The sequence below is a fragment of the Nelumbo lutea genome, chromosome 1, assembly GCF_056320005.1.
Source record: "Nelumbo lutea isolate HS-2025 chromosome 1, American lotus-T2T, whole genome shotgun sequence".
Taxonomy (NCBI): Eukaryota; Viridiplantae; Streptophyta; class Magnoliopsida; order Proteales; family Nelumbonaceae; genus Nelumbo; species Nelumbo lutea.
In genome coordinates this window covers 95,864,169-95,936,257 of record NC_142684.1, presented here as the reverse complement: position 1 = coordinate 95,936,257, position 72,089 = coordinate 95,864,169, and the positions used below count along the sequence as shown (strand labels likewise).

The following is a 72,089-nucleotide window of genomic DNA, read 5'->3' as shown; positions in this document are numbered from 1 at the left end:
TCATAAATGATTCCCTCTTTTTGAGTGTACCCCCTTCGCTACAAGTCGAGCTTTATAGGTCTCAACCTTCCCATCAAGGCCCTTCTTCCTCTTGTAGATCCATTTGCAACCAATTGCTTTCACCCCAGGGTGTGGGTCTACGAGAGTCCAGACCTTGTTGGTTTCCATTGAGTCCATATTGGCTCTCATGGCATCTACCCACTTCAAATTCTCTATTTCCAATATTGCTTCTGTATAAGTCATGAGATCTTCCTCACTGATCATGGCTTCCATCAAGTAACTTTCTTGATCATTGCCATAACAAAATGGAGGCCTAAAAACCCAAGTAGATCTTTTCAGTTGGGTGTTATCTGGAGCGTATGGGACATCTCCCACTACTTCTAGGCTCTCTTCATCAAGAATAATTTCCTGACGATGATTGTTCATAATGTAATATTCTTCCAAGAAGTAGGCATTTCGACTATAAAACACTTTTTGCTCTCTTGGGTCATAGAATAGGTATCCTACAGAGCTTTTGGGGTAGCCTACAAATAGGCAAAGACTGGTCTTAGATTCCAATTTGTCAGCACTTGGTCTTTTAACATGTGTTGGATAACACCAAACCTTGCAGTATCTTACACTTGGTTTCTTATCGGTCTAGAGCTCATAGGGAGTCTTAGGAATAGATTTGTTGGAACCTGGTTTAGCACGTATATCGCAGTCTTCAATGTGTATCCCTAAAAGGATGTAGATAGTTCTGAGTGGATGAGAAGTGATCGGACCATATCTAATAGAGTTTGGTTCCCCCTTTCTGATACATCGTTTAATTGTGGTGTAGCAAGAGGAGACAACTGTGATACATTCCCATTGTCCTTTAAGTAGTCCATGAATTTGTCGGAGAGATATTTGCCTCCTTGATCAGATTGAAAGGCCTTGATTTGTCTCCCCAACTGTTTCTCGACCTCTTGTCTAAACTCCTTGAACTTTTCAAAGGATTCAGACTTATGTCTCATTAGGTACACGTAACCATGCTGAGAGTAATCACCGGTGAAAGTTATAAAACAAACGTGTTGGTTACATGTCCTAACATTCATGGGACCACATACATCAATATGTATCAGGTCAAGTGTGCCTGTAGATCTTTCGGGCTTTCTCGTAATTGGTTGTTTCGTCATCTTACCCTAAAGGCAAGGTTCACAAGCTGTAAGATCTTCTACAGTTAAAAAATCCAAACGACCATCATTTACCAACCTTGTTATACGATCTCTATTGATGTGGCCAAGTCGGTAATGCCACAAGCACGTGGGATTTACCATATCACGTGATCTTTTCTTAAGGATAATTTTCGACGTAGTTTTGGTTATGTTAGTTCCTAGAGAATGATTGAGGATAAAGAGACCATTCTCAAGTTCTCCATAAGTGAGGAATTTGTTATTTATTTTAATAGTAATCGTATTACTAAACAAAATAGAATAACCATCCTTGAACAATTTTGTAATAGAAATCAAATTTCTTCTCAAAGTAGGTACATAAAGACAATCTTTAAGCCTAACAATTCCATCTCTGAAAATTAAATCTATAGTTCCTATAGCTGTAGCTGCAATTGTTGCAGAAGTCCCCAAGTAAAGCACTATTTCATCCTCACTCAGCCTTCTGCTTTGAACCCCTACAATGTGTTACATACATGAGTAGAAGCCACAAAGTCAATACACCAGGATGTAGAAGTGACCAACATATTAGTCTCTATAACAAGAGATTCGGAATTACCTTCTTTTGAGGTTTTTTCTTAGCCTTCCTCTTTCTCTTGCCTGACTTGCCACCTTCAACAAGCATGGCTATCTGGTTATCCTTCTTTATATGTTCTTTGGACCTCTACAACATATTGCTGAGTTTCTGAAGGCTAACTTTTAGCTTGTTCATTTGTAATTCATGACAAACTGATTGAAAGAGGGAGGCAGAGAGTTTAAGATAGCATCAGTTTTAATGTCCTCATCGAGCTAAGAACCATGACCCTCCTATTCATTGATATAACTCATCATTTTTAAACAATAGTCATGGACCTATTAGCTCTCGGTCATCTGGGTGGTCATCAACAGTTTGAGGACCTTCTAATAGGTAGACTGATTTTGCTCCTCATACATTGTCTTTAGACCATCCATGATATCCTTAGACACTTCGATCTTATCGAATTGTCTCTGTATCTGATTGTCTAAAGATTCTATGACGTAACACCAGGCAAGAGAGTTCTTCTCTTTCCATTCCTGATACTCTTTCTTACAGGCCTCGGAAGCCATATCACCCAAACGTTCTAGTGCAGGATTTTTGGCAACATTGTCCAATTTCTCGGACGTCAGAACCAACATAAAGTTACGAATCCAATCAGCATAGTTGGGCCCTTTTAGTTTGTTATCATCCAACAACTTGACAGATTGTCCGTTTGCCATTTCTGATAAAAGGTAACACAAATTAGTTCACGACCTAAAAATTGATTCATGTTAATTACATAGAAAGGTCTTTTATCTATTTTCCATTTTCATTTATTCATTTATGAGATTTCCCTCCTATCTCACTGACGAAAATGTGATTATGTCTTTGGAAATGTGAGAAATCACATAGGTGAATGGAGCCAATTGTTTCAGCTGCAAAACCCCACCACTTTCTGTGAAGGATCTTATCCACTCATCTAATGAGCTTTTCATTTGGCCTCTTTTAAATAAGGTTCATTATCATTTTAGGTTAAACATTTCTATTCAGTAAGTGATGACCCATCATATCATGGACCCCAAGGTATTGTGAGAGAGTCTTCCATTTTAGGATAAGCCCCTCTCACATTGGTTTATGACGCCCCTATCATCTTATGAAGCAATCCAATAGACTAGACCCACAAATGGATAACCCAATTTTATGATGCATCTCCTCATTGCCAATTCAGCCCATTTTCATACTAATGATGGAGGGCCTTTAGAGAATTCATCATATGAAATTCCTTATCACTTGCTTTCATAAAGTAGCTCCCACTGACTTTCATAAAGTCAGATTCAAATGGGCCCAAAACGAGCCAGGGTTCCGCACGGTTCCTCTTGGGGAGGAAGCTAATCTAGGGCCCATTGAGAAGGAATATTATCCAATGATCTTTAGGGCACCATGGAAATGATGCGCATTTAGCCATGGTGTTCGCAGAAAGCCACTAACGATTAAACATGGCCAAGTACTTATGGCCCATGTGCGAATCACATTCAGCACATCACAAACAATCACATTCACAAATTGATCCAATCAATTGATTACTTGTAAAAGCCTTAATTATTTTAAGTTAATACAAAATCAGCCCATTAAGGCCCATATGTTATCCAATAATACTATTTGGTTATATGAGCTAAACTCCAAAAGGCAGTTCGGCCCATACAACAGTTGGGTTGTTCTGGATTTAACTTAACATAAATTAGGTTTTACAAGGGAGGGCAGAACTGTATCATGTGATGGACCACCAAACCCCTAGCCCATAACCAAATTTGAGTCACTTAAAATGTGACCCATGGGGCTGAAAACAGACCCCATCGAACCATGGGTTTGGCCCAACCAGTTTGGACCAACTTGGGTTAGTTTGGCCTAGGGTTTGGTGTCCAAAACATGTTACAGTTTTCAAGATTTTGATCTGAATTAATTATCAGCTGAAATTGAGATTCAATCGCAGCAAGAAAACACATCACATAGGGCTACAAGTGTGATGGTCCGAATCTAATATGGACGAATTGCAAACCTGTAAGAATAGGGTTAATCGCAGATTGCAGATTTCATTTCTACAAAAACTTCTTCTTCTCCTCCGCACTCTCCAGCAAGTCTTCCAATGTAAAAAAAAGTAGAAAAAAACTAATTTTCTATTAATCACATCAGATTGAATCCTATACATTATGTCTAAAAAAAATTATTTACATACCAAAATTTAATAGAATGAAATTGCAGGGTGCGCAAATTTTGGCGCCAATAAAGAATTCAATCTCCATCACACCAATATCCCAAAATTCAAGAAATAATCATAGAACCATTCTAAAATTATTGTAGAATAATAAAGAATTAATTTCAAATCAAAACGCCCAAAACTGAGAACCGATTTCTCAAAAAAACTGCTAAGTGCGTAAATCGGGTAGAATAGTTCTACCGATTTGGATCTACTTCAGATATGATCTAATTCGGTTCAAGATTGAACCTGGCTCTGATACCACTAAAGGGAGGGAAGATCCATTATATGGATGGCCGAACCATGCAGGGTGGTTGGGTGAAATTTCAAAAAAAAATTTCTCCCTTCCAAGAATCGTATTCCCAGTTTTAGAAAGACTGCATTTTTTAATGATCATTTTTTATCCAAACCGGACTAGATTTGAAACCAAAAGAAAGTGAGAGCAATACCTTATATGGAATCCACAGCTTGGATTGAGCATGGGAGGTGAGTAGGGGTGGCAACGAACCAAGCTTTTCATGAGCTGCTCGAGCTCGGCTCGTGAAAAGCTCGACTTGGCTCAGTTTCAGCCGAGCTCAAGCCCAATTTAGTGGCTCAAATATTAGACAAACTGAGCTCGAGCCTATATATATATAATAAAAATATTATAATTCTTAATTTTTTAAATATAAAATAAAAAAATTATATATAATTTTTATTTTTATAAAATATTTTCATAAAATATAAAACAAGTCAAGTCGAGCCGAGCCGAGCTTGAGCTTATGAACTCTTGACTCGAGCCTAGCTCGAGCTCAAGGTTCTGGCTCAAGCTCGAGCTCAAGCCTTATAGAATAGTCTTGAGCCCGGTACTATTCGGCTCAGCTCGGCTCGAATCCACCCCTAGAGGTGAGCATGAAATCAGATATGATTTTTCTTGCAAAAATCAAAATCAAAACTGATTTCTATTAGTTAAAAAATGGAGATCGAATTAGGGTTAGGGCAGCAAGAGTAGAAGGAGAGATGGAGAACTAAGAGCAGCATGTAAACTTTGAGAAGTTCACCCTCCTCTATTTATATAGCTTAAAGAGCTTATCCCATAATCTAATTAAGAGTTTCCTAATCCAAATCTTTATTTGGATCTGAACTCTTTAAGTGGATAAGACTTATCCTCTTATCCTTAGCTTCTGATCCAAACCCATATCCATTCCCAAATTTGCCCATGATGATAATCCAATTAATCTTGGGCCCTAGGCCCATTAAGTAAATGGCTCACATCCCTAATAAGTTGTTGGCTAACTTGGATTTCTTTGTATGGCGTGGGACCCTAATATTGATCTTCACAAAAGCCATATGGGTTCAACCTAACTTCTATGACAAAGCCTGGCAGTGTATCAGTATGGGCTCTTAATGGGCCCAAAATTTATACTAAATGGTCATTGAGTCCAGCCATCTTGTGAAGGCCCAAGGACTATGGTCTTAAGTGAGATTATCCCATCATGTATAAAAGCCCTAAATGGTCTTACACTTAACCTCTCAGCCCTTAATGATCAAACATTGACCAACAAGATAGGACCTCTCCCTCGACTGCAAGGTACAATGTTGCTTTCTCTGCTCGGATGGATCCCGAGAATTAAAACCTTTTGCATACCTTTTTCATAAAACATAATGTATATACATACATACATACATATTCATATAAATATATTTTGCAAAACAAATCTCAAACATGGTTGAAATAGATTGCCAGCAATTTTGGTTTCCATCAGAGAGAGTGCTGTCCCTGATCATTCACTTTGTCCAACAAAGGGGCTGATCCTATCACTATGATCATCCACTCGAGTGAATTCTCAAACAGCCCCAACATACCTAGGTTTTGACCCCCAAAGGATCTCACTGATTGGCATATCAAAGATAGCCTAATCGACACCTAGTGCAGTACCATAATTAAGTCTAGGGGTTAGGTGTAACTTTTCAGTTTTGCCCACTAGTCTCCAAGGTCCAAGGCATAATTGGAAAATGGTGCGGGTTCAGTGTTTCAACCAAACACACACTACATGTGCTTCGTTTCTAACTTTGGCAGCCGAGACAAGCTACCCCAACGATTTGGCAGCACATTAGTGTCAGCCTTGGCAAGATTAACCTCCCCAAGTCTATCCAACAGCTATGAACATTCTAAACTAACACCAGTCTCATAAGTGCCCAGTTTAAGGGTAATTACATAGAAATACACCAAGTATAACATGAATCAATTATGTACTTTTATTCATTTACAATAAATGTCTAATGTACATCAATTTGATTGGAGCTAAAGGCATACATTGTTTAACAATATATTAATATATTATATCTTAAATTTATATTTTTTAATATGAAATAGCGAGAAAATTTTCATATTTCCTAATTTTTATTTTTTAAATTTTATTTTTTAATGATACCATTAAAATTTTTAAATTTAAATTTAATTTTTTAAACTGACCAACCAAACCAAAAACTGACCCAAACTGATACAACCTAAGCTGGTCGGTTTTCATCATTGATCAGTTGGTTTCAGGTGACTAACTTTCCAACCCAACCAAATAGCCAGGAACCGAACCACACCAACCCGTGAACACCCTTACATGCATTATAACAAGAAACTTTGTTTTTGCATAATACGTTGATAAGTCATGAATTGGGTCATTCTATAATTTTCTTTTTACCTTTTGTCTCATGTATTAGTGGTTTGTCTCTAGGACTTGAATAGTGAATGTTTTAGACTTGTAAAAAGCAAGTCCACTACTTTAAGCTACGTTTGGTTTGAACGAAAAGGTAGGGAAAGGAATGTTTTAGACAAGGTTTGTATAGGTCCCCTATGTTTCATTTCCTTTCCCTACCTTTTCCTTCAAACCAAACATAGCCTTAATTAAGCTTCAAATTTTCATTACGTATTAGCCTATGTCGGCCGATACCTGTCGTATAGGTGGGTCACCGATATGCAAAATATAAGGAGTTTCGGGGTAAGACTTGTTTCAAGGGTAATTAACCAGGCATTTAACTGATCCCCTGGACATATTTTGAAAAAAAAAACTAAAATAATATAAAAGAGTGTTGATACAAAGTCCTATACACCCAATTTGACGTATCGGACTATACGAAACTTTGAACCTTGCTTTTTATCTTGTAAATTCAAATGTTAAATAAGTAGAATATGAGGAGAAAAACAAAGGTTGTGTTTGGAAACGATGCAAATAGGTATGGATGTAAATATGTAGAGTGTAAAATGGTCCATATAAATTGCAAAGTTGGGTTAGTTTTGCATTGACAAATTTACCTTCTTACCAAATGGACTTTTAGCTATAATGGATGCAAACACAAATTCCAATAAAGTATATGCCTTTTTATCAAAAGTGCACTTGAATGTAAATTTACTTCTTTTTCATTGATTTACTTTTACATCTCATTATCAATGTAAATATGCATTAGAAAACATGTTTTCTATCATCATTTATCAATGCATAAATGCATTGTTACCAAACATAGTCAAAACTGAACTAGAGTACAAATTTACCCTGAACCGGGATTTACACTCCATTTTCTTTGACTACTTTTAGATTTTTTTTTTCGAAACTAGTTTAGCTTTAGGGGTTGGTATAAGGTCTGTTTACCCTCTGAAATAGGTCAAACCCAAAAATGGTTGTTGTAGGGGCATATAGAGGGAATTCAGCTTCGGTCAGGGCAAAGTCTGTTCAAGCAGCCTTTACAGCCTTGCATTGAGAATATCTCTCTGCTTATTTGCTTTATTTCATCGGGATATATTCTCAATGCAAGGTTGCAAAAGGCAGTTGGAATGGTATAGGCATGGGTTTGCCCTGACGGAAGCTGATCTCGTATAAAAGGGTGGCCAATATATGGTATGTATTGGCTAATACACTCTAATACATTGCAAAATTTTAATCCTTGACTACCAGTTGAGAGTTGCTAAAGGCTTCTATTCTCCAAGCTCCCAGGTCTAGGGCGAGGCCTAGCCCAACAATCAAAGCCTCATATTTAGCCTCGTTGTTAAACGCTTTAAACTCAAACTTGAGGGTATGCTCTAACACCATGTTTCCGTGCTGATGAGAATAAGACCAGCTCCGTTGCCTTGCTGATTAGATGAGCCGTTCACGTGTAGGGTACATATTTTCAGTGGCTGTTGTACATCTTTGTGGGTTTAGGGGGATTGCATGTAGAGGATGGCCAATATTTTCTCTGGGTTTGCCTCAATCCCCCTTTGCGTCACCATGAACCCCAGGAATTTGCCCGAGACAACCCCGAAAGCACATTTGGTTGGGTTCAGCTTCATCTTATACTTCCTGAGGGTATTGAAGACTTCCTTTAGGTCGACAAGGTGTTGCTCGACATTCTTGCTCTTCACTAACATGTCGTCAACGTATGCCTCTACATTTCGGCTGTGCTTATCTTTGAACACCTGATTCACCAGTCGTTGGTAAGTGGTGTCGGCGTTCTTGAGGCCAAAGGGCATGACCTTGTAAAAATACAAGTCATGGTCGGTGATAAAGGTTGTTTTCTCCTGGTCATCAGGATGCATTCGGATCTAATTATACCCTGAGAAGGCATCCATAAAGCTCAAGAGTTCATGGCCCGCCGTTGCATCGACAAGTTGTTCGATCCTTGGTAGAGGAAAGATGTCTTTGGGGTAGGCCTTGTTTAGGTCGATGAAGTCCATTCATATTCTCCACTTCTCGTTGGCTTTTTTCACCATTACTACATTGGCCAGCCAATCGGGATACTTAACCTTCCGAATGAAGCCAGCATCGAGTAGCTTTTGTACTTCGTCTGCAATCACCTACCACCGTTCTGTTGTGAAACTCCTTTTTCTCTACTTGACAGGTCGGTAGCAGGGATCAGCGTTCAATCGGTGTGTGATGACTTCAGGGTCAATCCCCAGCATATCTGTCACCGACCAAAAAAATACATCGGCATGGTCTCTCAATAGATGCACAAGCTCTTCCTGGAGGTGGTCATTTAAGAAAGATCCGACCTGGTCTATCCTCTTGGGGTCTCCTTCGTTAAGCGGTACTTGGATGACGTTTTCGACAGGTTGGCCACATTGTGTCCTCACCTCATCTCGGAAGTCATAAGCTTCTGGCATTAGTGTTTCTACGGCCGACCGTGGTCCTCGGCAAGAGAGCTGGTAGTACTGTCATGTGGTTCTTTGATCTCCACGTGCTGCCCCTATACCATATTCAGTGGGGAACTTCATAGCGAGATGGATTGTGGAGATTGCAGCTTGCAGAGCATTAAGGGTCGGCCTACCAAGGATGGTGTTGTACAAAGAGGGCAACGAACCACAGTGAAGTACACCATGGTCATCGCAGTAACATCACTGTCTCCAATCAGTAGGGGAAGAGTTATTCTCCCGGTAGGCAGGAGGGACTCCCCAGAGAAGCCCATTACGGGAGTGTTGGCAGGGGTGAGGCGCTCTTTGTCGATGCTGAGCTTTTCAAACACATCCTCGAAGAGTACATCGACGGAGCTACCCGTGTCAATAGGATCATTCTTGTCTCGAGGTTGACCACCTCGGCCGCGATGACCAAGGTGACCCATGTGGGGTTTGAACCCCCTGGAGGTCATCGTTGGTGAACGTGATGGTCTGGTTGCGCTTCTTCTTGTGCCCCCGGTTGTCAATCTCACATAAACATGCATACTTCTTGCACCTCGAGCTACTCTCCACTCCCGCGGCGATTCCACCTGATATGACGTGGATCACACCAACAGAGGGAGCTTGGGGCGGCAGTCGAGCATCCTCCATGCACTGTTCTTCTTGTGACGGCTTCTCGCTCTTGATGAATCCACTGAGGTATCTGCACCTTATTAGGTCTTCAATGTGGTTGCGCAGGTTGAAGCAGTTCTCTGTGTCATGGTCATGATCTGTATGGAACTCGCAATATTTGTCACGATTCCTCTTGTTGCTTTGCATTTTCATCTTCTTGGACCAACAAACGTAGTTACAGTCATGGATTTGCATCAGGATCTCAGACTACGACATATTGAGCGACGTAAAGTTCTGATAGCTCGACGGGGGTGTCCGTAGTCTACGGTCGGGTTGGTGGTCTTGCCTCTTATGGTCCCGGTCTGATCTTTCTAACTTTCGCTCATCAGTATCTCTCCTCCTCTTGTCGAGCCTCTCTTCCTCATCCCGTAGTTGTATCTACGCTTCTTCTACATTGATATACTTATGTGCATGGCACATCAGCTTAGCCAGGGTTTGCAGAGGGTTTTTAGAGATGAAAAAGTTGAATGGGGATGGGCGGAGGCCATGCTGGATAGCGGTGACAGCCATGGACCGGTTCAAGTTCCTGACCTATAGTGCTTCCATGTTGAATCTGGCCAAGTAGTCCCTGAGGGACTCATTTTTCTTCTGTCACACCTGCATGAGGCTGGCCGAGGTCTTCCAATGCTTTTGACTCGCTGTGAACTAAGAGCAGAACTGGGTCTCCAGATGCTCCCACGATGCTATTGAGCATGGGGGCAGGGAGGAATACTAGGTTAGGGTTGGACCTGTGAGAGTGGCCACTAAGGTTTTGCACATCAAGCACTCGGAGGATCCATGCAACATTAACTAAGCCTTTAATGCTTCAATATGGTCGATGGGATCAGTGTTTCCATCGTACTTGTCAAGCTGGGGTGCCCACCATCCTGTGGGAGGTACCTCATCCACAAATTCCTGGGTGAAGGGTGGCTCCTTGGCCATGGAGACGAGTGGTAGCGCAGGCCGATCTTTAGCCGACATCGTGCTTCTCTATATGCGCTCTAACTCCTCTAAGCACTGGCGGAGTTCTCGAATCTCATCATCCCTTTGGTCCGGAGCCGTAGTGTGCGTCGCCCTTTCCTTCTTGGGGCGCGCCGCACGGTCCTTCACGAAGCTGGACTCGGAGACCACATGAGGTGGCATCCGTCTGTCGAGCCTCTCTTTGGCTGGGATCCTTATGGTTTGGTGCATCCTACTACGAGAGCGAACGAAGGGGGCCGACCTTCTTGTTGTATCCTGCTTTTCTTGGTTGGACCACGCTATGCCCTTGTCTGCTCAGTGTGCTTTGGGGTCCTCGGAACAAGGATCACCCTTCGTATGCGTCGGTGCATAAGGGGGGATGATCTTGCTAGGCGGTGCTACAGGTCCTAGGTTCTGCATCATTTCGAAGATCTTCTCAAATTTTTCTTGCATTGCTCGGAATTTCTCAGGATCGACTATGACAATGAGCTGTGGAATTTCTTGATGCAAAGAACTGCAATGGCAAGACTCCCGAGACGGGGATCGACCTGTTGAACGCTCGGACTGGTTCTTGGGCATCTTGATCGCTTTCTTGATTGCACGATAAAGAAAGATTTTTGGGGTGGCTTTCTGTGCGTTCCCACCAACGATGCCAATCTGATGCTGCTCAATCCGAGGTGGTGCACGAACTGAGGAGAGCAACTAGATAGCCCTTGCTGACAAGGCGAGGCCGAGCTACAAGGACAAGGCCACGCTTCAAGACCTATGATCAAGAAAGAAGTCAGAGGCCCAAGGAGTTATCCCCAGGTAAGTACTCCGACGCTCAAGTCATTTAGACTTGGTGGGTGGTCAAGCCGAGGTACGAGGTTGTCGGTCCAAGCTAAGTGGCAGTACTGGTCTTAGAAGTTGGATGCCTTACCTTGAGCATGAAGTGCCTTTTTATAGCCAAAGATCAGTGTCCTGGTCGGATTGGGCATCCGAGGTTGTTGGGGTGAGGTTACCCGCCAAGGTACTCAAGATAGAGTCCCATTCCCCAGCGGAGTCATCTTTCCTAACTCCTCCTTATCTATTGTTGTCCTCATCCGCATTGACGTGGCTAGAAGGATAAGACAGGGGACCATAGTAATAATATAGCTCGGTCGAGCTAGGCCAACGAGACCGAGCTAGGGTGATGTGACAGGGCGACAGTTGGGCGGCCACGTGTCTCGTAGGACCAACTCAGCCATGACCCGAACACCACTCCCCCAGTTCTGAAGTCGAGGGATGAAATAATCCAATTCGTTCTTCGGCTGAAGAACTTCAAGTTGATGTCCGGATGGGAGTCTGGCCCTCTTGGTGTTCCTCAGTGACTGTCACAATCTTGAGAACTGGGCAATACAAGGAATGACCGAGGAATCTTCCCATTATCGGCTATAGAACTCTAAAAGCTCTGACTTCGGAATCCGAACCACTCCCCCAATCCTGCAGTTGAGGATGGGGAGTGCCTGGACCGAAGTGTGGCGCGATTGCGCAGTTTGGCAGAGACCCAAGGTGTTGAAATGAGCTTCCGAGTCCATCCTAGTGGGGCTAAGGAATGACTCTGATTCCAAGTGGAAATTGAGCTTTGGTGTCGTGGTGATGCTCGACCATGGATCACCGAGCTTTGGAGTTGGGTCCGCCTTTCAAAGTTGGGGTTTGTGTCATGCTCGGCTTTGATGTGCAGAGCTTTCGAAATTGGGGCTTAGCTCGACCATATGTTGAGGAAAGGACTGAGCTCCGGAATTAAGGTTTTGATATTCGGCCACGGGGCGTCAAGCTATAGAAACGGGTTCCTTCGGGGTTGTCAAGCTATGAAACTGAGGTCGTTGCAATTCGTCCGCGCTATGTCAATCGTTGTCGAGGAGTCTTTTGCTCATCGGCTGTAGAACTTAAATGAGAACCAAAGTTTCACTGAGGTGCTAAGCCGGTACAAGGTGTTGCCGATGCAACTGATGTCAAACTCCTTTAGGTTCTTGCTCAGCCTTATGTCCTATTGTGTCGTCCGCGATATCGAGCTGACCCTGGGGATGGTGAACTTTATGCTCCAGCTAAAACACCACCAGTAAGGGTACTATTACTTCTCCACTCGGCGTCGTTGCCCCTTCCTCTATGAAGCACTGGAAGGAGTTGTTCTTCTTCGTGCGCATTCTCGGGGGTTCCCCTTTTCCTACCGAGATGCGGGAGCCGAGGACAACTCTGTCGCAGCCCCAATGGTCAGCAATCACTTGGGAGATGAGGTTGGCCCTAAGCATGATCCATGAAATTGACGTTATCACGTACACATGCTCGGAGATGCTGATTCTCGTTGGGCTGATGGAGCGGGTGGCTGGTCTGTTTCCTTTACTTATTCGTTCATCGAGTTAAATTTATCTTGTCCGCCTTTTACTTACCTTGGGTATCTTGTGTTGCAGGTATAAGTATGGCTAGCGAGGAAGAGATTGTTCGCCAGATGAAGACACTTCGACGAAGGTAGGAGCGAGCCGGTGTGCAACCGGAAGCTCTTCTTGAGACAGGAGAGCGGCCACGTTTCGTGGACATGGCAGCTCATTGGAAAAGGAGAGTCCGACAGTGGGAGGATGAGGAGGACAACGTTGTCATGGTCGACCTTGAAGGGGTTCATCATCCCGTAGGCACATCAGTAACTGAGGTAGGCAATAGTTTGGGTCTACACGTGTCGAGGTGGTCGGTTCGTGTGGACGACAATCTGGAGACGTCTGGGGTTCCCGAGCAGTTACTACGGGGAATCATGACAATGTCAATAGCTTGGGAATCAATCGGAGTCGGCAGCAGAGCCATGGAGTGTGTGCTGCTATGGTCCGCATCCCAGATAAGTCCCCTCTTCTTATTTATTGTGTTTCGTTCTCTTTCTTGGTATACTTATTGTGTTTGTCTGCAAAATGCTTGTGTGACGGTTGTGCTAGTTGATCGTCTTCAAGACCTTCGATCATCGTACGAACAGAAACACTCAGAGTATCTACGACAGAAGGCCCAATTAGCCGAGCTGCATGCTGCTAGGGAGAGATCGATCGCTCTTGAGAGGTAGGTGGTCGAGCTAAAGTACAACTGGCAGAGCAAGCTAGCCTTGTTCGAGAGCTGAAGCGAGAGATCGCTAAGCTCAAGGTGGGGCAAGACAAGTTGAGGCAGGAGGCTGCCGAGGAGGCAGTCAACCAGTACAAGGCATCGAAGGAGATGTAGCTGCAAATGGATGAATACGCCGAAGCTTCCTTTGTAGCTGGGTTCAACCTCTTTCATCGAAGGATCCTTTGTCGCCATTCGGAGTTGGCCGATGAGTTGCAGGGCTGGGGTGCTTTCGATCCGGATTCTCCACAAGGATCCGCCGAGGGAGCTAATGTTGAGGTCAAAGCCGTTGATGGTGTTGTTGACTCTATCATCGAGGATTGAGCGTCTGCCTTCTCTCTCTTTTTTTTATTTTTTTTCTTGGGCTCGGTATGCCAAGCCTTAAGCAATGTAATGAACAATTTTGAGTTGAATATTTAGTGTTTCTTTAGTCTGCCCATATGTTGCTATCCTAGTGTCTTTCTTTTTTCTCAGTCGAGGCATGTCTGGTCGAGCTATTGTGTATGCCGGACTAGGCTATGCCACGATGTCTTATTGTACAATTTTCTATTGGTCTTATTGTACCATTTTCTGTTGGAAGGGTGTGGCCAGTCGGGCTACTGCGTGGATCGGGGTAGGTTGTGCCTTGGGTGACCTCTTTGTACTTCTATGATTTTAGTTCGTTGGCCGAGGCATATCTAGTCGAGCTACACCTCGGCATCCCCGGTATTGTCCCGACCGAGGTATAGTTGGCCGAGGGATAGCAGTTCGGGTTATGCCTCAACATCCCCGATCTTGTGTCGGCCGAGGTGTAGTTGCCCGAGATCTTTTGGCTCCCGAGTTCTCAGCCATGGGACGCTCAGTTTCCGATCTCGAGAGCCTTTGGGGCCCTTCTAGGCCAAGTTGTTTCCCAACTAGCTCAGCAGTTAAGCTGGCGGTTGTGCGGAGTTCCTCGACTGCCCTCAGGCCTTGGTGGGTGGGGATGTTCTTCCTCCACATTTAGGCTCAACCGTTGTCAACTGAGTCGGGTAGCTTAATCGGCAATACACTGCCGAGTTGGGCGTAATGGGCTTAGTTGTTCGAGGATCAGCAGAATCAACTCGGTTGGCAGTGCGGCTCAACATGTGTATGTGCGGTGTGTGCGGTGGGCGTGTGGTGTGTCCGGAAGTTCGTCGTCAAACATCCTGGAATACCAGTTTAAATATTTATAATTTGTACCAATTTCAAACAAATACTAACGTAGTAAATGGGTGAGAATGGGTCATGTCCACAAGGAAGCAAGTGAAAAATAAATATATACTTAGATCCGGACAAGAAAATGCAATCGAGAATGATAGAAAATATGAAAATAAAATCTATTATTGCTGAAATTAAATGTTTCAAATTTAAACAAGACAATAAATAAAAATCAGAATATAATAAAATATGGGAATCAACAAAGGAAATAAAAGAAATAAATACAAAAAAATGATCCAGAATCCAGATCCAGTGGCGGTAGTTGTAGATCGGCCCGACAACTTGCAGAAACCCCTCCTAACAAGAACTGGGCATTCGTCCTTTCTACAACCCTCGAACCCCTCGATACACCTTAGACTTGAACCGAACGAATTCAGATCTGCAAAACAAAGAAATGAACAAGAATTAAATCTAAAAGATTGCAGAAATAAAAATAACAGAAAAGAAAAAAAAGAAAAAAAATGGTTGATCAGATCCAGTGGCGGTAGTTGCAGAATGGTTGAACAACTTAAGGAACCCCTCCTAACAAGATCTGGGCGTCCTCCCCTTCTACAACCCTTGAACTCCTCAAGAAACCTTAGCCTTGTTAATTGGGTGAATTGACCAACCCTTGCTTTAGGGCCCTTGGGGTCCTTTTCATAGAGAGGGGTGGACATAACTGGGAATAGAGTGAAAGAGGGGGGCGGCAGCCAGGTTTTAGCAAAAATGTGGGTGCCCTTGGGTTTAGAATGAAGGGTTAGGATGGTTCTAGGGTGATCCTAATTAGGGGTAAAACCGTCTTGTTTTGAATATTATAGAAACTTGGCTTAAAAATCTTATTTACCCTTCCATTTGCAGACTGTCTTGATAAGTTGATTTGCACACTTTTTTTTTATTGCTACCTTCCACCATTTGACACAAATCTCGACATTTGACTTAGGTGAAAAGACCCGGTTACTAAGTCTAGGGTGTCCATTGACCTTTTATTCTGTCTCTCTCTCTCTCTCTCTCTCTCTCTCTCTCTCTCTCTCTCTCTCTCTCTCTCTCTCTTGCAGAAGCACGGTTCTGGGTAGTTCATTGTCTCTAACAATTTTGAAAAATTTATTTTGTCTAATTTCTCAATCTCTCTCTTCTTATCTTAGCAGGGGCAAACTTGGGAGTATTTTCAAATTTCTAAGCAGTTTCGATAATATCCAAATAAGACCAATTTTTCACTCCTATCACTTGCTACCAATTTTTATAGAATTCAATATTCTCTTATCAGTTTTCTCAACTTTTTCTGTTTGGGAATCTCTTTTAATGGATTTTTTTTAATTTTCAGTGAAATTTTAATTCTACATATTTAAAGGCTTAACTTTTCAATTTTTTTTCAATATATATATATATATATATATATATATATATATATATATATATATATATTTTTTTTTTTTAAATTTTCTCTCTCTTTCCTCACCCCCCAACTTAAATGCCATTGCCCCCAATGGCATAACTAGATTGACGTAAAAAGGGCTTAGGCCAAAGGAAATAATTAATAGGTTTTTCTAAGGGGTTCAAGGTCTACCACCTGGTCTCGAATCAAGAAAAGAAAAAGCTCAAATCCTAAAAGAAGAAAAACTAAAACTTACGTTGGGTTGCCTCCCAACCAGCGCTAAGTTTAATGTCTTCAATCGTACACATTCACACACTTCTTCCATCTACACTGTCCGACTCACTTTCATCTTCATACAAATAGGGCTCAGACTAGACTAACCAAGGGGCAGACAGGGCATCTAAAAGATCATCAACTACATCTATCTTGCACTCATCTTTCCCTAGGTTTGGATGCTTAGAGGTACGAAAAGCATTTAACGAGGCTTTCTGCTCCCCAAATGAAATGTCTATTTCTCCTGATTTATAGTTGGTGTTTGCATTGGCCGCTGCTAAAAATGAACATCTTAAGATTGTTAGGATATGGTTTAGTTCCTCAGTTGGGGGCATGTCTAGGATGATAAAACATACTGGAAAGTGAAAATCATCTACCCTAACAATGATGTCCTCGATAACACTTTAAGAAGTCTTGACCGACCAATCAGGGTATTGCAGAATTATCAAAGTAGGTTTTCACTCGTTGATCCCAAACCTGTCATAAATAGACGAAAGCAGATTTATACTGGCCCCAAGATCCAATAGGGCTCGCTTGAAGGTGATTCCAGAGATGACAGTTTAGGAGAGGAGCATCCGAATCTTTCAGCTTCCGGGGAAGTTGGTTTAGGAGAGTCGCACTAACATTTGCCTTGTGGGGCCAATCGTGGCTCCATCATTTGTGTACATAGCTCTTTCAAGAAACTTGGTATAGGTCGGGATATATTGGATTGCATCGCGGAGAGGGAAGTTAATATGGGCTTCCTTGCTCACCTTGTTGCGAGTTTCTTTGTTCTTTCACACCGACACGACTATGACTACAGTTGGAAAGCGAACTATGGATTGGTTCACTATAGGCTCTAGATTTTCCTTTCCTTTTTCTTTCCCTCCCAACTTTTGGTTTTCTTGCTCCTTTTCTTCTTCATTAATTTTCTTTTCCTCACACGAGTCCTCTAAAATCCTCTCATTCCTTAAGGTTATAATAACCTTGGTATTTTCAAGCTCAGGGTACCTAGGAGGTTGTTGAATCTGCTGCGGAGAAAAACCCAGTTGCTGATTTCTAGGGTTCACAACCGGTTGACCCGATAGTTGCCCTACTTCTCTCCTCGCCTTGGCTTTCGCCAGCTATCCAATTTGGCTCTCTAGTTTGTCGATGGATTATTGCTGATTTAGGATCAGCTACTGAAACTGCATGAATTTGTCATCTACTATATGGGCTTGAGGAGGTTGTGGGTAAGCTTGATAAGCTTGAGCCGGTTGATTCTTAGGGTACATCTATTGGAATTGGTTCTATACTTGTGGCCTCTGAAATTGCTGGGCCATGGAGTTAGATGGATGATGATACTGTTGGGACTGTGTATAGGTTTGACATGGTTGAGTCGGTTGAGTCCCAGGGTAACCATTGCACTCTCAATGGGTCTGGGCTTCAAACCATTGGAAGTGCCTCTCTGGCAAGGTGGTTTCTTGGGCTTGGGCCCAATAAGCAAAATTGGGTTGATTCTTCCACCCAGGATTATATGGATTAAAGGATGGGTTAACATTGGATTGGACCGGAATTATTGGTTAACATGGGCCCATTGCAAGGCATTGACTCACATGATAGGCCGGGCTTGAATAGATGGAACATGTTGAGTAGAATGACAAGGTCGGGAATTGTTAACGATATGCAAGGATTTGATCAAGTCTTTGGGCCATCCCATTGATCTTGTCCAGTTGTTGAGACACATGATTCCAATCTATTTATGGCTTAGGTTGGAAGTAGTTTCTCATTCCACACACTCCGACCATTGCAATTTTTTTTCTTTCTTCTTCTTTTTTTTGAAATTTGAATTTTAAATTTTGAATTTTAATTTTAAATTTAGATCTTTAAATTTAAATTCTAAAATTTAAACTCAAATTTGATCTTTACTTTTTTTTTAATTCAAAATTTAAGTTTTTTGAAATTTAAATTCAAATTCAGATTTTGAAATTTCAATTCCTAAAATTTAAATTCAAATTCAAATTTTTATTTTTTTATTTACTTTTTTGTTTATTTATTTTTTTTTAAAGGCAAACAAATCAACCACACGACCTAGGGGCTGACCTAAGGTTTCCTAAACTAGTGGTTCAACCAATGTGAATCCTTTTAGGTTCACTTGGAATTACACCACTTCTTTTGATTAGCTAGGTAAGAGGTGGGGATGTGGGAGGCTCCCCTTGCTCTCGCAAGGACCTGATTAAGCAACCACAAAACCCACTTAGACCAAACCGTTTAACCTCTTTCGTTAGACACCCGGTTATGAAAAATAATTCCAAGCTCTCCTAAAATTCAACACACCTTTGAACCAAATGCGAGGCTTCCCTAAAGGATCTTTCTATCCAAATTTTAAATTAGGGTTAGGGTGAATCGCATGTGAATGGTAGTGATTTTTGGGCTAAGGAAGGGTGATGAAATCCCCACCTTATCTTATTTAGGTTGGATTCCCTGAAATGAATTAACGGAAACACAAAATAAACACAACAAGATGCAACTAATTACAATGCATGAACAATTATTTCTAAGATGTAATTCAGCAATTAAACATAAAAGAATAAAGCAAACAACTAAGCAAAAGGGACAATTAAAATAAGAAAGAGAACACTTAACAAATTCACAACTAACAATGATAATTTCAGCAAAAAAATAAACCTATATGATGCGGGCTCAAGAACATCAAACCATAAATAATGGAATGAAAATGCATGAAAAATATTAACCAATTATTTTTTTCGATTTTTCTTATTTTTTAATTCAATTTTTAAATTTTTGGGAGTTTAAATTCAAATTCAGATTTTGAATTTTAAATTTCTAAAATTTAAATTTGATTTTTTTTTAATTTTTATCTTTTTATATTATTCGTCTTTTCAAAATTTTTTAAATTCAAAAATTTAAAATTTAAATTTAGAAATTTGAAATTCAGATTCAAATTTAAATTTAAATTTAAATTCAATTTTGAAATTTAAACTCAAATTCAAAATTTTCAACAATTTCCTATTTAGCAATTAATTATTCAATTAAACAACTAAAAGCAAAGAAATTAAATAAAGCAACAAATAATAATTGCAAACATAAAATAAAACAACAATTAAGTGTGCTAAATAAAATTAACAACTACCAAAAATAAATTCTAACAAACTAATTGCTAATCTAAAAATTAAACTGAAAATAAAATAATCAAAAAGAAAATTATGCAGGAAATAGATAAAATAAAAGAAAAAAAATACGAATCTAAAAAAATTAAACCAAAAATAAAACAAAAATAAAACAAAAACACAAATCTAAAATGTAATATGAAAAGAAAAATATGCTGCAAAAATAAAATAAAATAAAATAAACAAAAAAACTTATTTCGTTTTTTTTTTTGTTTTCTTGTTTTTTATCTGAAATAAAAGAAAAAATGAATCTAAAATTTAAGCCAAAAAAATAAAATAAACAAAATAAAATTATGCTGCAAAAAATAAAATAAATGAAAAGAAAAAAATTCCTTTTTTTAATCTGAAATAAAAGAAAAACACAAACCTAATAAAGCAAAAAAAAATCGAACAAGAAGTTAAAATAAAGAAAGAAGAATAGATCTAGAAACAAAATGGAAGAAAAATAATACAAAAAATAAATAAATAAATAGGACTTTTTACAGAAAATTAATTAAAAATTCAAAAATCACTATTCTATAAAAAAAGAAGTTCAAAAATAAAAATAAAAAATAAAATGGAACGACTATTCCTGAAACGCAATCTAATTTCTCTTCTCTTCTCTTCTCTCCCGCAATCCCGCAATGCACCGGTACACCACGTTTCGCTATTTCGTCCTGCAAGATCAAAGAGAAACAAGAATTAAAATGAGATAACGGACCAAGTAATAAAATGAAAAAGAAAAAAAATAATGAAACAAATCCATAAAAAGTAAATAAAAAATTTTCTCTGTGCTTCCCCGCCAATGGCGCCAAAAACTTGGTGTATCCGGAAGCGAGTCGTAAAACACCCTGAAACACCAGATTAAAAATTTATAATTTTTACCGATTCTCAAACAAATACTAGCGTAGTAAATGGGTGAGAATAGGTTGTATCCACAGGGAAGCAAGTGAAAGATTAATATATACTTAGATCTAGACAAGAGAATGCAATCGGGAATGGCAGAAAATACGAAAATAAAATCTATTATTGCTGAAATTAAATGTTTTGAATCTAAACAAGACAATAAATAAAAATTAGAATATAATAAAGTTTGGGAATCAACAAAATAAATAAAAGAAATAAATGAAAATATGATCCAGAATCTGGATCCGATGGCGGTAGTTGCAGATCGGCCAGACAGCTTGTAGAAACCCCTCCTGACAAGAATCGGGCGTCTGTTCTTTCTACGACCCTCGAACCCCTCGAGACACCATATCCTTGAACTAAACGAATTCAGATCTACAAAACAGAGAAACAAACAAGAATTAAATATAAAAGATTGCAGAAATAAAAATAAAAGAAAATAAAATAAAGAAAAGAAAAGAACGGTTATTCTGATCCAGTGACGGGGCAGGATTCTCGGTGGTAAACATGCATTCGGCAATGAAGTCAGCTAGGGACTGAGCTTTGATCACAGGTCGGGGTGCATACTCGATGTCGAACTCACTTAACTCCACGCTCCATTTGTTCAAGCGGCTAGATGCTTCCAGCCTTTGAAGGATTTGCCTAAGCAGCTGGTTAGTGAGCACTCAAATAGTGTGGGCCTGAAGGTATGATCTGAGCTTTCTAGCCGAGGTGACCAAAGCCAGAGCCATTTTCTCCAAGTTGGAGTATCGGGTTTCTATGCCGCCAAGGACTTTACTGGTATAGTTGATCGGCCTCTGTACCCGATCTTCCTCCTTGACTAGTGCCGAGCTGACAACCTCATCCCCGGCTAAGAGGTAAAGCAATAGCTCATCCCCTAGGCTCGGCTTGGTGGGGAAAGGCAGCGAACTTAGGTACCGCTTTAGTTCTTGAAAGGACCGTTCACATTCCTCGGTCTATTGGAAGTCCTTTGGTCGTTTGAGGGCTTTGAAAAAGGCAGACACCGGTCCGCGGATTTGGACATGAACCTGCTAAGGGCGGCTATTCTACCGGTGAGCTGTTGTACATCTTTGTGGGCTCGAGGGGATTGCATGTCGAGGATGGCCTGTATATTCTCTAGGTTTGCATCAATCCCCCTTTGCGTCACCATGAACCCTGGGAATTTAACCGAGCCGACCCTAAAAGCACATTTTGTCGGGTTCAATTTCATCTTATACTTCCTGAGGGTATTGAAGTATTTTTATTAATACCATAATTAAATAATAAAAATTTAAAATAAATAACTATTAAATGTAGGAAGTATTTTTATTAATGATGGAAATGGAATGATAAATTTAAAATCTAACTAGAAATGAAATGATGTCATAATCAAATAATAAATTTTTTAATAATAGAAAAATACAAAGAATCACAAAAAAAAAGATAAAGAAAATTTTGGGCATATATCTAATGTTATATCTTTATAAAAAATAAAATATTGGGTACGACTCTAATATTATGCGTTCATTATATTCAACAAAAATACGTTTTATACATAAGAAATAATTTTATCAATGATGGAACAAAATTTAATGTCAACCTAGAAATAAAATTATTTTTCTTTTTAGATTGTGGGTTAGTTTATTGAGTCAAATGATACCACAGATAAACAAAAATTAAGTGCGACAAGTAAAAAATATTTTATATAATGTAAATGAAATATATAATTTAAAGAGAAAATTATAATCAAAGTCGGTTGTACATTTAAAATTAGGCTGCAGGTTGGTCCAACAACCAACAAAACTCTAACAACTAGCTCTAAATTTCAAATTATAAAAAGCTCCCACCATGTCATCGAAGGCTTATGTGGCTATTGCCAACATGGGACTCTTAGTCTATGTTGGACACAACAAAAAGCTCATACCAAAAATAGGTTTTCAGTTACTCCCCCACTCTATCTGTCTCTTGATCTCCCTTCCTTCTCTCTCTCTCACTCTCATAGTCATCTCTTGATCTCATGCTCCCTTTATCTCTCCCACTCTTTCAGTTTTGGTATGTAGCCAAATCAAAACATCTCTCTCTCTTTCTCTCTATCATTCTCCTTCAATCTCTATCATTCTCCAATTGGTGTAAATTTCATAGCCAAGAGTTTCTTGTGAATTATTATCAAATTGGTGTAATGATTTTTGAACCATACCAAGTCGGTCTCATGTTCTTTTATACAATCTGATTAATACCATATAAGTGTGTTAGAGAAAAAAAAAATGAGAAAGGGAGCAGGAGAGAAACTAAGGGAGAACAATAGAAATTAAGGAAGAATGAGAGATCGACTAAGAAAGAGAATGAGAGAGATTGAGGGAGAACAGTAGGTCAAAAGAGAGAATAAGAGAAATTGATACAGAAAACATAAATACAAAAACCATTTTTATTTATTTTCAAATCAACAGTCATTGAACAAATAATAAAGATGATTGTGAGAGTAAGAGAGTGTGAGGGAGATTGAGAGAGAGAGTGAGAGAAACTAAAAGCCCTTTTTTATTTTTCCAATCACCCAACGTTAAAGGGCAATTAAGAGTCCTATGTTGGCAATAGCCACATAAGCCTCTGATGACATGACAAGGGATTTTATAATTTGAAATGTAGAGCTGGTTGTCAGAGTTTTATTGGTTTATGGACCAACTTGTAACCTAATTTTAAATATACAAGCGGCTTTGACTATTTTTTTCGTAATTTAAAACTAATCTAAAAGCAAAGCTATTTTCTTATCTAGATGGTGGGTCAATGATCCAGCTTTTCAAACAAACCCATGATGTCATAATTGAATAATAAATATTTAAAAAAAAAAAGATAGAACACCAAAAATGAAAATGTACAAAATTTTGTCGAAAACATTTGAGAACATTTCTAATGTTATATATTCATCATATTAAATAAAAATAATTTTTAAAATAAAGGTTATTTTTATTTATGATAAAAATGCAATACAAAATTTAATAATAATAATAATAATGATAATGATAATAATAATAATAATAATAATAATAATAATAATAATAATAATAATAATAATAATAATAATGGTTATTTGTTATAAGCATTTAAGTTTATTTTTAATCATATTGTTACTTTTGTTAATTTTTAATTTCTATCTTAACTACGATATATCTAAAATTCAAGTAATTAATATGAAGAAAAAATTCTCACGTGCAACGCATGTGCTTAATTACTAATATATTGAAAATGCATACAAATTCCATAAATATATTAGTAACACTAAATGTAATGTCAAAATAGCCAAAAATAATGCATAAATACATAGGAAATAGATGAACCCATTATGCTATAGTTAAACAACAATTTTTTCAAATAATAATAAATACAAACTACAACAAAAATATGTAGAAAATTAGGAACACCTCTAATTTTTTTGTTGATCATATTAAATAAAAAATAACTATGATGAACAAGACTTATTTTTATTGACCACAGAATTGGCATACAAAATTTAAAACCAACACAAAAAATGAAATTGTTTTCTTGTTTGGTGAGTCAACAATTCAACCTTTTGGGTCAATGTGTTAGTAATTGATGCCATAATTAAATAATAAAATTAAAAAATACAAAAATATAAAAAAAAATTATAAAAATGTTTGAACACATTGCTAATATTTTATATTAATCATACCAAGGAAAAATAAGAACTATTTTTATACACATAGAAATATAAAAAATGTGAAAAAATTGGATACATATAATTACTATTGTTATAATCATTGTCTAAAATTACCATGTGACAAATCATCATGTACACATTTTCTAGTAATTACAATACTTCACTCCCCCCACCCCCACCCCACCCCACCTACCAAGAAAAAACAAAAAAAAAAAAAAAATGATTGGGTGGGGGTGAAGTCACATTAATATTTGATCTCCAGACCCAATTTGATTTATTGAAACCCAAATTATAGCCTTTAACCTAATACATTATTTCAGTCTTAACCTGACCTGAATTCAGTTAAATAGGATTTATATTTTTCAACCCTAAGATAAGCCTTTTCTTGGTCAAAACCCTAAGAGGATCTTCAAACCGAACTTTTTGGTTGAATTTGAGATGGACAATACTTCCCACAAAGTATAGAAAATTTCACCTTATCTTCATTCTCCATTTCCCCTGATCTTTTGCCCCCATAACAAAATTCCTACTCCACCAATCAAATTTAGAAATTTGGCCCAAATATCCTTACTTTATCTCAAATTCACATCCTTTGGTACAAAAAATTTTCTGTACTAGACCAATAGTAATTTGTCATACAAGCCTATCATTCCCATTTTAAAACTAAAGCAATTTTTTTTTAAATGGTGTGGCAGATTGGTATTGGTATGGTATAAAAAATATAAAGTATTCTAGAATATTCTTCCCTTCCCATGTTTGGTTCATGGAATGTCATGAGATGGGATGGAAAATGTGGGATTATAGATCCTAATTCCTAGGATGTAGATTCCCACCATTTTGGTGGGAAACAAATAGGAATAGAGGAGGAAACTTGTTTAACAATAAAAAAACACATACATTGTAGTATTTGTAAGAGTTAATATTACACCAGAAACCATTAATAAATTATTAGTTATTTAAAAATATGTTAATTTAATAATTCAATTAAATTTAACTAATAGAATATTAAAATAAATAATTAATAAAAATTATGTTTAATTAAAAATAATTTAATAATCAACTAATATTTCAGAATAAGATATTAAATTTATTAATTAAGTATGACTAATAATAATAATAAAATATAAATAAATAAAAATTAAAATATTATAATTAATAATTAATATAAAATTCATAATTGATAATAAAATACTAAATCATAATAATATTATTAGTTAATTAATAATTAACAACAAAATATTTAATAATAAATTAATTAACGAATAATGAAATAATTATTTTACTATCAATAAAAATTTTGTTTAATTAAAAATAATTTAATAATCAATTAATATTTCAGAATAAGATATTAAATTTATTAATTAATTAATGACTATTAACAAAACAAAATATTAATAATAAAATGTAAATAAATAAAAAGTAAAATATTATAATTAATAATTAATATAAAATTCATAATTGATGATAAAATACTAAATCAAATATTATTATTAATTAATTAATCATTAACAACAAAATAGTGAATAATTAACGAATAATGAAATAATTATTTTACTATTAAAACAATTTAGTGAATAAATTATAATAAATAATTAATAAAATAACTAATCAATGAAAATTTATTAATAATTAATATTAAAATATTAAAATTATTAATTAAAGAATATATATTAATGAAATAAAATATTAATAATTAAATATCAACCAATAAAAATAAAAAAAATAATTAATGAATGAGTTTATTAATAATAACTTATTAGCTATTAATAAAATAAAGTTTTAAATATAGTATATTAAATGTATAATGCATATTTAATATATATAGTGTGGGTCGGGTCAAGTCTGAATCAGTTTAGGACTAGGTGAAATCAGTTCCAACCCAATAATAATCGGAATAATATATCAGGAACTGGTCTAGTTCCTAGAACCAAGACTGACCCCAACCGGTTCATGTGCATCGGGTTTAACCCGACCCCATTGATAGCTCTAGAGAGAGAGTGAGAAGGGTAATAAATGAGTAAAGAGAGTAATAACAATTTTGTGGTAACATTGAAATTAGTGGTACTCTTGTAATTAGTAAATGCTCATGAACATCTCACAAACCATTGGTGCCAAAAATGGCAAAATATTTCACACAAGCTCATTTGCTTGAAATGGAATATATGATGATTTGGACTAGTTGAACGCACTTAGGAGGTTGTAGAACCCCCACACCAACAATAAAAAGGTAAAATACAAAAGCTTCTCCACAATCACAAAAGCCTCCCCTTTAGTTTCAATTTATTAACAAGCACCTCCCCTAAACTTTTAAAAAGCTTGGCAAATACCTGTCTTCTATCACTAACCTAGACAAAAGCTTTTAACTTATGCACTGCTTTTTCAATTACCTATTCTACCCTTTTGTAAATTATTTTACATACAATTTTGTTGAAATAACCCTGTTTGAAACTCGACAAAAACCTCCTTCGATCTCTTTATCCTCTTTCATCTTTCTTCTACGCTCGTGGACCATGGCAAGACTAGTGTGACTCTCTATCTCTATGTTTCTACTGTTGTTTTTTGTTGATTTCACCATTTCTCTAAATCCTCCTCAGATCTCACCAGCCCCTACGCTTGACATCGAAAACCTAGCTCCCTCTCCTCCAACCTCTTTCCCCTTCCAACGAGGCTCCCACATTTGCACCCTCTATCCTGGCTCCACTAGATGTTAGTTCTCTTGAAGACAAACACCCAGTTGAGGATAGTAATTAGGATGGAGTACTTATAGTATACTTGTAGATTGCTCTTCACTTTGGACAGATCAACTCTAGGAATTGTTTAGCTCTAGCCTCTATAACTGAAGAAACAAAGGACTAGTTTGGATGATTTGGCATCTTAATTACAGAAATCATTCTAAACAAAAGAGCTAAATTACTATTTCTCTTAAATACTGAGAGCATGTCCACCTTTGCCCGAAGATTCAATGTCTTGTTGAAATAATCGTGTTCACTATGGCCAGAGCAAACACCATATGTTTTCCATGTATTCTTCCACAGGTGGTCACTCTCGCTTTGTTCGGGAATTTGATGCTAGGCTAGTAGCTATACAAGTCCTTCAATTCCAAGAGCTGCATTTGATCAACAAGAGAATATAATCCTCTAGTGAGAAGTTGAACTGTGTATAATCTAGTTAGAAATTCCTTGAAGAGGATGATAATGGCTACAACGAGCTAAATCTGTGCTAATTAATTAATTCCATTAATGATCCAGACATGAGATCATTTATAAATGTAGTTTGAACTTCAAGTGCATGCATGTGATGCATGTGTAAAGTGTAAACTAACCTCATCAAGATAGAATGGCCTCATATTTCACTATGTAAAAGCTTTCCCATCATTAGAGTAAGAGGATGATAATGGCCTCATAGTTCAGGTTGGCCAGTCTTGGGAAGGCAACAACACCATGCAATACTAATGTTACAACTTTTGCATCGATCACTCTATCACTCTATGTCCGTCCAAACTCCGAATCTCATTCTCTATCTCTCTTGCCTTCTATTCATATATCTTCTTTTTGTTTCAATGTAGCTAAGTATTAATTTTAGACCATACATGTTGATTAGTGTCATCACTCTATAACTCCCAAGGATCATATGAAAGAAGTTTAAAAAATGCCCTCTCCATTGGTTAGGGGTAATTTCATAACTTGATACATTTTATGTCTGCGTTAGGGCCTGTTCGTTTGCTCTGACGTCTGATATTTCAAAGTACAATAATTACATTAAGAAGCATATTGGTATTGAGTTTTTCTTTCCTCTAAACTCTGAATGCAAAGAATGTTGTTTTGAATTTTGAAAATTGTCAAATGTCCATTTTAACCCCATATGTGAGATTTTTTGTTTGTTTATGTAATTCAATAAAAGATAATATTAAAAATTATTATAGTGATTAATAATTAATTAATAAATAATTTGTGTAATTAATAATTAATTATAATCATTAATATTATTTAATAATTAATAATTAGTATAATAGTTAATAATTTATTAACAAATAATAATTATTATAATAGTTAATTATAAATTAATAATAATTACTATAACAACAATAGTAATTAATAATTAATTATCATAATAATTAATATATATATAATATTTAATTAAAATTTAAGTTATAACTAATACTTATTATTATAATAATTAATTAACAATTAATAATTAATTTATATTAATACTAATTATTATAATAATTAGTTAAAAATTAAAAATTTATACTAATTATTATTATTATTATTATTATTATCATTATTATAGTAATAATAGTACCAAAGGAATGATGAATAATAATTAACTATTATAATAATAAGCATTAATTAATTTTTAATTATTATTATAATTAATTATTAATAATTTTTATTATCGCATATGAGGCACTTGAGTTATAAGGAGGGAGAAGTGTTTTGTGTTTTGGGAGTACCATTAGAAAAGAAAAAAATATAAGATTCTATTTTAAGAGATAAGAGGAAACAAACAAACAGGCCCTTAGATTATATTTGATTTAAAAAAAAAAAAAAGTAGAGAAAGAAAGGAAAATATTGAAAAACCTATTCGAGGCTTGTAAAAAGAGGTTTTTATTATTATCAAAAAGTTAGTGGAGAGTTGTATTTTACTCTAAATATATGATTTAGGCCCAAAAATTGAATGATTGTGGACCCATGTAATTTATGAGTGGTGTGGGGAATTATCATTGGTTTGGTCCCAACATAAAAGAACGTGCCGACGTGGTGAAGCAGGTTTGGACTTTGGCGTGACACAACACAACAGAGCAGACAAGAACGAAGTAAAAAAGTCCGACCAAATCCGAAATCAGTAAACGGATCAACCCATAAAATGGAAAAAAACCCATTTTTAAGGTAAGCGAGTAAGCCACAGGCAGCAGGCAGCAGGCAGCAGGCAGCAGGCCACCCTCTGAGTTCTGAGAGAACATCCATTGATTCCATTGCCTTAACTCCCGATTTTGCTGGTCCATCCCCGAAACCACCTCTCCCAAACCACTCCGGTTCTCCGGTATTCTCACCATACTTCTCTTACTTGCCTGTTGCTTCCTCTCTCTTTCTCCGCTTATTCATTCAAACCGTAGCGAGACTCACGCGCCAGCTGATGGAGGATGGACTGAAGGAGATTTCTCGGCTTTTCACTTTTTCTAAATAGAGGGCAGTAGAAATATCAGAAACCCTAAAAATCTGCAGCGATGGCGTCTTCGAAGGTGATGGCATCTTCTGGGTCGGCGAATTCGGATCTGGCACGTCAACCCTCTATATATTCGCGAACTGTTCCTGAACTTCAGAACGGTCAGAAGAAAAAATTTGGCGGGTCTATGAACATGGACGAGCTTCTGAGAAATATGTACGGTGACAATCCAGCGGCCGAGATGATTCCCCCTGCCGGAAGCGGCAGTGGCGAGGGTCAGGCGAATGGTGCTGCAGGGATGTCTTCTTTGGCTACACAGGGGAGCTTTACACTGCCGAAGAGTCACAAGCCAGTCGATGAGGTGTGGAAGGAGATCGCTGCTAGTGGTGGCGATAGGAAAATTAGGGCTGTTGTGGAGGGGCAGTATTTCAAGGACCCGGCGATGGAACGGATGACTTTGGAGGATTTTCTTGCAAAAGCCGGAGCTGTTCGAGAGGAGGATGTGAGGATTCCGCAGGTGTCTGGGGCGGGTCAAGGGGTTTATCCAGTTGATCCGCTGTTGGCTAATCGGTTTCCACAGCAGCAGTTGGAGGGGTCGATTGCGGTGTTTGGAAATGGCGTTGAAGGAGGAGCGGCAGTAGGAGTAGGCAGGGGGAAGAGGAGAATAGTGGAAGAGCCAATTGATAAGGCTGCTCAGCAGAGACAAAGGAGGATGATTAAGAACAGGGAGTCTGCGGCTCGGTCGAGAGAACGGAAACAGGTCGATTTTACTGCTACGTTCTCTCATCATCGATTTTTCTGCCTCTAATTCTCTTTTAATCTTTTCTTCATCGTGTCTTATGAGTAGGCATTATGTTTCGTTGTTTTAACTTTTTAGGCTTACACGGTTGAGCTAGAATCCCTAGTAGCACAACTGGAGGAGGAAAATGCTCGGCTGCTGAAAGAGCAGGTATATCAGTTCAGCTTGAATTTCAGTTGGTATAGATTGTTTTGTCATGTGAAGGTGAAGTTTACATTTTTTACGTACAAAATTGTTGTTTGACCTGTTAAGACGTGGGATTTTGAGGGCATGATAGTTCATTTAACACAACATGTGGCACGTTGAGAATACCTATTTGCAAAGAGATGAGGAGAAATCTTCCGGATATCTTATGGATCACTCTAACCCGAGGTTTATCTGGGCGTCCAAATTTGATTTTTCTACTCACTGTACGGTCAAATCTTGGTTTTCCTCACTACTTCACTAGGCGACCCCTGCAAACCTTGTCAACTGCAAGAACATGTTTTATGAAATTAAGTTTCAGAAGTATTTTTTAGTTTGGTGCTTTTGCTTTTTAAAATTAATATATTTTTTATCAATATTTTAAAATTAATATTTGACAATAAAAAAATTGCTCCAGTATGCTTTCCATAATAACCAACATAAAAAAGGAAAGATTACAAATAAAGCAAATTCACTCAAGGACCTCTATTTTAAGGGTTGTCATCCTCCACTGGAGGATGAAAATTGTCATCCTCCACTGGAGGCTTGCAATGTTAAGTTTGGCTGATAGTTGATACCTTTATTGGTAAACGCTTTTACACTTATGTCTCTGATAGCTGGTCACCTAACTGACAACCATGCTCCTTAGCTTGTGAACTCTGTACACTTGTGGCCATTGGCTTTGCCCCTCGGTAAGAAATGGAGAATATGCATCAAATATTGTATACAATCTTTCATAACAAAAGGGCGGTCATGCTTGTGCAGTGAATGACTATATGTTGCTGGAAATTTAATATTGCTATCTTTTGGATTTTTAATGTCTCTAGAAGTTGTTTCTTTATTTATTGCTGTGTCTAAAATTACTTTAAGTGACTGGAAGCAAGATGAAAGCTATTTATGATCATCCTGTTTTCTATCTCATTATATACATAGATGTTTTCCTCTGTTTAATAGAACTGTTTAGTTTTTAATATTGATGATCACTAATTATGAGATGTCCTCACAGACAAACAGAAATGCTTGGTTCTTCTCGAAACACTTTTTCTTGTTTGTTCTTCATTTTAACTTTGCCTTTTCCCCTCTTAGACAATCCTCAAATTCTGTACCCTGAACTAATAAGAAATTTCAAATTGCAGGCAGAACAAACAAAGAAGAGGTTTATGCAGGTATAAGTTGTTTAATTGTTTTCACATGTTTGATTATTTGTACTGTAAACTTTTAATAAAGAACCTTTATTCCTCTCAGAAAGAAAAAAGAAGATAAATGATTTGGAATCTTAAAACCCTTTGGTCGCCCATGATCAACTTGTAGTTATAGGTGATGGTTGTTAAGTCTCTCATCTGTGGTAAACCATATTTTGTGGAAATTTTATACCTTATTTTTTTTGGAAGTAGAATTTTGGGATTATTAGCATTTAGAAATTTCTAGAGTGCAGCTATAGCAGTACCAAGTTACCAACTATTTTCCCATGCTCTAGTAGTCTAATATATATAGGGAACCCAAAATTCTATGGTATGTGTTGAAAATGTCATCAATGTTTTGGACACCAGAACTCTTTTGGTGATAACTTCCTATGTCATGTATTTCCTCATGACTTCATGAGAATTGAGGGCAATTTGCTTCCTTCGAATATCTAAGAAAATGGCTATTCTCAGAAAAAAAAATTAATATTCTCATAATGTTAATGAACAGAGGAGCCCAACCGTTTTGGAATAAACTAGTATTAGAATATTGCTTCTATGATGTTTCTATGGCACTAGTGGACTTAATGTATGTATTAATTTGCTTCTCTCAGTCCTCGTTAGTAGCCTCCTCCATAGCCTCAATATTTCTGGTACCTTAATGAAAATATCAACTTATTTCTCACCCTATTTACTAACCAAATTTCAAGGATTCTAGTTCTTCTCTTTTTGAAATATTTGAGTTTATCCAGTAATATATAATGTTTTAAAATTTGGAGGTGTGACACAAAACGAGACACTCCATCATCCTAAGGCATGAGGTGTAAACCAGAAAACAAGAGGCATTAGCCTCCTGAACGTGAATTTTTAATTAATAAATACTTTAACATAAGAAAAAATAAGTAAAAATATAGTAAATATCCGAGAAAATAGGAAAATTATAAGAAATTAGAAAACAATTCACATAAATTACACAACAATATCATAAACATGTGTGACATATCATGTTCAGATGACTGTAATATATTGAAAGAAATCAAAACCCCCAATTCTATTTATGGCATTTTGTTATAATATTACAATAAACAAATTTGGAGGGTTTTCATCATATGTGTCGTGTTAATATATAATAGGGAACATGATAAAATGGTCCTTCCACCTTTGGGTGTGTATCCCATGTATAAAGCACAATAAAAGCATATGCCTCAAGCATTTGTACATATCTACTTTGTGCCCATAGGTGTTTTCTTAGCACTTTCCTGGAGGCACAACTATGCATGTCTATTGGATGCCCCAGTTACCTATCAATGCACCTTTGATCATATAAATACGGATAGTTTATTGTATTTACATGGCAGTCTACTTAAACAAACCTCCTCACACCAAAAAATGGTGTGAGGAGGTTTGTTTTGTGTTGTTGGCCATTTAGTCTTATTTAGGCTATTGTTGTTGCTACTCTCTCTCTCTCTCATCAAGTCACTTGTCACCCACAAGTTACTTGTTTTTAATTTGTCTGGAGCTTGAGTTTCCTGCTGTTACTTGTTGAGATAGGCCTGGCTTGTAGTCTTTTGGAGGCCCATTTTGGTGTTCAAAGGCAGATGTGATATGGTTCACCAATGTCTTAACAACACCTTGGTATATTTAACAAAAAGGATAAATCTTATCTAAAGAAAATTTCTTTGGTATCCTGGAGTTCATCTTGCTCTTCTAATTTTTTTTTATCAGCAAGAAATTTATTGAATTATTAATTATAAGTGAGATAACAGAGATAACAGTACAGTTTTATGACCATAAAGTCATCCCAAGTAATGTTTGCTAGGTTAATCTTGCTCTCCTGATCTTAATTGGAAATTTGAATTCCATGCCCTTGTAGAGGGTGTAGAAAGTTTTCAGAGGATTCCATGTTGGATTAGGCCAGTGTTTTAAAAGGCATGGGAGGCGTACACCGGGAGGCACCCCCAAAATGCCTTGAGGCATAGACCAGAGGTGCTGACACCTCCTCTAAGGCGTACACCTCAGGTGCAAGAGGCATACACCTCATACGCTTTTCTCATGAGGCATTCTAGAGGTGTACGCCTCATGCACACCTCATATAAAAAGACAAGAATAAAAGAGAAAAAAAAAAGAAAGAAAAAAAGGAAAGGAAAGGGAAGGGAAGAATAGATAAGGGGAAGGCCCACTTTCTTTCCCCTTTTCAATGCAGCCCAATTTGGTTATTTTGTGTTAGAGGGGTCTTGCTCTGCTTCGACAAGACCCCCCCCTCCCGCCCCACCTTCAACTAGTGCTATGAATCTTCATTTTTCTAATATAAAAGATTTTTATTAAAAATAAAGAAAAATGGGATTCTCCTTCCTCTTGTTCCTCTTCCTCTTTCCCTTCCTCCTCCTTCCTCCCCATCCCCCTCCTCTTAAGGAGGCTTATGCATCTTATATCCATAGTTTTCAAGGCACCAAGACAAGGCTAGGCGACCACAGGGCGCCCAGGCACCTAGGCGTTGGAATTTTAAAATGTTAATTTTCTTGAGTTTTTACTTTATATATGCTTTCCTAAGCTATTTTATTGGTTTTGTGTGCTAACTAGCAAGCATGTACACTAACTATTAACTCTATAAATCATTCAAATGAGTATAAATTTCATATAACTAGCTAGCATGTACACTAACTATACACTAACTAGCAAGCATGTACACTAACTATTAACTGAAAAAAAAAATATAAGTGGAGGAACTAGGAAGGGATGAGAGGAGTATAGGGGCGGAAGAAGAAGAGGAAGAAGAAGTATAGGGGATTAGGGGCAGGGAGGAGTATAGGGCCCTGTTTTTTCAAAAAAAAAAAGGGACTGAGAACAGTCAGGGGTGGAGAGGAGTATAGGGATTTTTTCAAAACAAAAGGGACTGAGACTAGGACTAGCAACTGAGAACAGGGGCAGAAGAAGAAGAAGAAGAAGTGAATGGAGCTGTGGAGAAAGGGAGGAGTATAGGGGCAGAGCCCCTGTTTTTTTGAAAAAAAAAAAGAAAAAAAAATGACTGAAGCTTGGCTGGAAGAAGAAGAAGAACTTACCTGCTGAAGCTGAGGTGTGATGGAGCTGGGCTGGGGCATGAAGTCTTCGGTTCTCCTCCCTCTCCAATCGGACCGAAAAAACCCTTATGCATAAATAAAAGAAAAAGGCTTTATATTGTTGTCTTAATAATAAAATGATAGCATGTAACCAGTTTTATTTTAAAACAATAAAACATCTAATAAAATATCAAAATAATAAATTAAAAAAAATATTAGATGTATGTAGGCGCCCGCTTAAGTCTCTGGGCGGGTGCCTAGTATACAAAATTCAGGGCCTTTGGGCGAGGCAACCATGGAAAACCGCCTAGTCGCCTTGACAACTATGCTTACATCCTGAATTATGCCTCACACCTCTAGGTAGTGGAACTTCGCGTCATGCCTCCACGTTTTAAAACATTGGATAAAGCTTAGCCTTAATTTCTGAACAATTTGCCACAGCTCCCCAATTCTGCCAAATATAATTGAAGGTAAACTGGGGAAAAAGAGTTTAGGTTTAGCCCAATGTATAGCTCTTCTGATGAGACATTTCCAAATAACCTCCGCCCTTCTTTCTACATCATTGAAGATTCTAGCATTCCTTTCTTCTCAAATGGACCAAAACATGGCTTTAGGACATCTCCATAGGATTTTACTCCTTTGCTTAGACCAGCTGAAGGTAGATGGGTCGAATAGACCACTGATCTGTACTAACAACCTTTCCCAAAGGTTTGCAACCACTGGACAGGAAACAAATAAGCAGTAACAGCTTTCACAGTCTCACCATTATCTTTACAGAGGGTACACCAGTTAGGGGGAAGGCAAAGAGAAGGCCTTCTATTTCACAAAGTATCCAAGGTGTTCAGCTTTCCTGAAAGGCTTCCATAGGGTCATTTCTTGGTTCTAGCCTCTATATAAGACCTCTTATATTGAGAGATTTTCCATCACTTGTAGACAACCAAGAGATGACACAAGATCTAAATCCTCAGACCTAAAAAGGTAGAAGCTTGTATTTTATGTTGTCATGGCTGCAGGTATTTCTTTTTCTAATTTCATATTGTAGAATTTTTCATTGATTTTGGTGAATTAGGTAGACACAAAAAGACAAATCTGGATAAATGACCATGAGCCTACCCCATATAGTTAGGACAAAGCTTAGATGATGATGAGGTAGACACGATTAATTTGTTCATGGTATTACTTATATTTTGAACTTGGGTTACAAAGTTTTATCTTCTTAAAACCTACATATATGTGTTTATATTCACCTTAAAATAGATTGATGTTGTAAGGATTTATTTTTTAAAATCATCCAGTTGTTACCATTACTCAGTAAAAAGTTGTCCAATTGACAAGATCAATATGTAAAAGGGAGTTGCTGTGGGTTTCTACTTTAACCATGCAATGCTAGGATTAAATTGTTTTGATGGGTAAAATAGTCTATTAGATTTTGGTTAGAGATGGGGAGAGAAAGAGTCCAATTATCAATTGTAGTGTGCCAAAGCTAACATAAATTTCAATACCTAAATCTAAAAGGCTTTGATCTCTCAATCATCTCACGGTGGCTTAGGCTATGTTTTTTCACATAGTATCATTGATTTGAGTAGGCTATGATATATATGGTTTATTTTATTTATATTTGGTCCCATTGTGAACTACCTAAAAGTTCAACAGTTGATTGATGAGTTAGAACCTAATATGCCTCCATCCCGTTGTTATTTGGTTATTCCCCAATTATTTAAGGAATAAGCTGTAGCCCATTAAACCCATATACTTCAATATGATAGCCAGATAGGTGTCTGCATGATAAGATGCCAACACAAATAATGGATCCCACGGGGATGGTTCTAGTGTATTGTCATAAAAGATATCTAAATGATATATTCCATCAACATGGACCTGAAGGATGAGTTTTGGGGTGGGGGCAGTGAGAAGTGGTTAGTTGGGTATTTTGTCTATCAAGGCACTGGTGGCTTTAATTGGGCATTTTGTCTTGGTTTGGGTTCTGGTGATCCCAGAGTTTGAACAGATTAGCATTATCAGATTTGGGGGAGATCTTGTGGAATGTGTCAAAGTGCCTTCTTGTCACCTCCTACTTTGTAACCCTTTTTCATTTTAATAAAATTTCATGTTACTCTTCAATATATATATATATACTTGATTTTGATTGTAAATATGTATTTTTTTACTTCAATGGTAAATATGCATTTTTATTATACTGTATGGTGTACTTGCGATATTTAGGAGATAAAAGTACAAGGCAAAACCTTCATTTCAAGTTAGTAACACAATGTTGTACCAATTCAGCTAATAGGCTTTTTGAAATAATTTATTTATTTTACTTCAAAAATATTTTATTTCTTTTAGAATTTAATTTTATATAGTCTTATATATTAAGGGGTGTCCTCCAATGTGAATTGTTTTCCTTGTTGCCAAGTTCCAAAAATAAAACAAAACTAGCCGGTTTGAAAACAAATTGGTTCTTAAGACAAAACATAAAAAAACGTGTTCTCAGTTATGTGTGTTTTTTGTTTCCAAAACTGAAATCATAAACGTGTTATTGAATTTCTGGTTTAAAGAACATGTTTTCACCTGGTTATTTAACATCATGTTCCATAAATCATATAATTTCTACGGTATAAAATTTGTTTTCGTTTTAAAAATCATTGTTTTGATGGTTTTAAAATACATACATATATGTTTGTTTTTTTCCTGATGTGGCAACTTCAAAAACAAATGAAAAAACATTCGTGTTGCAGAACACCCCCAAGTTTTCTTTCGTTTTCTTTTCCAAAAATGGCACCTCACTTCAAGCTTGCACCCCGGAACCACTTACGTTTAATTGTGTTTCTTACTATTAGAACACTGAGTGCAAGAGATCAGGACTAGCTTTTTCATAACTTAGATGAAGATCATGAAGTGATCCACTTAAAGTTGAATCAATGCTGTCTTCCAGAGTAGAATTATAAGGAAGAAAGATGTGCTTCTTGCGACTGTAGCATTGCATTCCTTGGTAATTCCACCTTGTAGCTTTTTTTTTTTTTTTAATTGAGGTTCATATGATTTTTTCTTCGCAACTTTTTTATGAGGAATCAATCTTGGAATCGAGAAACCAATGTATTTTGGTATTTGATAACTTACTGTGACTAACCAACCAATTGGCTTAAGTGCAGCTGATGGAATATGTGATTCCAGTGGAGGAGAAACGCAGACCACCCCGTGTTCTTCGGAGAATTCACTCTGTGCAGTGGTAGGAATAGTTGTTAGTCCATGATGAATGAGGTAGAAAGAACATTTTATTTTTCACAATGCTAAAGTTGTAGAAGGATTAGCACCTGCAACGAAGCAACATATTTGCTGTGAAAACGCATCTGTGCGTCACGTATTCCTCCACTGGTACTGGTTGAGAGCAGTATTCGTTCTATGATTTCGCAGCATTCATTTGAAAGTATTTCTGTGAAGCTGAAGCTTGGTTGCATAATTGTGTACCAAATAGATGAACAGGGGGAGAGTGGTGTTGAGTGGTTGTGGGGTTAACTGGTGTTAATTGGAAAAGAACAAGAAACCCACCCAGAGAGATTTGATGATCTATTTTTTTTATTTAATATAATATATCAACACCTTAGCAGCACATTGTAGTTCAGCACAGCCACAGCACCTGCAGTCCTATTTATACTTACAGTCTCCGATATGCATTTTTCTTCTTTGAGGTCCAATTATTTGGTCTCCCTAGATCCTAATTCGGAATATTTTTGAGAAGGAATTCGTTGTATAGAGAAAATATAGATAGAAAAGTTGATGGGATTTGTCATTTGTATGAATTATGAACTTTATTAACTATGTAGTTCATAGTTAAAGGATTTTTTTTAGAGGTTGTGGTTTTCGTGGTTTCAGAAAGGAAAGGATTCACTGGAGCTTTCTTCTCTGCTTATTATCTCTGGTCAGCCTTTTCCCACCACTAAAAGCAAAATGATTCAGAAAAGCAGCACTTGAAGCAATTGGCTATGATATATTCAGATGCAAAATCATGTAAATCCTGCCCATTATCAGGGTCCAGTCCAACGGTTAATAGCACTTTGGTCCAAGGTTTCGATCTGTATCGGCTGATACGTATTTTATTGGGAGCTTCTTAATATGTTCCCACGGAGGGTGTATTGGGGTTTGACTAGTTCAGAGAGTGGATAGACTTTAAACTGGCTCCTCTCAATTGGATTTGAATAAAAAATTTTAAAAAAAATATTGATATGCTTCTACCATGTTTCGGGTGTATTCATATTTTGAACCTTTTTGTCAAAACCCATGTGTAATACTTGTCATTTTTAGGGTAAATTGCTTTAACCTCCTCTGTAGTTTCTGACAACTGCCTTAATCCCTCATGAATTTTGATTACCGAAAAAAAAACCACCTTCCTCTACCAACATTTTGCATCATATTTATCTATTAACATCAGTGCATTACGTGCTCAGACTAATAGAAGGATCAACCTGTATAGTTTATATCTGAAATATGAAAGGAGATTCTATGGAGAGGTGAAAGCTCGGGAGGGGTTCAAAGCAGTTGTCAGAAGTTTAAGGTGCTGTTTGATAAGTCGATTTTAGAAAATCTTTCAAAGACCTGACAGCAAAAAGACGATGCGACTTTTGCATTAGCATCTTAGCAACTTGAAGACTATTTGGTTAAAACATGTATTTATGTATGAGATAAGTTAAAAAAAAAAAAAAGTAAAAAAATTCATCTAAATCTTTCTGAAAATAGGCCAAATAGATTTTTTGCATCTCTTCTGGATTACAGTTTTTGATGATTACATCTTTTTTTCCAACCAAACGAAAAAAAACCAAAATGTGAACTATCGGTTTTTAGGCACAATTTAAAATTACCAAACTAGGCCTGAGTAATTGAACATTTTTCTCGTTACGATTTCCCGAAAGGATGGTCCAGTGTCGTCGTACATGCATCGATGCACGGAGGGTGCCCCCATCCGGACGGTGGGTCCTGTAACTGATATCCACCGTGACCGTGCCAAAGCCAAAAATTACAACGAACCGATTTGAGATTTGAGAGGAGGAGATGGGAAATGCCTATTTATGTATGTCATTCTCTGTAGGATTTGACACGTGACTTACATTAACCGGTCCATAGAGATAAAGTTTGGGATTGGACCTTTGGGTATTTTTGTCTGCCTTGATTAGCGAAACATCACTAAGATTAGGGCTGCAAATAAATTGGATAAAATCCGATTCAAATCCGAATCGATTAAGAGTCGAATTCAGATATCTCAGTTTATCCCAAGGAATCGGATCGGATAAGTTGATCCATTTAATTAATAAATCGAATTAATCGAATTTGGATGTACATCGATCTAATTCGCCACAACTCAATCCGATCTATTAGTTATGAAATACTATATATTATAATATATTATTTATATAATTACATATTATATGATAATATATTATTTATATTGTATCATAATTTTTTATTATAATTTTAATCGAATTAATTTTTTATCGGATCAGATCAAATATACTCTATACCAAAATCTGATCCGATCCGTTTGCAACATCAACCAAGATTTATTATTTTTTTTATTATCTGCAAGTGAAAGATACACCCTTCCAAGCTCCAAACACCCTTGTAATGGCCAAAACTAAAAACAGCCTCGATCTCCATTTATGGAGTTGGGATCTATTCACACTAAAAAAATTGCTCCGACATGCATAATCTGTGACCGCCCATCTCACTATTATTAGACCTGTTTATGGGCTGGGCTGGGCTGGGCCGAGTCAGGTTCGGGTCGAGCTTTCACTCTTCATTAACATAATTTCTTCAAGACCAAGCCCAAGCCTTGTCAAGCATTGGGCCTACAACTTGGGCATGAGTCCAGCCCGCCATTCAATGTTGACAGTGGTACTGTGGTGGCTGATGGTGGTGAGGCACAATTAGGGCTGATCATGGGCCAGGCATTGCACTTATGATAAAGGCTATAGCCTAGGCCCAGGCCTGGCCCGGCACAAGGTTCCAGGCCTGAAACATAAGCCCTAGCCCAAGTCTACACAGGCCCAGGCCTAATTCTGGGCCTATGTCTTTCATACATAAAACATTACATATATGTTATAAAGCGATAAAGTCTCCTGTCAGCAACCCTCTCCTTCTCCTATTCCCCTTTCTCTTTTCTCTCCTTAAACCTCTCTCCTTTCTCCCTTACCCCTTTCTAGCTCTTTCATTCACTCTCTCTCTATCTCTTTCCTCTTCTTCTAGACTCAGCCCACTCATTAAGCCACATGACAAGGGAGTTAGTCATCAAGGAAAGAAAGAGAGAATTGGTTTTATAATATCTAGCCAAGTGGCAGCACTATCCCCCACTTTCCCCTAAATTATCTCTAATTCCTATTTATCCTAAAATGGTCTCTAATTAAATAGATAGTTTCTCTCCTAAATTATCTCTAATTCCCATTTATCCTTTGCCACTTTTGATTTATATCTATCTAAAGAAAGTTTGAATTAAAAAATAATTAAGAATTATTAAAATATTATAACAAAATTATGTAATAACTTTAAAATATCTATTATAAACACAAAAATAATATTTTTATGGATTATTCAATTTAATAACTAAATAATATTTTAAATTTTTAAATGACAAAATTATTTAAACATTATTCACATGATAAAAATTTAAAACTAAAAATGTTATTTAAATATATCAGTAACTAAATATTTTAAATAAAATTATTAAAAATAGCTAAATAATTATATAACATAAAATAAACAAATTTTAAATATTTACATATTATTTAAATATTTAAATAACTAAATATTTTCATATTTATTATAAACAAAAGAATATTATTTTTATGGATTATTTAATTTAATAACTAAATAATATTTAAAATTATAAATGACAAAATTATTTAAACATTACACATAATAAAAATTTAAAACTAAAAAATAGTATTTAAAAATATCAAATATTTTACATATTATTTTAATATTTAAATAACTAAATATTTTAAATAATGAAATGCTTAAAATAACTAAATTTTAAATAGTTAAAATGATGAAACTATGTAACAAATTAAAAAGTTTCTAACAAGTAGAAAGGTAATTATAATAGATTTCATAATATTTGAATTAATAATATAACGATATTATATAATAATATAAATTATATTTTTACAAATTCTTAAATTGAATAAGTAATTAGTACTTTAAAAATATAAATAATGAAATTATTTGAATAACAAAACAATATTGTAAATAACTTAATAACAAAATCATATTTTCAATATTAATTGAAAATAGGCTAAATAAGGAAATTATGTAATAACTTTAAAAAATAATATTTATTAAAAATAATTTTAAGATATTTATATATATTTATTATATATTTGTATATACTAAAATTAATATTTAGTGTATTTTCAGTAATTATTTATTTTATTTGTGATAAATATATTTTTAACAATTATGTATAAATCTTTCTTTGTTTTGTTATTTAACAGAAAATTTTCAATAACTATTGGAGATTAAAATATTATTATTTAAATTTAAAATTTAATTTTTTGTACTTATTGGAAATATTGTATTTTTGTTATAATTTATTGATTAATATTTGTTAGAGATTAAACTATTATTAGATATTACACTATTTATTGACTGATTTAATATATCTATAGTATTTATTGTATTTTCATAATTATTGTATTCATTGTATATTTATTAGTTATTTGTTGTATTTTCAATAATTGTGTATTTTCGCTATAAATTTTCAACAATTATTGGAGATTAAACTATTGCTATTTATTAGAGGCTAGACTATTAATTTAGCTAAAATTATGAGTGTTTATGGGTCATTTCAGTTTGGTTGAAGGTTGTTTGGTGAACTAAACTAACTTGGTTGGATTGGGGAGTTGGTCACCCAAAACTAGATGTTCATGGGCTGGGTAGCCCAATGGATTGGCTTGGCTCAGTCCATCCAAAATCAGGCTTGGACAGCATTTTAAGCCCACAGGCTCAGGCTCAAGCTTTAAACATTGGGCCTGACTATTTTTCGGGACAAGCTCGATCTTTCTCAAATAAGTTCATCTTAAGCTCAATCCAGTTAATAATACATAAAATATATTATATAATAATAAAGTTAGTAGTGAAAAAGGTATTATATATTATTATATATAGGTAGAATATTATAAATTATATAATATAATGTAAAATATTTGTCTAGACCGGGCCATGCTTGGGCTTAGGCCTAGTCATTTTCTGTTTATAAAGAGGAAAAGCCTGGCTTGGGCCTACCCATCTACAAGTCTACCTAAAACCAACCGACTATTAGTAAAAATCGACCTAATTCAAGTGAAGTTAGGTTGGGTTGGTCAGTTTCATCTGTTTGATGAACCATCCTAGATGAAATTAATTATTGTTATTTTTTCTATTGCAAAAGAATTATTAAAAAATATATAATATAAATAATTATTAATTATTTAAAAAATTAAAATATAAAACAATTGTATACTCTTATGTATTTATATTGTTTAGCTTCCGCTTAACAAAGCCTGTGCTAACAAGTCCCTGCTAATGTGTGTGTGTGTATATATATATATATATATATATATATATATATATATATTTGTATTTGTATGTTTAAATATGGGCTTAAAGTATTAGCTCAGACCAGGCCATAAAATTTGCAGGTCTGATGTGAGCCCGGGCCTGAACATAAAACCCAAGCCCAAAGCCGGATTTTCTGGGCCGGGCTTGTGCAGGTCGGGCTGAAATGGTGACCCCTAGGCACAATACTGGAGTGGTTTAGTAAGGCAACCACCACTGTGCTGGTGAGTGTAGTGGTGTTGGTGCCTGCAGTGAGAAAAGGGAAGACAGTTGCAGAATACACATACAGGTCCTGATCGGGACTAGGGAGGTGGTGCTCTGTGCTTGGCCTAGGTGGTGACTGGTGAGTGGTGAGTGTGGACTGTGGAGTCGTGATTGGAGTGGTGAGTGTGTTGTTGCCACCGCCGCTAAACAGAGTTACAAAGATAAGGGGCACGTTGAGGTTGAACAAAGAGAAGGGCCGCCAGAGAAACAAAATGCCAAACCGCTGGGCGTTGGTCCGCTAACCGCTGCTAGCTTGCGATCGTTGGAGATCACCGAAGAAAAAAAGAACGCTATCAGTGCTGGTTTGCTGCTTCCTGCTAGCCTGAGAGCTGAGAATTGAGTGAGACTCCAAAACGAACAGAGAGGTCGAACCCAATCTGAAAAACTAACGAGGTTAATGTTTTGGGCCCGAGGTCGAGCCCGTGGCTTAAGAACATGTCCACGCCCAATCGGGAGTGGGCTGGCCGGGCCGGGCCGTTGGGCTACCCAGCCCATGAACTGGTCTACTCACCAGTCACCATAGGACTGGACTGGGACACATTACAATGTTTGTGATGTACGGAGACAGATCATATGTTGGAACAATTTTTTGTTGTGAACAGATTTTAGGCCCCATTTATGTATCTAGTTTTGTTTAGTTCTGATTCAAATTTATTAAGATCATAAAAATCATGAGCACTTTCTCATCTTGGCATTTCAAGCTGAGTGGATTAATTAGTGCCCGTTCATGGAGTATGGTCATTCAAATTTGGATTCAGGTCAGGTCATAGAAACATGGCAATTGCTGCTGCTTTTACTTAACTCATGTATTTACTAAATAGTCCTTTCATCTTTACAGTAGTTTCCCTTCCAGGGATAGTTAGCGATAGGCACAGGCTTCACTCTTTATTGTGCAAATAATGGTCTCTGCAACCTGTTCTGGTCTGTAACACTGTAACTATCAATTCTAGAAGATCAAAATGGGAAGATTTTATTCCCTAAAAGTTTCAATTTATGTGCTTTTATTAAAATAATCTAATCAAAAGAAGTCAAGAAAAGCAAACTTGATTCCCCCATCCAAAAAAGATCATTGGAATGCAGAGTCTAGACTTGTTTAATTAGCCATTAATGACCTCAATAATCATTTCAGAATAATAATCTCTATCAGCTCAACCACCCATTTACCCCATCTTTATTTCTTTACCGTTTCTTTCCTCCTTTCTCTTTTTCTTTATTTTAAGAAAAAAGAAAGTAAAAGAAAAATATTGCCTCCTTTACAGTGAAAGCCTGAGGCTTCACTGCAAGAGAAACTTGTAGAGCTTACACAGTCTTACACGCTCCCAAGGACAATCCAAAAATCTATACAAACACCATCAGAACTCAGAACTCGAGAGCCAAAACCTCTCTCTCTCTCTCTCTCTCTCTCTCTCTCTCTCTCTCTCTCTCTCTCTCTCTCGTTTCGAAAATCAAAAGTTCATTACTCACTTTCTTTTTTCTCCTTTTGTAACAGTAAAAAAAGATAAAGGTCAAATTTTGAACGAGGAAAGACTCGACAACAGAGCCCCTCCCCTCCCTAGTCCCTAGTCCCTACCCACTACCCACACACCTCTGACTCAAAAACTGAAGAAACTGGAATCAAGAACACGCAACCCATGGAGACCTCCTCCCCCATACTCATCTTTCTTTTGCTGCTCATTCCAGTATTTCAATCCTCCCAGGCCAAGATTATTTCTGTAGATGAATTTGCAGAGTGGAGGAACCCCACTATCCATGCAGGAGACTCTCTCGGTAAGGACCAAAGAAACACATATACGCAGACACTCTCTCAGTATGTATTGTACACAGATACACAGACACCCCAGAAATACAGAGATCAAGTGAGTATTCTCTAAGTAGCCGAAACTAACATGCTTAATCTTCTGTTCTCTACCTCACAGTTTTCAAATATGATCACCACTACGGTATCTATATTTTCCACAACAGAAGAGCATTCGAACTCTGCAACTTCACTGAGGCCACACTTCTCAATGAACCCAACTCCTCCTTCACGGTAGCTGTTTTTTTTTCCTTTTCCTTTTTTCTTCAAATTTTTATCTGGGTACTTCTAAAATGGTTTTAAATCCTTATTTTCCGACTATTTTCTTCTTTGTTCTGTTGCTCAGTGGCGCTCACCAGCCCCTGGTTATGTCTACTTCTCTTTCAAAAATGGTTCACTGAAAGTCTGTTCGGAGGGTGAGAAGCTTGCCATAAGGGTATTGCCAACTCCGCCCGGCCACTTGGCTCCTTCGCCGGATTTTCCACCCTTAGCCTCTCCGCCACCAACTTCTGGCGGGACTGTCTCGTCCACTCCGGCGTACCATTGGCCGTTCCGTTCCCATCGAGCAATTTCACCGAGACCGGCACCGACTGCAAGCCCCAAGGCAGCAACCATTCCGTCTCTGTTGCCGGATACAGGCACTGCCATTCCTTTTATAAACAGTAATCCGGCGGTCCCTCTCCCTACTGGTGAAACCGACTCTGCTACAATACGCCCATTGCCCACATCTGGTCATGGAAAACAGGTAACCCAAGTTCTTTTTTTTTTCCTTCTCTCTCTCTCTCTCTCTCTCTCTCTCTCTCTCTCTCTCTCTCTCTCTCTCTCATGAAGACATTGTTGACCCAAGTTCTTTTTTTTTTTCCTTCTCTCTCTCTCTCTCTCTCTCTCTCTCTCTCTCTCTCTCTCTCATGAAGACATTGTTGATGGGGTTTTGATTAGGAGTTTGTGCTGGCGTGCAGGTAGCAGGGTTGATTGCATTTCAAATTCCTCTCTGTTGTATGGTTTGGCTAGTTAAGCTCTGAAGCGGTTGCGTTAAATTTGGTACTTAGTTACGTGTTAGCTAAAGAGATGGTAAGCTGGGGTTTTGGTTCAATCAAAATTCAAAGTTCCAAATTTATGCATGTAAAGGCCTGGAGCAACTACATTTTTTACATTACCTGTTCAAGAAAAGAAATGAAAACAGAAAAGAAAAGAAAAAGAGTGAAATGAAGAGAAAAGAGCCTTGGCCTTGTTTGTATTAGACTATTAGTAAGTACATTGCTGGGCATGGTTTGCTTTGGTGGGGAAGCGGAAGCCAATTTACTTGCCTGGTTTCCAAATTGTAAGTTTGTAATCATGAGCATCTTTGAGTTGAGCTTTCCTTTTTCCTTCAACAGTCATCTGCTCTTTTGCTTTTGTTTCTTCTTCGCTTGCTGTCTGAGCCTGAGGTAAGGTGAGGCTGGATGCCAAATGGAGACTTTTGATTACCTATTCTTACACTTTCGTCTTTTTTGTGTTATTATTGTAATGATGAAGATTGATAGCTATTTAATGGTCAAAAGGACATTAAGTGAGTCTGCTACTTTTGCTAGTCGGGTTGGAGCTGGAAAGAAGTCCTCTTATCCCTCAACCAGAACTTTATTCAGGGAAAGGGTTTGGATTTTGGAACCCAAATATGCTTTCCCAAGTGAGTGCTCAAAATAAACTAATGAAGCCTCTTTTTTTCTTTTTTTTTTTTTTGCAATTTACATTAAAAATTTCAAGGTTGGATGGCTGGAGTTGATTAGGTAAAAGTGTACTAAGGTGTGTTCAATATAAACTGGTGGACTGTGGGTGGGATTGATGTCTTTAAGTGTTAGAGTCTTTATCAGTTGGATGGTTAGATTGGATTCATGATTCCTCCTTTCATGTGGCAAAGTTAGGTGGGGTCTTGTAGGAAACGGTTCTTATGACCTTATCTAGCCATGAGACCAACAAGGGTCTCTCTCTCTCTCTCTCCCCCCCCCCCCAACCCCCACAAAAAAAAAAAAGAAATTGTTTTGTCCAAGGGAACACCTTAGCTGTTTGCAGCAGTCAAGTAAGGAATCTTGTTATTAGTGCAAGACTTCGCTTGCCGTGGCACAAGTGACAACGGAAAATGGAAGTTTTCAGGCTTTCAGCTTTGTATCCTTCTGCCAGGGCAAAACAGCCACTTTGGTTTTGCTATTATTACTTTTGGAGAAATTAATGAAAATAACGATACATGGTGACTCAGTGAGGCCAGAGACGGATGTGGAAATGGAACTTGACAGTTGACACGTGGTTAATCTTATGGGTCCCTTATTAGATATCGAGCTGACCAATCGTGTGGATGAAGACCTGCCAGCTGTCCTAAATGCTACGGAGTGTACGGTTTAAAAGAACAAATTATTCAACGATACTTCTAGTTCTTAGGCTTGTACTGTGCATGGGTCTGGGGCCGACAAAACTTGCCACATGTCTCACATTTCGAGGATCAGGACTAAACCTGTTCATTAGCCAGGCCGGGTTCGGGTTAGACTTTATCTCTGTATTAAGTATTAACAGAATATATTTAGGATCGACCCGATCAAAAATTTGGAAAAAAAATTGTTTTTTATCTAATAAAAAACTGTTTTATTTGTATTAAAAGGCCTCAAAACCTAAAAAACAGTGAAAGATCTCACTATTACTTGAAAAAAAGTAGGAATAATAAAGAAAAAATATATTATATTATATATATATAATTATTATATAAACTATATTTTTATTATATAAATACATTATCAAGTCAGGCTTGGGCCGAGCTTTTTTGAGAAAACCCAAGACATACCCAAGAAAAGGTCAGTCCAATATTTTAGGCCCGAGCCCGAATCCACAGGCCTGATATTTTTGTCCAAGACCAACTTGGACTGGATCAGGCCAGGCCAGCCCATCAAGTTACCCGGCCCATGAACAGGTCTAATCAGGATCCACATGAGATCCTAGAGACCTGTAGCAAGTGCTGATATGGACTATGGAATTTGACCACGTAACCAATCCAGTGGGTCCCCTATGGAAACTTGGACAGGAACAGGATAGCCTGGATCAGGCAATACTTATGCTGAGATGAAAATGGAAAACAACATGAAATTGCTAATAATCAATGCAGTACCTATTTGAATTGCTCCTTTGTCAACCAAACCACAACAAAGATTTGAACTGCTTTTGTCATTTTGCCTTTCCATTGACTTAGGGAAGGGAAAAGAGTTCAATAAAAAAAGAAAAGAAGAAAAACCCAAAGAACAACACTGACCAACTTGAAAGACTACATGATGAAGCAATGAATACGTACCAGAGAAGATCCCAGAAAACTACATGATGAAGCAATGAAAAACCCAAAGAACAGGATAGCTGTATCAGACCCCTTCACAGCATCTGTTTCTCTTATCCAATTCACCAAGATCCCAGAAAACAACAGTGGAGCTGGAATTGGCACTTAAATCACCAGTACCAGAGACGACCTGGCCTCCAACCTTCGAATAGCCAAAGACCACAGGGGTCCTCTTTCCCTATTCAGAAAAACAGGGACTGGGTTCATACTGCTAATCTCAAAGGAATCTTTCCATATTTTTCATTCTCTTTTGCTTGTTTGCTTGTGAGAGTAACCGTCTTTAAACCAAAGCTCATACAGGTATCAGAAGAGGAAAAAAATCAAGATTGAGATTAATCAAGATGGGATCCAAATTGGCATCAGTGGTGAAAGGCTCGTCCAGGAAATGGTTATGGGCAGATGGGAAATGCATAAGAAAGAAATAGAGGTTAAAGGATTCAAGATCATTCAGATTCCTTATGGTGTAATTCTGGATTGGATCAAGGCAAAGTTCAATAAAGAGGAGGCAATTCTTTTAATTTATATGCCCAAAATCAACAAAAAGAATACGAGGTGTTGGAATTGAGGAAATAATAGATGATAAAAATGGAGGTGAACCTGGAAAAATACCAGTTCAAGCCATCAAAGGCCAGGAAATCATGGGACCAACATAATCCAAACTACATAATCAAGAACCACCTCTTCACTCAGAAACGCCAGCTCCTTCTCCAACCATAGAAGCCCAGGACAAGTTTCCTCAAGTAAAAACCAAGGAACCAGAACAATCCCAAGCATGCTGTGGTCAAGTAACTCATCTATTAGACTCAACACCAAAGAAAACCTGCAACTAAACAAATCCTAGATTGTAAACTTTGCTAGGATGAAAAATTCAATTAGGAAGTGAGACACAAAAAGGCAAAGTAACAGATAGAGAACTAGTGCCTGAAGAACATCATGAAACAAAACACCAACTGGATCAGCAATTCACCCAAGCAGATTACTGTAGACTACAGAGAATCTCCAGAGAGATTGTAAGACTGTAGACTACAGAGAATCTCCAGAGACAAAACAGGAGAGAAGCATAACTGACCAACCCACTCAAACAGAGCCTCCATCCTCGGGAAACCTTTGGTTTTGTTACAAACTGTATAATTAAAATAGGAAGATGTTACAGACTGTATAATTAAAATAGGAAGTAAATACTAGAGAGATTGTAAGACTGATTTATAGGAATTTGATTAGTCTTTTTTCCTAATTTATTCTTTCCTAACATAGAATTTGTAACTTGTATATTACATATGAGATTGATGAATAATACAACAAATTCTTCTTCTTCCTCTATTTACTCTTATTTTACATGGTATCAGAGCATCTAGTCTCTGCATGCCTTTTTGTTTTTTTTTTAAGTAAACAGTAGGTAGAGCAAAATTTCTGGGTGTTTCGGGTCACTTCCTTGGAACAGTCAGAGCATCTAGTCTCTGCAAAGTCCGGCAGTCAGCAGCCCTGTGCGTGTCTCATGCACCGCCTAAAGATTCTGCCACAGTCACGCGCCAGCACGTGGAGTCGCATCTGTTGCCGGAAAATTTATTTTCGGTCGTTGTCTTTTGGCTCGCCTCGTCCTGTATAGCACATATTTGTGCTTTGTTACGTGCATATCCATTCCAGTGTTTTCAACAGATGTGCTTTGTTGATTTTCGATGTTCAAAATATTCTGTTTATTTGAATTTTGAGATTATGGCAGACAAGAAATCAGTAATTATGTCGGATGTTGTTCCAGTGATGTCAAAAATAACTGAGCATAAGCTTAATGGCTCTAATTATCTGGATTGGAGTAAAACTGTTCAACTATATTTGCTGAGTATTGCTATGGATAACCATTTGACGGATGACCCTCCTAATGATGACTCGAGAAAGTCTTGGTTGAGGGAGGATGCTCGTTTGTTCTTGTAGATATGCAACTCCATTGAAAGTGAGGTGGTTGGTTTAGTCACTCACTGTGGATTTGTTAAGGAATTAATGAACTATCTAGAGTTCTTGTACTCCGGAAAGGGGAATATTTCCCGCATTTATGATGTGTGCAAAGCCTTTTACATGGCGGACAAAGGCGATAGATCTCTTACAAGCTATTTCATGGATTTCAAGAAAACATATGAAGAATATAATATGTTGCTTCCGTTTAGCAAACTCACCCGTACCCTTAATTGTTGTGTCTCATTTTTTCCTGATTATTGTTTATTTCAGGATCTTACGACGAAGAAGATTATTGGTAAGGGGCATGAGTCTGGAGGTCTCTACATCCTTGATACACAAGTTACAAGATCCATAGCCTGTTCTGGAGTTGTAACCCCTTTTGAAGCACATTGTCGGTTGGGTCGCCCCTCTCTCCATGTGTTAAAGCAAAATTGTCATCAATTTCAAAGTTTGTCGTCATTAAATTGTGAGTCTTGCTAGTTTGCTAAACACCATCGTCTTAGTTCGAGTCCTGGAGTCAATAAACGAGCTAGTGCTCATTTTGAATTAGTCCATTCAGATGTTTGGGGTCCGTGTCCAGTTGAGTCCAAAACTGGGTTTAAGTATTTTGTTGCTTTTGTTGATGATTACTCTCGTATGACATGGTTATATTTAATGAAAAATCGTTCTGAGGTGTTTTTTCATTTTTCTGCTTTCTATGCTAAAGTTAAAACTCAATTTAATGTTTCTGTACAAATATCGAGAAGTGATAATGCTAAGGAGTACTTGTCAGAATCCTTTCAAACTTACATGCTTCAGCATGACATTCTTCATCAAACTTCTTGTGTAGATACACCATCTCAAAATGGGGTTGCTGAACGAAAAAATAGACACATTCTTGAAACTGCAAGAGCTTTGTTATTTCAAATGAAGGTTCCTAAACCTTTCTGGGCTGATGCAGTTTCCACAACATGTTTTTTGATTAACCGTATGTCTTCATCTATCCTTCAGGGTAAGACTCCTTATCATGTCCTGTTTCCAAATAAAACGTTGTTTCCTATTGAGCCTAGGGTGTTTGGGTGTACATGCTTTGTTAGGGATGTTCGTCCTCGGGTTACCAAACTGGATCCAAAATCTTTGAAGTGTGTTTTTCTTAGGTATTCTTGTGTTCAAAAAGGGTATAGATGTTATTGTCCTACTCTTCACAGATATCTTGTGTCAGGTGATGTTAATTTCCTAGAAGATACACCTTTCTTTCCATCTACTCCTCATTCAAGTCAGGGGGAGGATAATGATTTGTTAATCTATATTGTCACATCATCTGGTTCACATCCTATTGAATCTGCTCCTGTCAGGCCTAAGCCACCTACAGTACAGGTTTATTCTCGATGACCAACCCCTCCGAATCCATGTCCTGCACCAGTTCCTTCGTCGGCGGATCCAGTCTCAATTGATCATGTTCCTTCGTCATCAAAACTAGTCTCTAATGATGATCTTCCTATTGCTCTTCGTAAAGGTAAGCGTAAGTGTACTTATCCAGTATCTTCATTTGTGTCTTATAATCATTTGTCGTCATCTTCTTGTCCTTTTATTGCATCTCTTGATTCTATCTATGCTCCTAAGACTGTTAAAGAAGCCCTTTCTCACCCTAGATGGCGTAATGCTATGATTGAGGAGATGAATGCTTTAGAGGACAATGGTACTTGGACCTTGGTAAATTTACCTACAAATAAAAAGACTATTGGGTGTAAATGGGTGTTTACAGTTAAAGTCAATCCTAATGGGTCCATTGCTCGATTGAAAGCCCGTCTTGTTGCTAAAGGATATGCTCAGACTTATGGAGTGGAGTATTCTGATACATTTTCTCTTGTTGCTAAATTTACTTCTGTCAGGTTGTTTATTTCTATGGCAGCTATTTATAATTGGCCCATTCATTAGTTAGACATTATTAATGCTTTTCTTCATGGGGATCTTCAAGAAGAAGTTTATATGGAGCAACCGCCTAGCTTTGTTGCTCAAGGGGAGTGGGAAAAGTTTGCTATCTTCATAAGTCTCTGTACAGGTTGAAGCAGAGTCCTCGCACCTGATTTAGAAAGTTTAGTCAGACAGTCGAGAATTTTGGTATGAAGAAAAGTAAGTCTAATCATTCTGTTTTCTTCAAGTACTCTGCTGCCGACATCATTTTGTTAGTTGTGTATGTAGATGATATTGTCATTAAAGGGAGTGATACTACAGGGTTTTCATCCCTTAAATCATTTCTCCACACTCAGTTTCATACCAAAGATTTGGGAATGTTGAAATACTTCTTGAGTGTTGAGGTAACAAGAAGCAAGAAGGGAATATTCTTATCTCAAAGGAAATATGTACTTGACTTATTGTCTGAGACGAGAAAGTTGGGAGCTAAGCCATGTAACACTCCAATGGTTCCTAACTTGCAGCTCACAAAAGATGGAGATTATTTGAAGATCCTGAGAGATATAGAAGATTGATTGGAAAATTGAATTATCTTACTGTAACTCGTCCAGATATTGCGTATCCAGTTAGTGTGGTGAGTTAGTACATGTCCTCTCCAACAGTTAATCACTGGACAACTGTAGAACAAATTTTGTGCTACTTAAAAGAAGCACCTGGGCGAGGAATTTTGTATGGCAATCATGGTCATACTAGAATTGAATGTTTTTCAGATGCTGGCTAAGCAGGATCCAAGGAAGATCGAAGGTCTACTTCAGGCTATTGTGTATTTGTTGGAGAGTATCTAGTTTCATGGAAAAGTAAGAAGCAGAATGTTGTCTCACATTCGAGTGCAGAATCGGAATATAGAGCTATGGCCAAGTCTGTGTGTGAAATAATGTGGATATATCAACTTCTGATTGAAGTAGGTCTTAAAACTTCAGTACCAGCCAAGTTGTGGTGTGATAACCAAGCTGCTCTTCACATTGCATCTAATCCTGTTTTTCATGAACGAACTAAGCATATCGAGATTGATTGCCATTTCGTTCGTGAAAAGATTCAACAAGGTTTGATTTCCATAGGTTATGTGAAAACAGGAGAACAACTGGGAGATATCTTCACGAAGGCTCTTAATGGGGTTAGGGTTGATTACCTTTGTAACAAGCTGGGCATGATTAATATCTATGCTCTAGCTTAAGGGGGAGTGTTACAGACTGTATAATTAAAATAGGAAGATGTTACAGACTGTATAATTAAAATAGGAAGTAAATACTAGGGGGATATGATTTACCTTGATTGTAGGACTAATTTGTAAGAATTTGATTAGTATTCTTTCCTAACATAGAATTTGTAACTTGTATATATACATACGAGATTGATGAATAATACAACAAATTCTTCTTCTTCCTCTGTTTACTCTTATTTTACTGGTTTCATCTTCTTGATTTTGCAGGATCAACTACTCTTGTTTCTGTTGTAGCATTCATTCCACTTAAATGAAAAGAGGAAAATGACAACTGACATTCTTGTCTTTTCTCATCCCCTACTCTACTTGAATTACAATAAATTAGCTACAGGGTTGATACAAATTGAAGTAATATTTGTGGATGAGTGGATCAATTCAAACAATATCTTGTCCTTTAAGGCCGTTCTGTGGTTCAGAGAATTTTGGTTCCTTCCAGACTAAACCAAAATGTCAAAACTAATGCAACTTAAAACCTTGAGCAGCTTCTTGAACCTGCACATAACTAAGATACAAAGAATAGCCAAGGTAAAATAAAACAGGAAAAAGAGGAAAAAAAAAAGATTTGGATTTGATCATTAAGTGGTTGAGTACTTAATCTCCATATATCTAAAATGAACTCAAGTTTTACCTATTTAGGGTAACAATTTAGAAAGAGAAGTTTACCATTCATGCATCATGTGCAGTAGGATGGGACCCCATGGTTAAGTGGTTTCATTCAATCAGCCTCCACAAGATTTTGACAGCAAACTTGTAATCCCTTTTTAACCCAAAACATCCGTTGGACAAGTCTCATATTTTAATCCCAGACTTAACTATAAGGCATCAAATATACTAAATTTCACTTTTTGCCACTTGTATTTTGTAAGCGCCACCTGTTTTTTAAAACAGTCATGAAGAAAAAGGTTTCACTATCCTGCCTTGGGGTCTGAAACTCAATGCGCCCATAACTCAGCTTCTTTCTTTCTTGAGACCTTCATGCCTGCATTCTTGACTCAGCAGACTTCTTCAAGCTACTTAGTATGTTGTCGATAATTCCTTCTTGCCATCCCCAACTGGATTGGAAACAAAAGAATAGTTGTTATGAGGCCTTGAACAGTTTTTCACAAGTGGGGTGGTCCCCTTGACCTCAACCACAGAAGAATCAGATGGCTTTTAGTCAGCTCTGGAACAATCCACAACCTCATTACAATTCTGTCGTTGATCCTTCCTACCACCGTCTTTCTCATTTATCCTGGTCTTCTCCTGCCCTTCTGATCCTCATAATGGGGAGCTATCGTCTCCTGAATCTGAATGCTCCTTATCTGACAGAAAATCATTATTAGCATCTACTGGCCCTATTATTTCTTTTCCTTTTTTCCCCTTGACCTCAACCCCAGAAGAATCTGATGGCTTTGAGCAAGTTCTAGAATAATCCACAAGCTCATCACAATTCTGTGATCGATCCCTCCTACCATTGCCATCCTTAATACAGAGCCATGAATCCAGAATCTGTGACAGTGAACTGGCTTTCTCATTTATCCCGGTCTTCCCCTGCCCTTCTGATCCTTGTAATGGGGAGCGATCATCTCCTCCTGAATCTGAATGCTCCTTATCTGACAGAAAAGCATTATTAACATCTACTGGCTATATTATTTCTTTTCCTTTTTTCCCATCCACCCATGAAACCGTGAGATTTCTGTTCAAACCTGTCTCAGAAATTGGTCCAAGCTCCTCCCACAGAGGGTCACAATCATTGCCCTTTCTTGCTGAATCAGATAATTCACTGACAGAATTACTTGCTTTTCTAGATCCATTATTGCCTAGGACATTTGGAATGATGGCTTCTGGGTAGCAATCCTGTGAAAATGTTCTTGCAGGTAGGATATAAGTAGCTTCTATCCTTACCCCTGGCACGTTCTGTAGCAGAGCTGCCAGTTTTTGGTAGCCAAGTATTTGATGATCTAAAGGATAACCATATCTCACCAAAAACAACCTTTTGAAGGAACCCATGTTGAATCCTTCTGGACATTCCTCCAAAATTTCAGTCACAAGCTTCTGGCAGTGAGCTAGCATCTTGCTTCTCAACTTGGCAGAAGCTTTCTTGCTTTTAGTAAAAAGTGGTCCAGACTGAGAGTGATTCTGGTCTTTTTTCCTCTCATGTTCTGGTCCCTGCAAGTTGGATTGAGATGCAATATCTGAAAAGATTGAACTTAGCTCATTGGAACCACAAACATGAGACGGAGATTCCTTGCTTCCAGCATAAGAAATGAGTTAAAAAAGAAAATCTTGGGAGGGGTATTCCCGAATCCATTTCTTCTCGGAAATTAATATATCAACGAAGCATAGGAGATTGCTTGCATTGAGAGTACTAAGAACCATTGGCCCTTCCTTTTGCAGCTTTTGCGCCATATGTTCTCTGTTACAAATTAAACCATGAAAACAATTGTAAATAACAAAGCAAAATTCTGATTGAACTTTTTAAGTAAAAAAGAACCAAGGAATATAACCCAAGTTGAGATGCAGAGCATCAGCTGAGCAACATGTTATTGTTGACCTTTGACTATCATGATCAATGGTTAAGAAGTATATAAATACACAGAATAATATTAGAGATATTCTTCAAAATCCTCAAACATGAAATAAATATGCAATTTCTTTCATAATAAAAAGCTCAATATTTAGAAATTGTAAGACCTACAGCAGTTATCAATATGCAGTTAGTTGGATGCTGCATTATTTAGTTCTAAATAGAATGTTGAGTGATATTGGGCCATAGGAACCACCATTGTGCTTAGTAGGCCTGTTATTTCTTTTATTTATTTTTTGGGCTGATTGTGTAGTGGGCCTATTTGGGCCTCTATTATTTCCTTTTACTGCTTCTGCCACCACCAGCAGACTTGTCATAAAATAGTAATTTATGTACAATTATGATAAAAGATGGTGGGACAACAGATCCCACAATTGAGTCTTCTAAAAACCAATTTATTTATCTTCTCTTCTACTGTTCTGAACTGATTCTTATTGGTTACAGCAGTAAACATTCAAGCTAAAGTTGAGTTTTCTGCTGTTTTGGATTATGTATTAGTATCAGAGAAGTCCTCTGTTTTTTTTTTCTCTTCTAGAAACAATACACTGCTGGGATCAACAAGGTCCATGAAGATTTGAGTTGCTGGTCATTACTACATTTTGTCAACTGGTTGATAGAAGATTTTGGACATAATTGATTGCTGTTTTGAAGCCTAGAAGGTGTAAATGGATATCTTTTCCCAAAATCTAAACTGGTTGGAGAAATAAGACTTGGATCAAATCAAGAATCATGGAGGTGGATTGGAGATGATGTTCGGGGCTTTGTTGGTATTATTTGAAACCCTACTGAAATCAACAGCCTTTGTGGAAGCATCTAGAAAGGCTGGTAGGAGTGGCTGCATCTTCTCCTTTTCCTCCCCGATTCCATGGTTGGTAAAACCAAGGTTTTAGACCACAATGGCCCAAAAAAGGTGAGGCATAAGCCTCAAGGCGTTACAAGGCCTAAGCATCAAAGTTTAAGGAAAAAAATTAATTAAAATTTGTAAATCAATGAAAATAACATATAATATACCAAATTAAAATGATAGAAGTTACACATATCAATAAACTAAAAGTTAATAAGCAATAAGTTTTGGAATTTAAGCATTAAATAAAATAAAATAACTAATCGACTAACAAAGTAACAATTATAAACATTTTACATTTCATGTAAAATAACCAATTTAGAAGAAAGGAAACATACAAAGAATATCCACATAATTGATATTATATTTATGGCCATCCAATAGTTAAAAAGAAAGGAAACAATTTAGTTGATTTGATCTATGCAAATAATAATAATAATAATAATAATAAAATTATTATTATTATTATCCATTAGGAAAAAATGAGAAAAATAACAAACTTGGGACATTACATTTAGAATAATAAGAAAAACCTCACTTAATTTATCCAAAAGAAATTAAGAACTTTATTAGTCCTTTTTGCATTGAACTCTCTTAAAACACTATGAAAAGCTAATAGAATTTGATTTGCCTTATTGGTTTTTCATTTTTACTTTTTTATTTGGCCCATAATTATTGAAGTGTTTTTTCTATATGTTTTAAATTATAAAAATACATATTTTTTGCATTAAATCACTACTTAATCGTTAATACTTGAGGCTTATGCCTTTTTATGCCTCACGCCTTGAAACTTGAGGTTTACGCCTCATTCTAATAAAGGCTGCCTTGAGGAAAAATCTGCGCGCCTCACCTCAAGGCATACGCCTCACACCTCAAGGCTTAAGCCTTTTAAAACAATGGATAAAACCCTAGTATCTTGTGTTGGCTTGACTGTAAGTCAGGAGATTTGAGGTTGTATACATAATTTTTTATTTATAATGACCTTTTTATTGATTATTTTGAATCAATTGAGCAATTGGGATTGATCCAAAGCAGAATCTGGAGTTCAGGGTTGTTCCAATAGTCTTTAGAGAATTCGCTCAATGCTGTGATTGGAGATAGACTGGATGGCACTAATTATTTGGAACAGGCAGTCATGCATATCAATGTTGGCAGTTGTGTCAAACTGGGATATAGTACCAGCAGTACTAAAGAACTAGAGACTTCAGAGGCCTCTCATGATAAGTGAGAGAAGAATTGCATGGTTACGTCATAGCCAAAGAATTCAAATTAAGGAATGAAATGAATAATCTAAAATAAGGGAAAACTATTGGCCTTGTATTACTCCACCTTGAAATCCTTATCGCAAGAGTTCTTTTTTTTGAAGAATATAAATAAAAATTTTATTAAAAGAAAAAGCTCGGATACAGACAGCTAACAGGGTGTTAAGATTACACCCATCCATCTACAGCACAAAACAAACAACAAAATAAAACACCAACTTAAGATCACCTTATGTTGTGTTGAAAGTTCTAAGGATGCTACCGCTTATAGAAAGTTAGATGGAGAGAAATAGGCTCATGAGTTCTTGATTGCACTCAACCTTGAGTTTGACATCACACAACATAAAATATTGGCTAAAGATTATGTAATTTTGTCTCAAGCATACCCTCTTGTTAGTAGTGAGGAGAGCATGTGACAGGTGCATCTCCAAGCACAGGGTACAAACTATTATGCCCATGCTAGTGTGAAGGCAAAGGGGAGTTTTACTTCAACTGACAAGAGCACTAACGAGTAGTAGGATGTAGTTTGTGATTTCTAATTAAAAAAAAAAAAGCATGCTAGGGAGACTTGTTGGAAATTACATCTTGGATACTATGCTTTTGTTGGTGGAAAGTTGGTCTCTTGTAAAGATAAGAAACGATAAGTGGTGACAAAGTCATCGGTCAAAGCAAAACATAGGGCAATGGCCCATAGTGTATCAAAGTTGTTATGACTTAAGGTCTATTCGTGGGGAGTTGGGTGTCAATCATGAGATGCCAATGATGTTATATTGTGACCACCAAGCAGCCATCAATGTAGCCCATAACCTTATTCAGCATGACCAAACCAAACATATTGAGATAGACACTTCATACGAGAAAGAGTAGCATTTGGAATGCTTACTTTTTATTGCATCTAAAGAGTAGGTTGCAAATGTCTCCACAAAAAGTGTTCCTAAGCATAAGCCACGGCAACATGTAAGTAGGATGGGAATAATTAACATCTATGCATAGCTTGAGAGGGGGTATTGAGTGATATTTGACCATAGGAACCACTTTGTAGTAAGCCTTTTATTTCTTATATTTATTTGTTGGGCTGATCGTGTAGAGAACCTGTTTGGGTCTCTTTTTACTGCTGCCACCTACCAGGGGCAGACTTGTCATTACATATTAGTATATGTTCAGTTATGATAAGTGGGACAACAAGAGATTCCACAATTGAGTCTTCTCCTAAACATCTGTCTTTTCTTTTCTCTTTTTCTCTTCTCTCTTCTTTCCTTCTACTGTTCTGAACTGTTTCTTATTAATTACAGCAGTAAATTTTCAAGCTAAACATAAATTTTATTGCTGTTTTAAATTACATCTTAGAATTGTAATATACAGCACCTTCTTAAGAAATGGATTCCAATTATTATTAAAAAAATATAAATACCTTAGTGATGCAGAAACAAAAGCAAGGAATGACTCCTTGGAGAAATAAATCAGTTTTCCAATTCCCACAGCAATTTCAGAATTTTTAGGTGATAGGGATATTGGTATTTTCAAACTAATTAAATTATTTTCTAGTTGTATGCATCTTAAGAATAGGGTTTTTAAGTTTTCTAAAAGTTACTATGTTTTTTATAAATAAATGGAAAATTATATAGGATGAGCTCAAAAATGAATTCATTCCCATGAACCTAGCAGTGGTTCCAATAGGTGATAAAATGAGGAAAAGAAGACTAAGATGGTTTGGTGAGTCACGTGCAGGGAAGACGATCTACAGCACCCGTAATAAGTGATCTGTTACAAGTAGAAGGGCTAGAAGAGTTGGGGGCAGACCAAAAAAAGACATTGATTGAAGTAGTACGAAATGATTTATGGGCTCATAACTTAACAATGGATATGGCGCTAAACAGAACAAAATGGAAAAATAGTGTTCATGCAGCCAATCCAATATATGATAATGATGATGGCAACCTTCAGGATTATGTCTTAGAGAACAAAAACCTAGTCAGGGACTTCACGTAACAGTTTAAGCTTTTAGGTTGAGTGGTTCCTTGAGATGGTACCAAAGCCTGTTTGACCAAGTGGTCTAGTATTCGATCCTCATCACCCCTATTATAATTAATTAATTTTTTTTATAATACTATAATTAATTAAATTTCAGCACAAGGAAATCAGTGGGCTTGTGCTTGCCCATGCTTCAAGCCCAATGGACTTTCGCGCGGGGGGTGTGTTAGAGAATAAAAACCTATTCAGGGACCTCACCTAACGGCTTAAGCTTTTTAGGTTGAAAAGTTCCTCGAGAATATGCATAGTAAATTTTATAATTACTATTTATAGTAAAATCATTATTTGCTATTTTTAGTAATTTCTGTCACCTCTATATTGAAGTAATTTTAGTAGGAAAGTTGTTTAGGAGTTAAGAGTCCTTATTAAGTGTCCCCATGAGTAACCTATCAGTTTGTCTTAGTTTTAAAGTGGCTGGAAGTTGTTTTGAGTCAGTTTTCTAGTCCAAATTGAAATCTGTAAAGGGAAATCCGAGCTTTCATGGTGAATCTATAAATAAATTTAGTTCCTCTCTCTCTCTCTCTCTCTCTGGAAAAGAACGGATGAAAGAGAAATAAAAATTGTCGTGAATAGTAAATAGTGCAGTAGCAGTGAACAGTGCCGATGAACAGTACGAGGAATAGTAATGACATAAAAGATGAAACTAATATTATGAGAAAGAAAAGAATGAATGAATCTAATGACAAGAACATTTAGATTATAATAGTATTAAACAAGGTCATAATATTACAAGTGGAGGGAATCTTACAGTGGTTATGAAACTTATGAACAGACTCATAACTTTCGATATGAGTCCTTTATCTTGTAACAGACTCATAACAAGTGGAAGGAATCTAATGACAAGAACATTTCGATGATTTTGGTGAATCTTGTTTAATTGGAGGAATTCTACATCTGTTTCTACAGAATCTTTATCTTGGTCATCTTCACTTTCTTCATTTAGGAAGTTTATTGATTTTACTGAGTCGGTCTTCTCTTCTCTGGATAGCGACGATTCTCCCTTTTCCCATGTTCTTTCTTTTATATTTAAATCTGCTAGTCTCCAAGTAAGTTGGTCCACAGATGTTTTATTTGACAGTTCAAATGGCTCTTTTGAAAATTTTACATCTGGGGGTATAGAATGTGGGACTATTTGAGGTTCTTTTCTCGCTTTACTATTACTGCTTTCTTTTTCCACTCTCTCCCCTCCTTCACCCCACAAAGTCCACCAGCAGAGCTAAATTTGGTAGGACCTCTACCACCCTATCCTTCATCACTATATTTCTATGAAATCCTAGAGTTATCTAATTCCAGTATTGATCTGAACTGAAGATGACAAACTCGTGTCATTAAATGTAAAGGAAAACCATGATGAACTCATTTCATTTTGCATGACTACCGAAGAGGAGGTTAAGATATACTAAATTAATGATGATATAATATGAAACTGGCGGAAAATCATAAATGAAAAGAACATGCATTTGTATGCTAGGAATTATTACTGATGGTGTCGAAAGTCACCAAATAAGGAATAAAAAGGATGATGGAATTCCTTGGACAGAGATTTGAATCAGGACGAGGTGAGAACCTGCAAAAGGAAAGCAAGCCAGAGAGCCCAGGGTGATATCCCAGGCTTGGAGATCTGACATTCAAGTCAGTAGAGTGAAACAAACTGTCCGAGGTTATTAGAGACTGGGGTGATGTCCTGGGCTTTGAGCTCTGACATTCAAGTCAGTAGAGAGAAACGAGCTGTCCGAGACTCTGAGGAACTCCATCATCCTTTTTATTCCTTATTTGGTGACTTTCAACGTCATCAGTTACTTTTGCAGTAGTGTATAACTTGGAAATAATGACTGATAAGAAACCCATAAATACAACAGTAATAATAACACCAATGCAATTGAGTTAAAGCTGACTGAAAGAGCATTACAACACCACGGGCAAAAATTATTAGAAGGAAACAAAGGTACCTAGTCTTTGATTGAGAGATGATGACTGAGCCCTTGTGCGAGTGCACAAATCTTTCCACATCATCCCAAAAGAAATCCTTTGAGAATAGTTCCTGATTTGCATATTGGCTGTTTATCTGGTGCAGTTCTTTACTGCAACATCCATTTGGACTATCAGGATTCGGGCTATCTCTCCAAAATTTACACCAACTCACAAAGTGGTTAAAGATGCCTGTGCTTGGTATGAATTTATCATGATTTTCTTCAGAAAACTTAGCAATTTTCTCTTCGAGATCTGATTCTTTTGCATTTGACAAAGAAAATGAACCAGTAGTTGATTCTGAGGTTTTCTCAAATTCTGTTTTGTCAGAGCTGCCAACCATATTAGAACATTTTTCTGAAATACTTTTACTTTTCTCATTAGAACCATCATTTCTAAGTCTGGACCACTTTCTCCAGATTCTTTTGAAAAAACCAACTCAGGCAGAGAATCTTGACCCTTCACAGTAGTTAGCTGATGAACAGTTGAACGTGCATCAATATCTCTATGAACAGCTTGAAGAGGCTCTTCCAGTTTTACTGAAGGAGATGTTGGTAATGGCAATTTCTCATTCAAATCTGCAGCAACAGCATTAGCTTCAACACTAGACTTTGTAATAGCAGTATGGTCCTGGACTCCATTACTAGCCGCTACATTAGATTTAACTGATTCAGCAACTTTTGGACGAATTCCATCAACACTTGATTCTGCAATAGCTGTGCAATCCTGGTCTCCAGTACTAGTTTCTGGAACTGTAGATACTTTCAAATTAGATTCAACTGATTAAGAAACTTTTGGGTGGATTTTATGCACTAATATCTGCCCATCACCAGCAGGTTGAAGCTTCAAAGTGGTTTGCATTGACAAAAGCAAGCGAGAGAACTTTTTATGTCCAAATAAGTCTTTGTCCATGGCCACATTACTTCTTCCCAACTCCGTACGAAGCACTATTAATAAATGCCTTGGGAACAGAATGAGGCTTGGAACCTGTTCCAGGATCCAGCAATTCCTCAGGCTGCAAACATGTAGCTTGCTCCATATCCAGGACGGGGTCACCCAGAGGCCCCTTATAGTGTCCATACCAAGAACCATATGGACCATCTGGGGGTTGGTTGAAATGCTTACCAGTAAGATTTTCCCCTTTAACCAGTACATTCCAATGCCACATGATACTTGCGGCACTACATAGAACACCTGGAGCAGATTCTGCACTCGCAAGCAAAATATTATAGTTGTTCACCCTAGATCGGTGTAAAATGTAAGCAAAGTCCCTATCACTTGAAATCAAGAAAAGGTGTGCTGGTGGAGGATTCTAAGACGCCCAACATACAAGGTTAACAAGAAGAGATCTATCAGCACTGTTCTTCCCACCTGCATTGAAGAAATAGTTGCACAGTGAATAAGCAATACCCATACAATTACTAACATAATGGGTGGGTAAAGAGGGAAGGGAAACTGGGGGTGGGTGGGGTGGGGGGGGGGGGGGGGTAAAGAAAGGGAAGTTCTTTCTAAGAAGAAAAATCAGCTGAGGTCAATAGGAAGCTCTTAGCATGAATTGTAGCCAAAAATCACAACCATTTTACTGATTCACTTCAATCGGACGATCATTTTATTAAAGAACATAGTGGGTGAAGGGCTTGACCTTGGGCCTTGCATTTAACATCCCCAAACTAGTCAACACATCCAAAGTTTTGGTTACAGATTAAGTTCAACCTGAAGTTCTCGAGCTCTCAAGTCTTCATTTTGAACCTTATGCAGCTGTAAAAGGATTTTTCAGGTGCGTATTCAATGGTTAATATAAAAGAGAAAGATACAATTCCCATTTTGTCTCCAATTTTCTTCTTCCCCATTAATTATAAAATTGTGAAGAAAGAGGTAATCAGCGAAGACGAAACTAACCATGAGGGTTGTGGTTAGGGCAGATTCCAGTTGCAGAGAGTGCCTCTTGATTCGCCCTCGAGAGCTGGGAGACGTCACCAAAAGAGGTAATCGTAACGGGCCCCTTTATTCCACTAGCCCTAAGTGCAGAAGTAATTCTCTGAGCCAATTTGAAGACATTGACCCCAGCAGGGATTGCGCAGTTCTCAAAATCCCACCAAACAGACACCTTCACATTTCAGCTGTCTTCATCGTGATGTCGCCGTGAAGAAAAGCCAGAAGAGAAAGAAGGCGAAGAAAATGAAGACGAAGAAGAAAGGAAATGAGGTGATGCACTGCTGATTGAATGGAATAATATACAGTAAGAAGAGAAAAAAGTGAAGAAATAGAAGAAGTGGAGCAAAAAAGGAGGAGTCGTGAAGTTGGGGTTCTCATGGCGAGGAAGAAGAGAAGAGGGGTTAGGGTTTTAGGGTTGCAGAGGGAGAGATTTGACGATTGACTGTAGAGAGTAGATGATGTTTCCATTAACGGCAAAAAGTCCCAAGCGGGTTGGAAGATGGAGCAGGAAGAAGAGGGAGCTGTTTTTAGTTACAAGTTTTTGAACTTTAAACCCTGCTGCCTTGAGACCTTTGTCACGTGCAACAAACACGTGCGTATTCTCAGCTTTTCGGCTTGAACTTGGCGGTGTAACAAGGTTTAGCTGAACGGTTAATCCGAATAGCTAAATAGCTAAAGCGTTCAGCTATTCCGAATTTAGCGGTGCCCATGTAAATAGAGTTTAGACTTTAGAATCGGTGAATTCAAATTAGCTGAACGCTTTAGCTGTTAAGCGGGCTGTAATAGAGCTTTTGTATTTAAATATTGACGTGGAATCTTATTATTGGTTAAGTTCGGTGTGTTGCATCTTGCATGAGTCCTGTGTTTGTATGCCATTAAGTTATTTATTGCTGGCACAACAATCGGCAATAAGAATCATCTAAATGGTGTTTTTTTCTTAAAAGTTAAAACCACTGTAGGCAAAGTGGAAAGTCGGTCCATGATATGGTGCAATTTGGATTGACCTGAATTAATATTTTACACTGCTTCGGTTTTGAGTTTTGGTTTGGATCCATCCAATTTTTGACAGAATGCTAACGCTAACCCACCCTAGTCAATGGGATTTGTGGTTTAAGTGTTTTTCAATCTTTGTGTTTACCTAGAATCTAAAAAAAAATCTTTTTTTTTTTGCATCATTTACCAGATTAATTAGGTGGGTAAGTCATTTTTCCTAAAGTTATGTTTGGTTTGAAGGAAAGGATAAGGAAGGAAATTTCGATACAAGGTTTGTATAGGTTTCCCTATCTTTTCCTTCCTTTTCATACTTTTTTCTTCAAACCAAACACAGTTAAAGAAATTTTGATAAAATGTATAAAGACAACTTTGCCTATTTTAACAATGATATTTTATTGGTAAAAAGGTTATTTTTTTTAATTTAGGGCTTGTTTGGTTTGTAGGAATAGAGGTTTGGAATCGAAATTGGAATGGGTCATTCCAATTACAACTATTTGGTTGGGAGGAACCAGAATCCCATTTCCCATTCATGGTGGAATGGCATTCCACCATTTGAAGGAATGGTCACCCCCCCCCCCCTTGAGAATGGAATCCCCAAACAGACTATGGGAATAGACCAATCCGATTCCGATTCTAAAGGATTTTAGTTTTCATTCTAACTGATAACCAAATGGACCCTTAATGAGAACAAAAAAGCATATGTAAATTCACTTGCCTAAGTAAAAAATAGCCTTTTGAAAAATGAATATTACAAAACGATTTGTATTTTGTAACCCAATCAAATAAGATTTTGGTTTAATGCCTAATGGGCAAATTGACACTACAATACCAAATAGTACCTTAACATAGATGCCTCCAATTATATTAGGGGTGTAAGTTTGGCCAGCCCAACCTAAGACTAAACATATTCAGACTGAAATTTTATATGCCCTATGCTTGAATTTTCAGTCCTCGGTCTAGGCTCAAACCCAAGAATTTGGGCTTTTTTATTTTTAGGTTAGGCCTGAGCCTAGCCCTTAGTAGGTTGAGCCTAGATTCAGACTGAAATTTTATATGCCCTATGCTTGAATTTTCAGTCCTCGGTCTAGGCTCAAACCCAAGAATTTGGGCTTTTTTATTTTTAGGTTAGGCCTGAGCCTAGCCCTTAGTAGCTTGAGCCCGCCCTAAGCCCAACCCAACCTTATCCCAACTAGGGTTGACCACGATTCAAGCTTTTCACGAGCTATTCGAGCTCAACTTAGTCTAAACTAAGCTTCAAGCCGAGCTTGAGCCTAATATATAGGCTCATTTGCTAATTGAGCCCAATAAAGCTTGGCTTGTGAGGTTTGCGAGCCTAATCGAGTTTTTACACATATATGTATACATGTATACATACATATATTATACATATAAAATATTATACATAATAAATTATTTTTTTATATAGAATACTAACTAATTTTTATAATTCTTAATTTTTTCACATGTCGAATAAAAAATTTATTATTTATAAAATGTTTGGCTCATAGTTGAGCTCGGCTCAAGCTCGAACTTATGAGCTTTTGACTCGAGTTGAATTTGAGCTCAAGTCTAACAGTTTATTGGCATCCAAGCTTAAATGACTAGATATTCGGCTTAGCTCGACTTGAATCCACCCCTAGTCCCAACCCAAGCCTAGCTGACTATACACATTCATATATACATATATACATATGTACTTACATGTATACATACATATTTGTATACATATTTACATATATACATAACATATTTGCATAAATGCATACATAGATGTATAATTTTAGGACGGAGTCATTGACCAACCCGAACCCAACCTAGGCCTAAGCCCAACCTGAGTGCATCAAATTACAATGCGAGCTGAGTTTGGATTGGGAAGAATGGGCTTGGTCTGGGCTCAGGCCTTAGGCCCAAATCTTAGGGTTGGGCCTAGGTTGACCATAAACCTAGTCCAACCCGCCTAACTTGCACCCCTAATTATATCTAAGGCCTAGTTTGAAAAGAATACAAATACAAATATGTACAATGTAAATTCATACAAAAGAATACAAAAAAAAAAAAAGGATTTGTAATGAGCGATAGGTTTTGCACTCTACTACCAACATTACATGCTATCTTTGTCCCCAGTATGAGTTAATATCTTCACATGTGCGAAACTAACCTATCGGCTATCACTCATTACAAAATGACTCCTCTACTCCCATCAACACTGTTATGCACTTCTCTATGGTTGTGAATGGGTTTGGTCCACCTGTTTCAAATCGATTCATGCCCATTATTTTATTAAATATATATAACAATTTTATTTTGTATCATTTCTATCATGTTTTATATTTGAAATGCTAAATTTGATAGTAATATATAAGACAATATTTGTTAAAATGTTTAATTTATTGACATATGAATAATTTTGTATTTTTCTATCATTTTATTAAGGTTATTGATGGTGGGTGAAATTGGTTCACCACTCATCTATTGCCATGTGGACACCTTAGCACCTAACGTGGCAACACCTTGGAAAATATTTGTTAGTAGGATGGTTCATGCCAACCAGATGCACCCAAGCTCGAGAGGACCAACTTGAGACGTTGGTCATCACCTCAGAGCATTCATGCAGCCTATACATCATACAAGTCATTCGACCTCATGGAGACCAACTTATGTGATTCATCCACCTTGTACCATTCAAGCCATTTAATGCCCCTGGGATATTCGGAGAGCACATTGCCCACGTAATGGCAATTACATGATTCCCCCCCCCCCATTTCTTGAGGAAACGACAAGTGGTCGATTTAGTGACCATTCCCAGGTGTTCTCTAAGATCCCAGTGGTTGAGGCCCATTACCTTCGAGTATGTCGAGAATGTTTTGGGCACTCCCTGAGGCCTATATAAGGGTAGTCCCTCGCCCTCAAACAGTACGCTCTCATATAGCTCTCTAGCTCCCATTTTGTTCCTCCCTGTTCTCAGCTCTCTTAACTCATTCAGCTTGGTACCGACTTGACCATTGGAGCTCCACACCTAGGTCCACAACCCAGGCTCTCTGGCTTGTCTTCTTTGCATGTCCAATGCATTCCTCATCTGACTCACTATTCCAATAGGGACCGATGTAGATTAAGCTACATCAGTTATATTACCAAAATTTAAAATTTAAGTTATTATATTTAATTAGATAAACATAATTTTCAATATAATCAGGATAGTTATAGGTCTATAATTTTGTCTTGATTAATGATCAATTCTTAATTGGGACCACTTTGTGCCAACATAGGCCCAACTTGTTGACAACCCTACTCTTCCCTTAAACTCTATGATACAATTCTATTCCACATTAAAGAGATTCGAATTCACTCCTCTAAGTTAGAAAGAGAGGGGGGGGGGAGAGAGAGAGGGGGTACTCAATTGATTGAGAATATGAGAGAATGCTTTACTTGATCTATATAGTATGAGCTTTTTGAAGCATCCTAGATCTCTCCCTATATTTGTGTCCTCTTTGTTTCACTTTTCTTCCTTATCTAGATTTTGAAATGTACAAGAGAGTAGAAATTGGTTGGTTCATTCATTTGCATTTATAGAGATGAAAAAAAAAGTTTCATTTAGTAAGAGAGCAAATAGTGAATATGATGCAAAATTAGCTCATTTGCACTAGGAAATATACCATGTCTTGTTTGGTTGTTATTGGTGGAAGCATGGACCATGAAGCTAAAATCATCTATTTTACATTAACCAATAATGAAAAATGTATTTCCATTTTTGGATTTTCGTTTTTAATATTAAAATGTATTCTTACCAAATACCTACAAAACATAACCAGAGTACAAGTTTACTTCAATTATGCATTTACACTATTACGAATTGCACGCTTTAAGATAAACTGTTACCCTAATTTTGAAGTCCACAATGCTTATAAAAAATTGGAGCCCACACTTAGAATGAATTACAGATGCTTTAACATCCCGTACATATTTTATAAACATGATAACCAAACCAAACTGGTACTTAAAAGCCTAATTGCCACAAGGACCAACTAGAAAATAACCCTTTTAATCCTTCACGAGCTACAACAACTTCAAAAATCTTAAAGAGAATGTAAGTTGATTTTGTTAAAGCTATCTTGAATCATACATGAACTAACACTTATTCTATTTTGAACTTGTAATAGGGAAAGAACATAGAGGATTATTGACATAGGCTGTTGGATGATCATGACTAGTTCAGGTGCAACTAAATTTGCCAAAATGGATAAAAAAAGTGACAATGACAAAGGTTATCTATTGCATTGTATTTGCAGAAGTTGTAACATAGGTTGCATTTGGGAAGAGTACAAATACAAAGATGATAAGTACAAATACAAATATATCTGGGTTAGAAAAATGTAAAGTTAGTTTAATTTTGTAGTGATAATATTATTTTTTGCCAAATGATTTTTACTTGTTGATAGGTGCAAACACGACTCCCAAGGAATCCACCTTTTATGTTGAATAGCTTGAGTTCAAAAGTTAGGATGCAACTTTTGCTCTTATTTGAATGCAAATATGTCTTGAAACCTGTATTTGATGTTAATATCAATACATAAATACACTCTCATGGTCTTATCAAACACCTCCAAAAGTAAACCAAAATGTATATATGCATTGAACTAACATTTACACTCTTCCCAAAAGTAGCCATAATAGAAACGAACGAGAGGAAAAAAGAGGAGCTCATTACCTGCGTTTGTTTTAAGTGTAAATACGGACCGATGTAAAACTCCACCCCAATCTGTATTTTCACGTGTTTATTTTTAATGTAAGGTTTACATCGAACCTCCCCATTGACTGAGTTTTTCATTGATGCAAATAGTACATCAATAGTACTTTTACATCGATTATTGTGTTTAAAAATGTTTCAACTGTTCATAAAACTTTAAACCCATTGGTGTTGAACTCCACTGATTAAGTTTTACATCGGTGGAGTTTACACCAAAAACAAACATAACCTTAGGGTTTAGTTGAAAATGAAATCTTTTAGGTCCACACATGGAGTTGGGGTTTGTACAACATGGATTGTGGTACATCAATAGTACTTTTACATCGATTATTGTGTTTAAAAATGTTTCAACTGTTCATAAAACTTTAAACCCATTGGTGTTGAACTCCACTGATTAAGTTTTACATCGGTGGAGTTTACACCAAAAACAAACATAACCTTAGGGTTTAGTTGAAAATGAAATCTTTTAGGTCCACACATGGAGTTGGGGTTTGTACAACATGGATTGTGGTGACATTATATAATGCTGATAGCATTTTTGTGGGATGCCATATGCTAAGCTCAATTGTTGGGTTAGTGGTAGAAGGGCATGTACTCAGCCCCAATAACGTAATGTGAACAGTGAACCCATGCCTCGCTAAAAGGAGGGGTGCTGAATGACCAACACTACTAAGGGGGGGATAAATCTTAGTGCATGCAAAGCCCACTTGGCATAAACAATCATGTCAAATGTGTATGGTATGATAGACCACTTGGCATAATATATGAAGAGTTAAACCGAAAATGGTTTTGTAGGATGTATCAGAGGTTATTTGGATGGTGATTACAATGGCAAATAAAGAGAATATCAAGTTGCTTACACTTGTTACATGGTTCGGTCGAAATGTGAAAATCAAGAACCAGTGGCCTTTCTAGGTCTTAGTTAAATGACAGTTTTTGTGGGTTTTTTTAATGGATGAATCAATGAATCACTTGATTAATTGGTAAAACTGTGACCAATTGGGGCATTCTAGTTTTTAGTCTGTTTCAAGTCTTACAACATTGCTCATAATAGCTTATAAATGTTTTGACCATGAATCATCTTGATTGTTCCCAGGATTATGTAGTTATATGATGCTTTTTGTAGACTAAGGACAATACTTGTAGAGAAGGTTTGGATAGATAACATTGATCTTATTATTTAACCTACACATGGATGTTGTAGATTTCCTTTGGATGCGATGTAAATCAAGAGCCGTTGTAAATTTTACATTGGTTCAGTTTTGTATGTGCTTGGAAAGAGGATGTAATTATTATTGACGTAAAACTACACTTTGGTTCAGTTTTGCATGTATTTGGATGGAATGTATTTTTACATCAATAATCGATGTAAAACCTCATCAACTCTAAAGTTTTACATCAATATTCTATGTAAAAACTACATTGATTTTATCAATGTAAAACTTTACACTCTTCCACCCATCACTATTTTCAAAAAAGCAACAGTCACTTTCTAGTTCAATGTAAAATGTTACACTGATGACGTTTTACACTTATTCCAAACGCAGCCTTTATTTTGTTGTTTGATTTTTTTGGCAATAAAAACATTGTGTCATCTCCATTGAAAAGTTTTTTTTGTTTGTTTGTTTTTACTATTCAATGAAATAATATGTGCTAAGAAAAAGAAACAAAGAAAGATAATGACCTTATTTTAGGACTTAGGCCTTGTTCTCTTTATGATGAGTTACTTACCCAGGTAAGTGCATTTACCCATGTTCTTTTATTTCCTAGGTAATTAAGACAATGACCGTTTAACCATAAAAATCCATTATTAAAATGGGCATTTTTGTCCCATCCAAGTGTTGGCAATTTCCCCTTAAGTGGGAAAGTTATTTATCCATTGACTAACTTTCCCCCTCTCAAAATGAAAAAAAAAAAGAGAAAGAAAAATGAATGTCCTTAGTTCATTAGCCAAGAA

The 72,089-nt window shown here is 37.0% G+C and overlaps 2 protein-coding genes and 1 pseudogene across 7 annotated transcripts; 2 read left to right on the top strand and 1 right to left on the bottom strand.

The window, feature by feature from the left end:
- The first annotated feature begins 29,061 nt into the window (after positions 1–29,061).
- On the top strand, positions 29,062–38,901 carry LOC148876266 (bZIP transcription factor 12-like). Of its 5 annotated transcripts, none has more exons than XR_016105734.1 (5): positions 29,180–30,214; positions 30,332–30,403; positions 31,573–31,602; positions 37,514–37,665; positions 37,826–38,283. XR_016105734.1 is itself a non-coding variant. In XM_088966465.1 (5 exons), exons 1-5 carry the CDS (start codon positions 29,516–29,518, stop codon positions 37,904–37,906), a joined length of 939 nt encoding a protein of 312 aa, XP_088822591.1. In that variant the 5' UTR covers positions 29,180–29,515; the 3' UTR covers positions 37,907–38,283. The 5 variants fall into 5 exon arrangements, 4 of the variants coding, with proteins under 4 accessions (XP_088822594.1, XP_088822591.1, XP_088822593.1 ...); XM_088966465.1 differs by having other exon boundaries at positions 37,609–37,665; XM_088966468.1 differs by lacking the exon at positions 37,514–37,665 and having other exon boundaries at positions 29,062–30,214.
- A 5,989-nt stretch (positions 38,902–44,890) lies between these two features.
- Positions 44,891–46,688, top strand: LOC148876265 (uncharacterized). The gene is made up of 4 exons (XM_088964419.1): positions 44,891–45,287; positions 45,437–45,549; positions 45,662–46,060; positions 46,275–46,688. The coding sequence occupies exons 1-4, from the start codon at positions 45,152–45,154 to the stop codon at positions 46,335–46,337; spliced, it is 711 nt and encodes a 236-aa protein (XP_088820545.1). The 5' UTR covers positions 44,891–45,151; the 3' UTR covers positions 46,338–46,688.
- Positions 46,689–54,612: 7,924 nt separating this feature from the next.
- LOC148876264 (uncharacterized) lies at positions 54,613–65,105 on the bottom strand (annotated as a pseudogene). Its single transcript, XR_016105968.1, has 7 exons — positions 65,017–65,105; positions 64,360–64,676; positions 63,247–63,831; positions 62,952–63,186; positions 62,442–62,898; positions 55,414–56,184; positions 54,613–54,841 (listed from the first exon to the last, which is right to left on the bottom strand). The product of XR_016105968.1 is annotated as an uncharacterized LOC148876264 (transcript).
- Positions 65,106–72,089: the final 6,984 nt, after the last annotated feature.

Bases quoted from the DNA above. Each gene is read 5' to 3' on its own strand.
- LOC148876266 (XM_088966465.1), top strand. From the start codon at position 29,516: ATGGCGTCTTCGAAGGTGATGGCATCTTCTGGGTCGGCGAATTCGGAT. The intron at 30,215-30,331 runs GTCGATTTTACT...TTAACTTTTTAG, and splicing joins GGTCGAGAGAACGGAAACAG to GCTTACACGGTTGAGCTAGA. The intron at 37,666-37,825 runs GTAATTCCACCT...GCTTAAGTGCAG, and splicing joins CTGTAGCATTGCATTCCTTG to CTGATGGAATATGTGATTCC.
- LOC148876265 (XM_088964419.1), top strand. From the start codon at position 45,152: ATGGAGACCTCCTCCCCCATACTCATCTTTCTTTTGCTGCTCATTCCA. The intron at 45,288-45,436 runs GTAAGGACCAAA...TCTACCTCACAG, and splicing joins CCATGCAGGAGACTCTCTCG to TTTTCAAATATGATCACCAC. The intron at 46,061-46,274 runs GTAACCCAAGTT...GCTGGCGTGCAG, and splicing joins CATCTGGTCATGGAAAACAG to GTAGCAGGGTTGATTGCATT.